Source organism: Macrotis lagotis, chromosome 1 (genome assembly GCF_037893015.1).
Source record: "Macrotis lagotis isolate mMagLag1 chromosome 1, bilby.v1.9.chrom.fasta, whole genome shotgun sequence".
Lineage (NCBI taxonomy): Eukaryota > Metazoa > Chordata > Mammalia > Peramelemorphia > Peramelidae > Macrotis > Macrotis lagotis.
Window position 1 is genome coordinate 852,831,373 of NC_133658.1, and position 72,089 is coordinate 852,903,461.

At 42.3% G+C, this 72,089-nt stretch overlaps 1 protein-coding gene across 1 annotated transcript; it reads left to right on the forward strand.

The window, feature by feature from the left end:
• Nucleotides 1-38,597: 38,597 nt before the first annotated feature.
• On the forward strand, nt 38,598-56,237 carry LOC141508749 (CYFIP-related Rac1 interactor A-like). The gene is made up of 11 exons (XM_074217624.1): nt 38,598-38,805; nt 39,280-39,360; nt 43,921-44,042; nt 44,256-44,361; nt 48,658-48,794; nt 49,747-49,824; nt 51,396-51,512; nt 52,311-52,390; nt 53,431-53,557; nt 53,777-53,847; nt 55,419-56,237. Exons 2-11 carry the CDS (start codon nt 39,291-39,293, stop codon nt 55,480-55,482), a joined length of 972 nt encoding a protein of 323 aa, XP_074073725.1. The 5' UTR covers nt 38,598-38,805; nt 39,280-39,290; the 3' UTR covers nt 55,483-56,237.
• Nucleotides 56,238-72,089: the final 15,852 nt, after the last annotated feature.

Below are 72,089 nucleotides of genomic sequence, written 5' to 3' on the forward strand. Positions count from 1 at the left end.
CTAGTACGTGATGGGAACTTTATATGTGCTATTTTTATTAAATCATTATTAATATTACTATTGTTATTGTCTCCTCCACCAGACTATGAGCCCCCTGAGGGTTGGGATTTTCTTTTACCTCTTTTTGGAACTCTGGTGCTTAGTACACTGCCTAGCATATAGTGGGTGCTTAATAAATGCTTACTGACTCATCAACATCATATCGTTTGCTCATAATGAGCTTACAGTTCCCTCAAACTCCAAGGAAAACTGCTGTCTAACCAGGCTCCCCCATCCTGGCCTTGTGAGGTTGATTTTTTTCAACCCAAGTTCAGCAGAGCAGAAGAAGGGGGAAAGGGAGTGGGGGCAGGGGCAGGATATTGGCTGCCTCTGAGGATGGAGGGACATGGATGAATTGTGAGGCTGTGGGCAGCAGAGGTCGCTGTTGTCGCACTTTGGACCAAGCTGGCAAGGAAGCAGAAGAGAGGAATGGCTTTTCCCCAAGCATCCTACCTTGGGGTGGTTGAGTGGTGGGTGATAAGGGAGAGTTTCTAGAGCATAGTGGGAAGAAACTGAGGCAGACAAGAGGAGTTCTACTTCTAAGCTCCCAAACTCTGAGAAACTGGGAGGACCTCTAAGCCAACTGCCTCATTTTATAGGTAAAGGAATGAAACCCAGGAAGGTAAAAGGACTTGCCCAAGGTCACACAACTAGGAAGTTGCAGAACCAGCTGCAGGGCTCCTCACTCCTAGGTAGAGGTCTTGCCATTGAACCCACAGACATCTAGATCAGTCCAGGATCGAGCCAGTTACCAAGGTCTCTAATGGACTCACCTTAATGCCAATAATGGTTTTGGGTTGCAATGGATCTGGGTTCCACCAGAAAAACCTTAGATCATGCCCTCTCTGTTTGCAAGAAAAAAAGAGCTCTGTTCTATTACTAACTCACTGTGGGACCTTGGACAAGTCCCTTTTCCTGTCTAGGGTCTCACTTTCCTTGTCTATGATCTCCTTCCTCTAGCACTGATATCCTGTGTTCTAAAGGTCTCCTCCCAGCTCTGACATCCTATGTTCTAAGGGCCCTCTCAGCTCTAATATTTTGTGTTCTAAGATCCCTCCCAGCTCTGACATTCGGTGTTCTAAGGGCCCTCCCAGCTCTGACATTCGGTGTTCTAAGGGCCCTCCCAGCTCTGACATTCGGTGTTCTAAGACCTCTTTCAGTTTTCACAGTCTACGTCCTTTCCATTCTGCTTCATCCCATCTGTGTCCTGTGATTTGGAGGGGATGTGACCATCCTAGGTGGAGGCACATAGACTGATGAAACCAGGAATACTTGAAGTTCAAGTGCCCCTTTTTCATTCCTAGCCTCCTCCTCCTCCTCTCCCTCCTCTTTGTATAGCTATTCCTCTTGCACTCTGCCTTCCCTCTTCCTAGCATGGCCTGTAGGTCAGAGCACTGAGATAGCTAACAAGACCATAGTAGGATGTGCTGGCGCCATATCCTTGCCCTGTGCCCCCTCCAAAGATCTCCTAGCTCCAAGGTCAGGAGTTCCTGGCTCTGCCAGACCTTCTTCTGGCTTGCTCTTATCTCAGGTTTTTCCTGAAGCCCAGCCTTGTACCCCACATCTGCTGCATTCTGACTTTCTCCTTTTTCCCCTATCTCAGCAGATATTTTCCCTGCAAGTTCAGTGCTGCTCAGCTCTCCCCCCATCCCCCATGCCATCATCCACCTCCTCTTCCAGCTTCATTCTTAGAATGTTCCCTTACAATATCTCCATTCAGGGTCTGATGACGCCATCTGCATTTTAGAAGTCACACCCAAAACCCTCCTTTCTATACTTAAAAATACTTTTATATATTGAATACAGAAAGCTCCAATCTCTCCCCATCCTGTGCTGTATCCCTCATGTTTCCCTTTGGGGAGGGAAAGTATTTTTCCATCCTCTCTTAGAGATGATTCTCTTCAGGTTGCAATGATTCTCCATCAGATTGGATGAAGCAGCCAAAAAGAGGAATACTTCCTTAATAGGTAACACAGAAAAGGTGCTGATTGGAGAGTCAAAGAATCCAGGTTCAAATGCTGCCTCAGGTACTTTTTACCTGTGTGACCTTGGGCAAGTTGTCAGGCTTACCGGAGCTTCAGTTTTCCCATCTTTAAAATAAGAGGGTTAGACAAGACAGGATTCGAGAAGCAGCTAGGAGGACTTGAGTTCAAATTAGGTGTAGACATTTACAGCTATGTGACACAGGGTAAATCAACTACCTTTATCTACCTCAGTTTCTCCAATGATAAAATGAGGGTGAAAATAGCAGCTGCGTTCTGTGAGGAGCAAAATGAGATACACAAAGTTTTGAGCATATAAATGTTATATCCCTTTCTTTGTCCCTCCCTTTTCTTCTTCCCTCTCTCCCTTCCTTTAGTCTTTTCTTCTTTCCTTCTTCCCTCCCTTTCTTCCTCCTTCTCCCTCCTTTCCTCCCTTCCTTCCTTCCTTACTTCTTTCCTCTCTCCCTTCCTTCCTCCCTCCCTCGCTTCTTCCCTCCTTCCCTTCCATCCTCCTTTCTTTCTTCCTCCTTTTTTCTTCCTCCTCCTTCTTTCCTCCCTTCCTTTCCTTTTCCATTTCTTCCCTTCCTCCCTCCCTCCCTTCCTTCCCTCCTTCCTCCCTCCTTCCCTCCCTCCCTCCCTCCCTTCCTTCCTCCCTCCCTTCCTCCCTCTCTCCCTCCTCCCTTCCTTCTTCCCTCCCTCCCTCCCTCCCTTCCTTCTCTTCTTTTCTTCCTTTCTCCCTTTCTCCCTCTTCCTTGTGACCCAGCGCTCCTTCCATTCATTAAGCCAGGCTTCATTTGCTTCCTCTTTCCGCTGGAGTCTCCCCCATCCCTATTGGCTCATAGAACCAAAGCTTAGGGCCACAGCCTGATACGGCATTCTTGCTCATCATCCCCAGAGTAACTCTCAAATAGGTTTCCCCATCTGCCACAGCAGAGGATTATAGGGCCCAGCTAAAACAAGGTTTCTGGCACTGGGACAAATTCAGTTTCAGGGTAGAATGGGAGGTCAAAGCAAGGAGAGGGAGATTGAAGGTCTAAACCATCCTGTACATGACTAAAATGAATGGAAACAGAGGTCAAAGAAGCTGAAGCAGACCAGTACTGGGATACCAGGGTGTTCTGATGTGGGTAAGGAATGGGGAGTAGAAAATAAGTATGTGGGCTAAGTTTTGAATTTATTAGAGAGAAGAGGAAATGACCTAGATGCCTATAGTAGTGATTGCAGTAAGGAGTTGGACAGGATGGCATGAACCTCCAAGGATGAGAGATAGCTGTCCAGTGATGGCTGAGTAAGGGTCTGAAAGGGGTTGAGGGAGCAAGGCCTGGGCCAACTCTTCCTCCAGCCCTGGTAGAGGGAGGGTAACAGGGGGAGGGAGAGAAGGAGCCTTTAACCTTGGGGAAAGGACTAGGAGAAGGGGTGTCAACAGGAGGAAGGCTACAGTAAACCAAAAAATGGAAGGCATTTAAAAGGGAGAGGTCTAGTGTACTGGTAAGTTTGTTAATAGAGGAGAAAGGATACCAGAGAGCATAGTAGGATTGGAAGGTGGAGAAGGATAGAGATTGGGGAGGAGGAGGGCTGAGTTTAAGTGCTGATCTCATATTTAATCCAAATGGTTTAAATTCCAGGCTAAAAAAAGAAGAAAACAAAAATTTATTAGGTGCATTGTTGGTAGAGTTGTGAACTGACCCAATTATTCTGGGAAAAACTGTGCATAGCCTTTGATCCAACAATATCATTGCTAGGTCGGTATCCCAACGAGATCATAGAAAAGAGAAAAGACCAACATATACAAAAATATTTATAGCAATTCTTTTTGTAGTGGCAAAGAATTAGGCATTGAGGGGATGCCATTGATTATGAATATGATGGACCCTAATCTTATTGTTCTGTAAGAAACCATGAGTGGGCAGAATTCAGAAAAAACCTGGGAAGATTTGCATGAACTGATGCTGAGCGAAGTGAGCAGAACCAGGAGAACATTGCATACAGTTAACATTATTGTGTGATTAACTATGATGGATTTAGCTCTTCTCAACAGTACAATGATCCAAGACAATTCCAAAAGACCTATGATGGAAAATGGCATCCACATTCAGAAAAGGAATTATGGAGTTTGAATGAGGATCAAAGTAAAACTATGTTCTCATTTTTGTTGTTTTCTTTCTTCTGTTTTTTCCCTCTTTTGTCTAATTCTTCTTTCACAGCATGACTAAAACAGAAATATGGGTAAAATGATTGTACCTGTATAATCCGTATCAGATTATTCACTGTCATGGGAAGGGAAGAAAAATGTGAAACTCAAAAGTTTGCAAAAGGATGAATGTTGCAAACTATGCTTATAATTGGAAAAAAATATTACCATATGCAAAAAATTTATTAAGTTCCTATTATGTACCAAGGATTTAACAAATATTATCTCATTGGATCCATGAGCTCTGCCATGAAGGTGCTATTTTTATTCTCATTTTATAGTTGAAGAAACAAAGACAAATGGTAGTTAAGTGACTTCTTCTGGGTCACTCAGCTAGTAAGTGTCTGAGATGAGATTTGAGTTTGGGTCCTCCTGACTTCAGGTCCAATGCTCTATATGCACTACTGGCCTGCCAGGGGCAGGGGAGGTTGTGGGGGGATGCCTTGGCCACCCCTCCTTCCCTCCTACCCTTATTCTCTGGTCCTACTCCAGGAATTAACATTCTAGGCTCAGTAAAAGGTCAGGAAGCTCCCTCAACCTAGTTTAGCCCACCTGCTAAGATAGTCTACCAGTATGTAGTTCCTGCACATACTACAGTTTACTGAAGCCACAGGTGAGAGATCGATGATAGGTGGACCCCAAAGGTAGATAAGTAACCCTGAAAAGGTCTTGGCAAGCCCTCATTCTAGAAGTGTGAATCTTATCTATCTACCTATCTTTACCAACCCACCTACATCCATCCATCCATCCATCTATCATCTATCTATCTGTCTGTTCATCCATCCATCAACCATCTATCCATCCATCAACCATCTATCCATCCATCCGTCCATCCATCCATCTATCTATCTACCTACCATAGATCTACTCATTTATCTATCTATATATATATATATGCATACAGATAGAGAATTTTGGGGAGACCAAGTCTCCCTATATGACGCAGACTGGAAATTCAGCAGTTACTCTCAGACCTGTTTCCTACTTCCACTTCACAAAGGAGCTTTGATTTGCTCTGTTTTCCTGACCTAGGTAAGTTTGTCTCTTGGTAGGCAGCCTGGTGGCCCTTTGCTCCAGGGGGTGCCAGGTTTAGTGAAAACATTGGAATGGTTTCCACCCTGGGGCAGCTCAGGATTCTTAAGCACCAGGATCCACCAGTCTCAACCTCCCCTAGTAGTATGGATTACTGACTTGAACCTTCATGCTCTTTCATAATTATTTGAATTTATGCTGGGTCCCTCTTATTAAATTGAAAACTTTTCAAATACAGGGTCTGGTTTTTGTCTCCCTAGAATCAAATACAGTGTTCTACATATAGTAAGTGATTAATAAGGATTTGTGGAATTGGAAATATAATCCAATTGAATAGTTCATTCTTTGATGTACTTTGGGCCTAACTTTGTAGAATAGTCCAAAACAAAAGACTTCCTCATCTGTATAAAATTCAAGGCAGCACAATTTTATATTCAGGAAAAGCAACCAGGCCTGATGGCCCCCACAAGGTTCACTGCTCTAGTATCTCCTCTCTTCTTCTCTTTCCTCTCTCTAACCTACTCACCTCTCTGACAGTGATAAGATGGGCTGGACACTTTAGCTTCCCAGAATCCGTTTCTTCATGAAACACTTGGAGCTTTATCTTCTCTAGGAGGGCCTAACTTAATTCTCAACTGCTAATGTCCTCCCTTTCCTAAGCACCTACTTGTAATTTGTAATTAGTATTGGTAATTAATCTTTGTTCTTATATTCTCTCTCTCATTCTCTCTCTCTCTCTCTCTCTCTCTCTCTCTCTCTCTCTCTCTCTCTCTCCCTCTCTCCCTTTTTCTCTCCCTCCCCCCCTCCATATGCCCTTCTTGTCTTCCCCCATTAGAAAATAAGCTCCCTGAGACCAGGAATTACTTCATTTTTTATAAACTCCGAATCTAGCAGTTTCTGCCTTCTTGACTGACTCCCGTTTTATGCTGCTAGAGTATTAGGGTTAGAGACAAGACGGGACTCTAGTCTTAAGAGAAAACAGAAGATCTGCCCCTGCTGCTGGTGTGGAAGGGGATGGGTGTGTATCCGTGTGTATGCTAAAGCAGAGACCAGTATGTTAGAATCGAACAAGACACTGGCTTGGTCACAGGGAATAGGTGAACTGCCAAATGAGCAGAATTAGGCTACAACTGCCAAGGCTGCCAACTTACTGGCCAGGCATCCGTAAATGTCCTCTTCCTAGTTAAGGGCAGAAGGGTCCCCAGACAATTCACCATTCTAGATAGGGATAAAAACCACCTATCTATCTATCTATCATCTATCTATCTATCTATCATCTATCTAATAAGTATGCAATCGTCAGTCAACCTATAAGCATTTATAAGCTCCTACTGTCTGCAAGGAAAGTCAAAAGCTCTCAATCTGATGGGGGAGCTTTGTACAAACAAGCTGTATATAGATTAGACAGGGAAACAGCCAACAGAGAGAGATTGAGAGAGGCTTCCTGGTAAAAGTGGGATTTTCATTAGGACTGGAAAGAAACCAGAGAATCCAGTAGCCAGACATGAGGAAGAAGATCATTACAGGCACAGGGGACAGTCAGAGGAAATGTCTACAACTTCAAGATAGAGGGTCTTGTTGAAGGAACAGTCAGAAGGCCAGTGTCACAGGATCATAGATTACACAAAAGGAGAAGGTATAAGAAGACTGAAAAGGTGGGGGCAGGAAGACAATGGCCCAGGTTATAAAGGGTTTTGAATGCTAAATAAATCCTTGTTCTGAATTTATAAAATCATAGAATCATAGACTCCTGGAGTTAGAAGGGATTTCAGAGAGAACCTATTCTATGAGCTCCCTATAGAGTAGGAATGGGGAACTTTTTTCCTGTCAAGGGTCATTTGAATATTTATAACACCATTCAAGGGCTACATTTGGTCAAACATTTAATTCATTCACCTCTAAAAAAGCACCTAGATTTGTTGAATTTTTCAGTCCCACCAGTGGTTGCCTTGGCAATGCCAGACCAGTAAGGTCACCGGGCAGAGTTCCCAACACCTACCACAGAAGAATCCCCCTCTCTATCATCCCTGATGAGTGACCAAATAACTTCCTTCCCCACAAATGGGACCATCTCATTCCTATTGCCTATCACTCTAGCTAGGACATCCTCTATCATCCACCCTTATGTTCTTGGGTTCTGAGCTTTCACCTTGATTCAGCCCACCTTTTCTAGACCACTTCTATTTGGTGATGAAGTGGAAGGTATGTTGTACCTGAAATCAGGAAGATCTGAGTTCAAATTTAGCTCCAGATCCTTACTATTGATGTGATTCAGAAAATCACTTACTCTCTCTCTCCTTTAAGTTTCCTCAGCTGTAAAAATGGAGATAATTATAGTACCTACCTCACAGGATTTTTGTGAGGATCAAATGAGATAATATATGTAAAGAGCTATATAAATGCTAGCTATTATTGCTAGCTATTATGCCACCCTAGTTGTGCCCTCCTACTTCTTCCTCCCCCTAGCTCTCTAACTCTAGCTCTGAAAACAGCAATCATACCAACACTATCATTCCTGGAAAGAACCAGGCAGTGCTTCATCTTGTCTGTCCCAAATGTCCCTTCCTGGCTGATCATGAGGCCCTGAAAGTTCATTCTTTTCTGGGCTGGGGATCCTCATGAGGAACCACATCTAGATTTCATCCATTTCTGGGCATCACATTTTGGGAAAGACACAGCTCAGCGAGGGGCATGATTGGGGCAACCAGGCTCATAGGGAAACCAGAGAAACAAGTCTGACAAATGTCAGTTGAAGTCACCAGGGTGACTTGGGGGATACGTGATAGTTATCATCATTTTGTGAAAGGCTGTTTTGAGGAAAAATAATCTGTTCAGCTTGGTCCCAGAGGGTAGACTTATTAAGCAAATTGGTGGTACCATACAGAACAAGTCCTGGGTCAGGAAGACCTGAATTCAAATCCCATCTCTAATTCTAACTAACTTAGGCAAGTCATTTCACCATTGTCTATCTCAGTTTCCTCATTAATAAAATGGGTACCATGATAGCACCTACCTCCCAGGATTGTTAAGAGGATAAAATGCAAGCCACTTTACAAACTTTAAAGTTATATATAAACATTAGCTGTCATCATTATTGTTTTTCATTGTTAAAAATTTCCTAAAAATCAAAAGTAGAATAAGAAGCAAAGGTTCCCTCAGTTGTAGGTTTTCAAGTAAAGACTGGATGACCATATTGTGGAACGGGGATTCTTAACCTGGGGTCTATGAATTGCTTTTTTAAAAAACCATATTTTGATAACTGATTTTAAAACTATGACTCTGGGAAGGGATCTCTAGTCTTCCCTAGACTGGCCAAGGGGCCCATGACACACCAAAGGCGCAGAATCGGATGGAGGAAGACTTATTGGTCAGATATGGGCTGGCCTTATTGCTCTCAAATGTCCTTTCTAGTTTTTCAGACTCTGATTCCATGAGTCCAGGCTCTAATTCTTCCTCACTGGATAATTTTGGGCAAATCACTTGTCCTCTCTGTAAAATGAGGGCTTTGGAGGAGATGCTCTGTAAACCCCTTTTCCACCCCTGGTTTGTTATCTTCTAAAATCTCTTCCCAGCTCTGGTATTCTGTGATTCTGGCAGGGAAAAACTAAAGTCCTGCCAGCATCTGACCTGGTTTTCCTAGAGTTTCCTGATAGGCCTGGGCAAGCTCTGTCCTTCCCCTCTGCTGTCCTGTGCCCCCACCATACAAGGCCTTGGAGTCAAAAGGAGCTGGCTGGAAGAGTTCCTGAGGACATCTCCTGCCGGTGGACACAGCTTCCCAGCTCCCACTCTCCATTTTCATCTCTAGCCCAGGGGCTCTCTCTGGCCTGCTAGCAGCCTCTCTTCCCTAATATCCTCCCCCTTTCCTGGCATTCTTTCCTTGGACATGGAAGAAGGGGAAGAAAAGGAGGGAGAGAATTACAGGTAAATATTGTTTCCAGAAACTATTCCCCTCATGCCTCCTTCCTGAGGAAAGTCTGGGTAGGACTGAGGTGTGAGTGGATGACGCAAGTACCCTGACAATGGGCTCCCAGATCAGGGATCCAGAGCCCAACCTCTTCTCTTTACAGATGAGGAAATCGAAGCCCAGGAAAGTGATATGATCTGCTCAAGGTCACCCAAGGAAATAAGTAGTAGGATTTGAACCCCAAAATCCACTGCTCTTCTTATAGTCACTGGACCATGATCTCCCCGAGGGTAGGGGATATCTTTCATCTTTTTTTTTTTGTATTCCCAGTGCTTATCATGATGGTGATGATGATGATGATGGCACATAGTAGATACTTAATAATTGACTAATTCCCTAATACTGTCTTCAAAGATCATAGGAGCATACATTTAGAACTGAAAGGGATCTAACTTTTCATTTTATTATTATTTACAATAATATTTATTATCCCTTTTGCAGAGAAGCAGCATGGTATATGAGACTAGTAACTAGAAAGCCAATCTTAGACCTAGGAAGACCTAGGTTCAAATCTGGCTTCTAATATATATTAGTTGTATAACCCTGGACCAATCATTTTACTTCTTGACATTTTGGACAATTCTCTAAATATAAGTTTTGGAGAACGTAACAACCTGCATTGTCAGAGTTTCTTGGCAGCTAGGTGGAGTAGTGGATAAAGCACTGGCCTTGGAGTCAGGAGTACCTGGGTTCAAATCCGGTCTCAGACACTTAATAATCACCTAGCTGTGTGGCCTTGGGCAAGCCACTTAACCCCACTTGCCTTGCAAAAACCTAAAAAAAAAAAATGATTACAGAGAGAGTTTCTTCATCCAGGAAACTACCAATCTGATTACGGGTCCAGGATTTTAAGAGCTTTTAAAGTACTTTGAATATTGTGGAGGAAATTAGGTAGTTTAGTGAATAGAATGTGGGTTCTGGAGTCAGGAAGACCTGATTTCAAATTGAGCCTCAGATACGTATTAGCTATGCAACTTTGAGCTTGCCATTTAACCTCTGTTTGTCTCCATTTCTTCATTTGTAAAATGGACATAATAGTAATATTTACCTTACAAAGTTGTGAAAATCTGTAAAACGTACTTTACACAGAGTAGGCACTTCATAAATATTTCTTCCCTGACTTTACTCCTATAATATCTCCTTATATTCTCACAACAACCTTGTGAGGTAAGTGCTGTTATTATTCCCATTTTACCAGTGTGGAAGTTGAGGCTGAGCCATTGTGATTTGCCCCACATCTAGTCACACATCTACTATATGATACTTGTGTAACATCCAGTAAGTAAGTAGTAGACTGGATTTGAACCCATTTCTTCCTGACTCCAAGTTCATCCATCTGTTCATTAAACCACATGGCCACCAATACTGATAATCAGTGATAGTTATTATAACAGGTTCTTATAGCAAATGAAGGTTCTCAAAATGTTTTTCCTTTGAGATATGAACATTACTATTCCAATTAACAGAGGAGGAAGCTAAGGCTCAAAAAGGAAAATATTTTACCCATGGTCCCATAACTAGTAAGAATCAGAACTAATATATGAACTTTAACTCCATGATGTCAAGCTTATTTGTGATAACTCACTATCTATCCTTGTGATATCTCACTCATTCATCCCCTCCTCTTCTCAATCTCACCATTCTAATACAGTCCTCAAATTAATTGCCTGTCTGAATGATCATAATAATTTCCTAAATGGTCTCCAACCTCCTCTTTTCTCTAGAGAGAGAAATGATTATTAATAACTAATGTCTTGGGGAACATCAGAGTTCTTTCTTCTTTCAAAGTCTCTGGAAGGACATTATTGATAATGAGGCTGAATTAACTCTACATAATTTGGTCAGACTCCAACCTTGAGAATTTAATCTAAGGAATTCATTGTGTTCTATTCAGACTTGGGTGAAGACAGATCCTTTTGTCTAGATAGTCCAAGTGATCTGGGAGTGACCTGGTATAGATAGTTCCTCTGTTCAAGGATGACTCATCATGTCACAGTCTTTCATTTTAATATAGCTTACCTTCCATCATATTGTCAATTTTAGAGTCAATTTTAGACCTTCATTGAATACCTATTCTTCCAAGGTTATATAAACTGTAAATCTGCTCTCCATGATTGTCTTTGGCCTAAGAGAGATGGTCAAATGTCCATCCTTTTATTAATAACATGTTGGCCTTATTAATAAAATGATTTAATTTCCCAGAAACTTTGTCTCTCAAACCTTTTTAATCATCACATTTAAGTTTTCATGACAACCTTTATCCTGGTTCTTCTGCTTATCTCTCCATCTTCCTTGCAGGATCTTTTTCCAGGTCATGACTGCCCATGGTGGATGTGTCACTGGCCTCTGCCCTAGGACCTTCTCTCTACATATACTATTTTGCCTGATGATTTCATGATTTCATCATCTTTAATTCTCATATCTATTCATTCAGAACCTCTTTTCTGACCTCCAGTTTCTAATTTCCAGTTTCCTACTGGCATCTCAATCTTAAACTGAACATGCCCAAAACTAAATTCATTATCTTTCTCCCTCAAAGACTTCTCCTGTTCCAAAGGCACCATCATCCTCTCAGATACAAAACCTTCATTTTATCCTCAACTCATCAGTATCCTCTCTCTCTCTCTCTCTTTCTCTCTCTTCCCTTCTTGTTTCTCCCCTTCCTCTTCCTTCTTTCTCCTCCTTCTCCTTTCTTCTTCTCCTTCTTCATCTTATTATTATTATTTTTATTTCTTCTTCTCTTCTCTGTCTCTATCTCTAACTCTGTCTCTGTCACATTGACTCCCCCCACCACCCCACCCCATCCAATCTTTTTGCCTTATTACTCATATACATCCCCTTCTCACTTGTGACCTGAGACAGCCCTGGTGCAACCCTTCATCTTCTCAATGGACTATTGAAATAATTGCTGGTTGGTCTTCCTGCCTCAAGTCTCTTTCCACTTCAGTCCATCTTTTTCTCAGTCATCAAATTAATCTTTCTAAAGCATCATAAACCTTCCATAAAGCTGACACCCTTCTCCATTGTTCAAACACCTCACTTATACCAAACACATACACACACACACACGCATGAATGCACACATTCTTCTATCCAGGGACACTAGCTTCTAACAAATCCCCATAGGAAAATGAAGAAAAGTCAGTGGAATGGAGGGTCTATCAAAAGCTACCTTAAAAACAAAGATCCTAACTCAGAGCTAGAACTTCTAAGGAGAATATGAATTGGTCTCCAGCCCAGAAAGACTTCTTAGAAGAGCTCAGAAAGGAGTTTAAAAATCAATTAGAGGGGCAGCTAGGTGGTGCAGTGGATAAAGCACTGGCCCTGGAGTCAGGAGTACCTGAGTTCAAATCCAACTTCAGACACTTAATAATTACCTAGCTGTGTGGCCTTGGGCAAGCCACTTAACCCCATTTGCCTTGCAAAAAAAAAACCTAAAAAAAATAGAACTGACCAATTGGAAAAAGAGTTGAAAAAGTTAAATAAAGAAAATTCTTCTCTAAAAAAAAAGATTGGAATCTGTGGACACTAATGACTTCATAAGACAACAAGAATCAGTTAAACAAAACCAAAAAATCAAAAAAAATAGAAGAAAACATAAAATATCTCATTGGCAAAATGACAGACCTAGAGAATAGATTCAGGAGAGACAATTTAAGAATGACTGAAAACATTGAGGATTAAAAAAAAGCCTGTACTGATATTTCAGGATTTAGTGATGGGAAATTGCCCTCTTATCATGGAACCAGAGGGCAAAATAATTATTGAAAGAATATATTGATCCCCTCCTGAAAGGGATCCCAAAATGAAAACACCAAAGAATATTGTGGCCAAATTCCAGAACTATCAGATGAAAGAGAAAATACTGCAAGCTGCCAGAAAGAAACAATTTAGACACCAAGGAGCCACAGTAAGGATTACACAGTACTTGGCTGCGTCAACATTAAGGGATTGAAGAGCCTGGAATACAATATTCTGAAGAGCAAGGGAGCTTGGAATGCAGTCAAAAATTCACTATCCAGCAAAACTGAGCCTTCTCTTCCAGGGGAAAAGATGGACATTTAATGAAATTTTTCCTGATGAAAAGACCGGAGCTAAATAGAAAATCTGAACTTCAAACAGTAGACTCAAGAGATACATGAAAAAGCAAAAAAAGGAAACAAAAAAACTGCTATCCAATGAAATGAAACTGACTATATTCCCACCTGGGAGAAAGATTTTCATAATAGATTCTCATAATTCTTGAGAATTTTAACTCTATTAGAGAGAATATACTTAGCTAGAAGTAATGGACACTCATAACCTGTCTGTGATTCTGATAAAATGATTTAAAAATAATATCTCCTTAAAACAGGGTGACAGTAAAGAATTGAGAGGATGGAAGAGATTGAATGGGGTAAATCACATTACATGAAGAGGTACAAAGGACCTATTGCAATATAGGGGAAGAAGGGGGGAGGTGAGAACCACCTGAATCTTACTCTCATCTGATTTGGCTCAAAGAAGGATTAACATACACACACTCAGTTAAGAAACTTATCTTATCTCTCAAGTATTAAAAGGGGAAAGGGGAAGGGGGGGAGGATAAAAGGAACTAAGAGAAGGAAGGGAAGGAAGAAGGGGCAAAGGGAAAGGGGAAAGAAAGGGGAGGGGGAGTGGATATAAGGGGGTAAACACACTGAAGGAGGTGAGATTCAGAAGGAAAATATTGGGGAATATGGATAAGGTTAAAAAAAGGGGGGAAATACAAGCAGAGGGAAGATAGCATGGAGGGCAATAAAGAGTTAGTAATTATAACTTTGAATATGAATGGGATAAACTCTCCCATAAAACGTAAGCAAATAGCAGAGTGGATTAAAAACCAGAATACTACATTGTTGGTGAAGCTATGAACTCATCCAGTCTTTCTGGAGAGCAATTTGGAATTATGACCAAAGGGTAACAAAAATGTGCATACCCTTTGATTCAGCAATACCACTACTGGGTCTATACCCTGAATAGAATATGAAAAAGGACAAAAACAACACACTTGTACAAAAATCTTCATAGCAGCCCTGTTTGTGGTGGCAAAGAATTGGAAATTAAGTGAATGTCCATCAATTGGGAATGGCTTAACAAACTGTGGTATATGTATGCTATGGAACACTATTGTTCTATTAGAAACCAGAAGGGATGGGAATTCAGGGAAGCCTGGAAGGATTTGCATGAACTGATGCTGAGCGAGATGAGCAGAACCAGAAGAGCATTGTACACCCTAACAGCAACATGGGGGTGATCCATTCATCCATCCATCTATCACTTAAATCACCTCATTGCCCCCAATAAGAAATAACTACTACTGCTGCTCCTCCCATTTTGGAAACCTGTCTGCCAAAGTACAGACGTCAAAGAAAACCCCCAGCAAAGTATTCGACTTGTCTTACCCCTAGAATGTCTTCATCTCTTGCATCCATTCATTTGGTAAACTGTTTATTGTGATATAGTTTAAATTACTGTTCTCTCCATCTCTGTGTGGCATTTGTCTGTTTGAGGTTATGCTTAAGAGGCAGAGATCATCCCGCAACAAGTTATTCCTGTCAAGAACCAAGCTCAAGCCCTGCCTCAAACAAGCCTTCACAATAACCTATCTATGTTTTGTTTTGTGTTCTAAGGAGTTAGAAGAGAGCACCTACCTCACAGGGTTGTTGTGGGGATCTAAGATTTGCAAGCCTTCAGCGGAAGCTTCCAGTGCTGATAATCCGGAGCTGTCTCAGCCAGATTACGCGCAGCTGACTGTGTTCATTTCTCTAACTCACAGTCAGAGAAGTAGCCTGTTTGACCACCTGCTTATTTCACACAATAAGCCGTCTCCGTTCCTTGTTGGGAAGTGGTAAATTAAGTGTTGGCAACTTTCTTAAAAGCTGTCAGTTATTTGTGTGTATGGGAAAGCCCAACCTTTTTGTTAGGAACTAGACCTGGTCCAGGTGAATGGCTTCATAATTTTCTGAAGATGCAATGCTGCTAATAAAGGGCTTCTACAAAAAAAATAATAAAATAAAATAAAATAAAAAAGCATAAAAACTTTTGAACTAATAAAACCAAGAGTTAGTTTTATGAAAAAAACAATAAAATTGATAATTTGTATAATTTGATTAAAAAAGAAAGAAGAAAACCAAATTACTAGTATCATAAATGAAAAAGGTGAACTCACCACAAATGAGAAGAAAATTAAAGTAATAACTCAGAATTATTTTGTCCAACTGTATGCCAATAAATTTGATAATTTAAGTGAAATGGATGAATATTTATAAAAATATTTATAAAAAATATTTATAAAAATAAATGAAGAGGAAATTAAATACCTAAATAACCATATCTCAGAAAAAGAAACTCAACAAGCCATCATTGAACTCCCTAAGAAAAAATCTCCAGGGCCAAATAGATTAATAAATGAATTTTATCAAATATTTAAGTAACAATTGGTTCCATTTCTATATAAAGTCTTTTGGAAAAATAGGTGAAGAAGGAACTCTGCCTAACTCCTTCTATGACACCAATATGGTGCTGATACCTAAACCAGGAAGAGTCAAAACAGAGAAAGAAAATTGTAGACCAATTTCCCTAGTGAATATGAATGCAACAATCTTAAATAAAATCTTAGCAAAGCAATTACAGCAAGTTATCACTAAGATAATACACTATGACCAAGTAGGATTTATCCCAGGAATGCAGTTGAATATTAGGTTCGATATTAGGAAAACTGTTAGTATAATTGACTATATCAATAACAAACCTAACAAATCATATGAGTATCTCAATAGATACTGAAAAAGTCTTTGACAAAATACAGCACCCATTCCTACTAAAAACACTAGAGAGGTAGGAATAAATGGATTGTTCCTTAGAATGATAAGCAGTATCTATCCGAAACCATCAACAAGCATTATATGCAAAGGAGATAAACTAGAGATATTCCCAATAAAATCGGGGTGAAACAAGGATGCCCATTATCACCACTACTATTCAATATTATATTATAAATGCTAGTTTCGGCAATAAGAGATGAAAAAGAAATTGAAGGAATTAGAATTGGGAAAGAAGAGACAAAACTTTCACTCTTTACAGATGACATGATGGTATACCTAGAGAATCCCAAAAAAATCATCTAAAAAACTACTGGAAACAATTAGCAAGTTTAGCAAAGTCACAGGATATAAAATAAACCCATATAAATCCTCAGCATTTCTATATATCACTAGCAAGATACAGCAGCAAGAGCTAGAAAGAGAATTTAAAGTAACTTCAGGCAATATAAAATATTTGGGAGTCTACCTGCCATGCAGATTCAGAAACTCTATGAAAACAATTATAAAATACTTTTCACACAAATAAAATCAGATTTAAATAACTGGGCAAATATCAACTGCTCATGGATAGGTTGAGCTATATAATAAAAATGACAATTCTACCTAAATTAAAGTATTTATTTAGTACCTTACCACTCAAACTTCTATAAAATTACTTTAATGAGCTAGAAAAAAATTGTAACTAAATTCATATGGAGAAACAAAAAGTCAAGAATATCAAGGGATTTAGTGAAAAAAAAATGCAAAAGAAGCTTGCTTAACCTAATCAGATCTAAAATTATATTATAAAGAATCAATCATCAAAACTGTCTGGTACTGGCTAAGAAATAGAGTGGTAGATCAGTGGAATAGATTAGGTGCAAAAGAGACAGCAGGAAATGATTATAGTAACCTGCTGTTTGATAAACCCAAAGAGTTCAGCTGCTGGGATAAGAACTCTCTCTTCAGCAAAATAACTACTGAGAGAATTGGAAGTTAATGTGGTAGGAAACTTGGATTAGACTAAAATCTCCTACCAAGATATGATCAAAATGGGTGCAAGATTTAGACATAAAAGACAATAAGATAAGCAAACTAGGAAATCAAGGAATGATTTACCTGTCAAATCTATGGAAAGGAAAGAAGTTTATGAACAAAGAAGAGATAGAGAACATCATTAAAAACAAATGATATGGGCAGAGACAAGATGGAAACAAGAGCGGATAGTGTCTTAGGCTCTGTCATAAGTCTTTGAAACTAAGGACTTTAACTAAATTTTCAAAAGACAGACCCACAGAGGGACCCAGTGAGGCAGTTCTCCTAATCAAGGCAATCTGGAAAAGAGCAGAAAAGCTCTGCTCCCTGGGGTTGGAGGTGCGGCCCGCCAGAGCAAAAGAACTTCAAGCCTCCCGGAGGCAGCCCTAGGGCACTGGGAGCCACAACTCACAGCAGCTGGGTAGTTTCCTGATCACCGGGCACAAATTGAGGGAACAGCGGGGGACCTCTGCCAGAGCGAGCACATGAAGTCCAGCCCTCGGGGCACACAAGGAGCCACATGACCACTGCATTCCAGATCCAGGAAACATAAGCAGGGGGAGCTGGTAAGCAGGAGCCCCCAGGACATGAGCCCATTGAGCTGAGGGAGGGGAGTGAAGAGAGACTGCCAAGCTCTGCCCCTAGAACAGGACTCTGGGGCTCTGAACACATTCAGATCCTGATTGCAGTCTAGGCCCCCCCATAGAACAGCAGGGGCCTCCTCCACCTCAGCCCCGTAGCAGAGGGGTCAGCATACGGTCATTCACAGACCAAGAGGGAGGACAGAGCCTCACACACTGAGACCCTTTTGGGAGAGTCCCAATAACTCAGGAAGCGCCCCCCCAAAACAGGCTTAGGCTAGGAAAATGAACAAACAAACAAGAGGAAGACCATTGAGAAATATTTTGCAAATGAGCCCAAGAAGGATCAAAATACTCAGTCTGAAGATGAGGAAGCACAAGCTCCTGCATCTAAAGACTCCAAGAAAAACAGAAATTGGGCTCAGGCTATGATAGAGCTCAAAAAAGACTTTGAAAATCAAATGAAGGAGTTGGAAGAAAAACTGGGAAAAGAAAGGAGAGAGATGCAGGAAAAACATGAAAATGAAGTCAGCAACCTAGTCAAGAAAATCCAAAAAAATGCTGAAGAAAATAGCATGCTAAAAACCAGCTTAGGTCAAATGGATAAAACAGTTCAAAAACTTATTGAGGAGAAGAATGCTTTAAAAAGCAAAATTGGCCAGATAGAAAAAGAGATAAGAAAACTCTCAGAGGAAAACAAATCCTTCAGACAAAGAATAGAACTCAGGGAGAGTGATGAATTTACGAGAAATCAGGACTCATTACTTCAAAACCAAAAAAATGAAAAATTAGAAGAAAAAGTGAAACATCTCATTGAAAAAACAACTGATATGGAAAACAGATTTAGGAAAGATAATTTAAAAATGATTGGAATACCTGAAAGTCATGATCAGGAAAAGAGCCTTGACATCATTTTCAAAGAATTACTACAGGAAAATTGCCCTGATATCCAAGTAGCAGAAGGCAAAATAGAAATGGAGAGAATCCACCGATTCCCCCCGCCCCGAGAAAGAGAGTCCCAAAAAACCATCCTCTAGGAATATTGTAGCTAAGTCCCAAAACTCCCAAGTCAAAGAGAAAATATTACAAGCAGCCAGAAGGACACAATTCAAATATCGTGGAGCTGCAGTCAGGATCACACAGGACTTAGCAGCAACTACATTAAAAGCTCATAGGGCTTGGAATATAATATACCAGGAGGCAAAAGAGCTTGGAATGCAACCAAGAATCAACTACCCAGCAAAACTGAAGTCTTCTTCCAGGGAAAAAGATGGACTTTCAATGAACCAGGGGAATTTCAAATGTTCCTGTTGGAATGGCCAGAGCTGAACAGAAGGTTTGATCTTCAAATACAGGACTCAGGTGAAGCATAGAGATTGGAGGAGAAGGGGAAAATATGAGGGACTTAATGAGGATGAACTGCATGTATTCCTGCATAGAAGAAATGACACTGATAATACTCATATGAACCTTCTCAGTTAACAGAGCAGATAGAAGGAGCTTTTATAGTTGAAGCACAGGAGAAAGCTGAATTTGAAGATAAAATATGGTGTAAAAATGGAGTCAATAGAAAAAAGGGAAATGTAATGGGAGAAAGAAAAAGGAGAGGGGGGAATAGGCCAAGATATTTCATATAATAAGATTTTTCTTTATTACAATGAGCTATTGCAATGATGTGGAAGGGGGGAAGACAAAGGGGAATGAGGGAATCTTTGCTTTCATCTGAGGTGGCTAGGGAGAGGAAACAGCATATATACTCAATGGGGTATAGGCATCTGGAGTAAGAAGGAGGGGGGGGGACAGGAGGAAGTGAGGAATGTGAGTGATGGAGGAGAGGATGGATCATGGGGGGAGAGTGGTCAAATATAACACATTTTCTTTTTTACTTCTTGCAAGGGGCTGGGATTGGATGGCTTGTCCGGGACCATAGGGCCAGGTAGATGCTGGACCTAAGGGGTGGTATGGGGGCTGGGGGCCTCTTGGCCCCAGGGCCAAGGATCTGCCTGCTTCACTACTCAGCTACCCTACAGCAGAGTCAGAGTGAAAGGAGAGAGAAAATATAGCACATGGTAGTGGAGGAATACGAAAGGAGGGAGTTGAAATCAGCAATGGCAACAGTGGAAAAATATGGAAGTAACTTTTGTGATGGACTTATCATAAAGAATGTGATCCACCCATGACAGAGTTGTTGGTGTTGGAACAAAGACTGAAGCACATTTATTATTATTATTATTTGGGGCAGGGCAGGGCAAATGGGGTTGGGTGGCCTGCCTGGAGCCGCATAGCAGGGTGATCATTGCGTGTCAGAGGCCGGATTCTGACCCGGGTGCTCCTGGCTCAAGGGCCAATGTTCTGTCCCCCACACAGCTGCCCCTACTATTATTACTATTTTATTTCATTTTGGGTCTTTTTTCTTTTTTTTTTGGTATTTGCAGGGCAGTGGGGTTGGGGTAGCTTGCAATGTCACACAGCTGGGTGATTGTTGAGTGTATGGAGCCGGATATGGGCTCAGGTGCTACTGGCTCCATGGCTGGTGCTCCGTCCATTGCGCCACCTGGCCATACCTACAATTATTACTATTATTTTTTAATTTTAATTTTTTTCTCTCCCCTTTACTTTATTGCTCAAGTGAGTCTATATTTTTTTAGGGGAGGGGGTATTTTATTTACTCTTAAACAAGAATATTTTGTTAATGTATAAAAAAACATTATTTGTGCAAAATGAGAATAAATAAATATTAAAAAACCCAAATGATAATTTTGATTACATTAACTTAAAAAGCTTTTACACAAACAAAACCACTGCAACCAAGATCAAAAGAAATGTAGTAAATTGGGAAAAAATTTTTATAAGTAGTATTTCCGACAAAGGACTTGTTTCTAAAATATGCAGAGAGCTGAGTCAAATTTATTAAAAAAAAACAAACAAACCATTCCCCAGTTGACAAATGTCAAAGGATATGCAAAGGCAATTTACAGATGATGAAATCAAAGCTATTTATAGTTATATGAAAAATTGCTCTAATTATTTCTTATTACTTATTAAAGAAATGCAAATTAAAGGATCTCTGAGGTACCACCATACCTCTCAGAGTGGCCAATATGACCAGAAAGGACAAAGGGATATGGGACATTAATACATTGTTGGTGGAGTTGTGAACTGATCCAACCTTTCTGGAGAGCAATTTGGAATTATGCCCAAAGAGCAATAAAAATGTGCATACCCTCCTTTGATCCAGCAATACCTCTACTGGGTCTATACCCTGAAAAAATTGTAAAAAAGGGTAAAAACATCACTTGTACAAAAATATTCACAGCGGCTCTGTTTGTGGTAGCAAAGAATTGGAAATAGAGTGAATGTCCATCAATTGGGGAATGGCTGCACAAACTGTGGTATATGTATGTCATGAAACACTATTTTTCTGTTAGAAACCAAAAGGGATAGGATCTCAAAGAAGCCTGGAAGAATTTGCATGAACTGATGCTGAGCAAGATGAGCAGAACCAGAGGAACACTGTACACCCTAATAACACGGGGGGTGGTGATCAACCTTAATGGACTTGCTCATTCCATCAGTGCAACAATCAGAGACAATTTTAGGGAATCTGTGTTGGAGACTACCATCTGTATCCAAAGAAAGAATTGTGGAGTTTAAACAAAGATCAAAGACTATTACCTTCAATTTTTTTTAAAAAAAGTTATCTTATGTACTACATAATTTTGCTATCTCTAATATTTCATTTTTTCCTCAAGTATATGATTTTCTCTCATCACATTCAATTTTGATCAATGTATATCATGGAAACAATGTAAAGATTATCAGACTGCCTTCTGTTGGGGGGAGGGAAGGGAAGATGGGGGAAAAATTGTAAAATTCAAAACCTTACAAAAATGATAGGTAGAAACTACTACTGTATATAATGGAAAAACAAATAAAATATTTATTAAAAAGAAAAAAATAAAAGTCTGTGGACCAGGAAATATGCTAAACCTTGGGGATACAAAACCAAAAATAGCCTCTGCCCTCAAGGGGTTTGTTTTCTACTGGAGGGAAGCCACTCATGTATGCATATATGAAAAAGTAATAGAGAAATATGTTTGAGATTAGAAGAGAGGACTCCACCAATGAGGAGATCAGGTAAGATCATCATAGGAAATATACTTGAGCTGAGCTTTCAAGGAAACTAATTACTATAATAACAGTTATTATATAATGACTTAAGTTTTATTTTAAAAAAACATTCATGAATCATCTCCATGCTCATGTCTACCCTTAGAGATTATTTTCCTCACTTTCCAGAAGAAAAAATGAGACTGGGAGAAGTTAAGTGACTTACCCAGGATCACATAGTGTGTCTGAGGTGAGAGGCACAAGTAAAGGAGGGAGTGCATTTCAGGTACAAGAGCACTAGCCATGCAAAGATATGATTATGGGAGATATGATATTAAGCACTGGAAAAGAAAGTAGACCAGTTTGATTGGCATAAGAGTGTGTGAGGGGAAATGATGTGCATAGTGGACATAGTAGACTATTCAGTGTCCTGAATAAAACAAGTGTTTGTTGGATTAAATAAGATTGTGGAAGGGATTTAGGGGGAAGGGGGATGATCTTCAGGGAAGGATACACTCAATTTAGCAAATATATTTAAAACATTAATATTGTGCTTCATAGACAGAGGGGACTGGACTAGGTAAGAGCTAGCATTTCTGTCTCCCTTAATACTGGGGGTCATGCTCAGGCAGATGTCATTTTAGTTAGGAAGAAAAGACCAAGGCACAAAGACCAGAATTACAGTTCTAGACCAAGGAATTTGGGGTTTTAATTGCTGTGGATTTTCTTTCCCACAATGCTGTGTAACCCTTCTCTTTGGGAGGCATGGTAGTATAATTGAAATAGTGGAAAAGAATGCTCAGTCACTAAAGAACGACTAAACAAGTCATGGCAAAAAAATGGGATGGGATATTATTGTGTCATGAGAAACAATGAATGCGATGGTTTCAAAGCTTGGGAAGACTTCTGTGAACTGATGAACTGTGGAGTAAGTAGAATGAGGAGTATAATTCATACAAAGACAATACTTTATAACAAACAACTTTGAAAAATTTAGGAACTCTGATTATCACAATGACCAATCACACTTCCTTAGGACTCATGAAGAATTAGGTTACTCCCTCCAAACAAAAAGCTGATGAATGTGGAATGCCAACTGAGACATATATTTTCTCAGATGTAAACAATGTGGGAATCTATTTTGCTTGACTATGCATATTTGTTAGAAGGTTTTGTTTTTCATTTTTCCCCAGTTGAACTGGAAAAAGTGAAAAGGAGAGAAAGTAGTAATTTTTAAATTAAAATTAGATTTAAAAAAAAAAAGAACCCTGGCTCTAGAGTCAGAGGATCTGAGTTCAAATGATGCCTTCAGTACTTGGTATTTGTGTGATCTTGGTCAAGATTGTTCTTCTATGCCTCAGGTTCCCCATTTTTACAACAAAGAGGTTGAACTAGATACTTCTGAGTTCCCTTCCAGATCTAGAACAGGAATCTATCCAAATGTGTGACACTTGTTAATGTTCTCAGAGTCATAACTAGGGCAGAACATCTTGTTCTTTGCCAAAGGGGCTGAATTTCGAGAGTCTTAAGATTACTTGCAATCATTCAAGGGCATCAAAACAGAAGAGCTCCAGTAGAAGCTATAAGGCAAAAAGTTGTTTTTAGTCTGAATTTATGATTTCATCAAAGCAGAGAACTCACCAGGAGGAAACTGTCTCTACCAAAGCAGACTGACAGGTCTCCTGTGCTTGAGATACTAAGAAGTGAAGATGCTCACTCAGGGTCACAGTGAAGATGTGTCAAAGTCAGGACTTGAACTTGGGGCTTTCCATCTATTAGGTTGATTCTGCCCTCATACTCTCTCTTTTTTTGTTTTTTGTTTTTGCAAGGCAAATGGGGTTAAGTGGCTTGCCCTAGGCCACACAGCTAGGTATTTATTAAGTATCTGAGACCAGATTTGAACCCAGGTACTCCTGACTTCAGGGCCGGTGCTTTATCCACTACGCCACCTAGCCACCCCTAGCCCTCATACTCTCTTGATAAGTTTCTTTCAGCTTCATGGTTCAGTAGATACAGCAGCAGCCATGGAATCAGGAGAATCTGAGTTCTAATCTGACCTCAGACATGTATTAGCTGTGTGACCTTGGGCAAGTCACTTGACCTTTCCTTGCCTCAGATTCCTCTATAACATGGAATACTGATAGTACTTACCTCCCAGAGGTGTGAGAATCCAATAAATTAAATTGTGCAAAGTGTTTGGTAAAACTTAAAGGGAGATAGAAATGCTAGCTCTTAGCTAGTCCAATGCCCTGTGTATCTATCCAGTGCATCAGAACAATTCTGTGTCCTACCCGAACTAGATTAAAATGCAATTGGGAAAGCTCTCTGGGCTCAGTTACTCATCGTAATGGGAGGTCAAGCAAGACTGTCTCGGGGATCCTTTCCAGCTCTCTGATCCGCTGATCCCAGGACGTGGATAATAAATTGGAGAAAGGAGTAGTAGAAGGAGCTCTGAACTTGGAACCAGATGGTGTAGGATCACATCTAGACTCTCTCCCATATGACCCTGGCTGGTCTCTTCTTCTGAACTCAGTTTCCTTCTCTGCTAAATAAGGGAATTGAAGGGAACCCTTTCTGAAGTTCTTTACTTTTAAGGTAGGAAGCCCCAGAACTTAGTGTTAAAGAAAGGAAAAGCTAGCAGTAGGCATAGACCCTGAAGAAAGAAGCCTTGGTTAGTGGGCTCCCCCACCCAAGTGCTTGTAGTGGCCTGGCAGTGGGATGATGGGTCCCCAAAAGGAAAGATGGGGTGAGGGAGGGGGCAGACTTTAGCTGTATCCCCAAAAGAAGCTCGCTCTTCATGGGAGTGCAGCGATCTGGGAAGCTGCGACCCATAGGACCCGTTCTCTCAGACCCTACCTCTGTCCATCTGAACATCTGATGCTTAGCCCAACTTCATGTACCTGGTTCCCCTCCACCACCCGCCCATGCCATGACTCCCCCACCCCTTTCCCAGGGATGGGAGGTGAGGGATGAGCAATGATTGGTCTCAGCATTGATGTAGATGGGGGAAAAAACCTCTCTGAAGTCCCCTTCTGATTGGATATCTCCAAGGAAACAAAACTAGTCTGGCTATGATTGGCAAAAGGGCTGACCAATGGCAACTTCCCTCAGGCCTCTTGGCCAATCACCGGGAAGGGGCTGAGAGATTCCTTAGCCAGTCCAATACTTTAGATAGTGATACAGGGGCAAAGATTGAGGGCTTCACTTGTTCCCACCTAGAATCCTAGATTTAGAGGCAGAGGAAAGAAAGGGAGACCCAGGACATCCACCCAACCCAGTCCCCCAGAAGGACCACATCCGTTGACCCACTCTTTACCTTAACTGGTGCTGACTTTACAAAGCCCCAAACCCTGGGCCAAGTCTACACACCAGGAGTTGGTAATTCTTAATGATACCCCATCCAGGCTCTGAAAAACTGACAACCCTAGCAAACCAGAAGCATCTGATTCCAAAAGACTTCCAGAGAATTAGTTCCAGGACAAAGGATGTCCTGGGTCCTGGAATCAGGAAGACCTGCGTCAGATGCTCTGAGCAAGTAATTTAACTTCAGCCTCAGTTTCCTCTTTTGTAAAAATGGGGTTAATAATAGCACCTTAAGTTCTTAGAGTTGTGTGGATTAAATGAGATCATTTTTACAAGAAAAGCACTATAAAATGCACCTTAGCTTCCCAGAGTTGTTGTGTGGATGAAATGAGACCATTTTTTTGTAAAGAAAAACACTATATTGGCTATTATTAATATTATTGTTGGTTATTTATATAATATAAATATATTTATGTTCTATATAATAGAAACATGTTTCTATTATATAATTACTTATTGTATAATAATCAAATTTTTAATAATTATTATTATTATTTAAGCATCTAATTCCACTCCCAATGCAAAGATTTTTTCTAGTCTGACCAAGAGTAATCCTTATCCCCCTCTACTTGTGAAGTAGGTGGTACAAATCTTTTCATTTTACAGTTGGGGAAATTGAGGCTCAGAGAAGGTCAAGTTCACAAATTACACCCCATTCATGGCCTTAGTTGTAAAAAAGTGGCAAGTGGGCAGGCGCTCCCCAGTCTGGCCGGTGGTCCCAAGCCCTAGGCCCTCTCGGCACAGCAAGAGTTAAGCAGCCAGCGTCGCGGCTGGTTGTTTTGGGGAGTGGGGGGTGGGGAGCTGTGGTCTATGGGGGGCTTTGTGAGGCGTCTTCCAGGGAAGGCAGCAGCTGCTCGCAGAGCTGACTCTAGTAGGGAGAGAGAGAGAGAGAGAGAGAGAGAGAGAGAGAGAGAGAGAGGGAGCGTCAGAGGGAGAAAAGGAGGAGGGAGTCCTCGCCTTGTGTGCGGTGGGTGCTGGGTGCGGGTGCGGGTTCGGGTGCGGGTGCAGGTGCGGGGCGGGTGCTTGCTTAGCCCTCTCTCTCTCTCTCTCTCTCTCTCTCTCTCTCTCTCTCTCACTCACACACTCACACAGAGGCGAGCTCAGCAGCGCTGCCATTCCCAGACACTCCTCGCAGGATCTGCAGAGGGGCAGGAGGAGGAGAGCGGGTGGAAGCCTCTGTCTTCCCCGCCCGGGTCCTGGAGGCTGCCCACCCCCCCACACCCTGGCACAACGCGGTGAGGAGCTCACCTTTCGCTGGGGACGTGGGTATGGAAGCAGGGCAGGGGCTTTTAGGGGAGAGGGTCCCAGGCGCCAGTGGCTCTGGCGATGCCCAGTGCTTGGGGCTTGGGGAGAAATGGGGCCGGTGGGAGCTTGGAGCTGCGGGGAATTGCTTCTCTGATCTGGAAAAAGAAACATGCTGCTGCATCTCTGGGACTGTCACATCCGAGTTTCTCCATTCATGAGCTATAGCAGTCTGCCTCTTCATCTAGCCATCCTCCCATCGATCTGGCTCTCCAGCCATGCACCCATCTCTCCATCCATCCTTCCATCTCTCCAATCATCCATCCACCCATCCATCTCTCCATCCCTTCATCCGTGCGTGCATTCATCTATCCACCCACCCATCCACCTATCCACCCACCCACTGGTCCCTCTGCTATATTTAGCTTCCTGAGCCAACTCTTACCACTTACTTGGAAGGGCTTGGCTCAGATTCACTGGGAACAGTAACAGCCATGCTTTCTGCCCCAAGCCAAAAGAAGCTTGGATCTACCGCAGGTCCTGAAGGTGACTGAAGGTGTATGAAGAGCTACTGAGTGGCCAAAAAGTGGAAAGATGGGACATGGAAGGGTGGAGGGATGAAGGATGGAAGAATGCTTAAAAGGCAGAGGGATGAGGGTGGAGGAGAGAGGGCTAAAGGAATGGAGGAATGAGGGACAGAGAGATGAAAGAGAGAAGGGTGGAGGGATGGAGGAGTGAAGATATAGAGGGCTGAAAGCTAGACAAAATGAGGATGAATGAATGAAAGAATAAGGAATAGAGGGATGGAGGGTTAAGGGGTTGAAGGAGGAATGAAAGGAGGAGGAATAGAGAGTAGAGGGATGATGGACGGAGGGTGGAGGGATAAGACATGAGGGATGCAGTGATGGAGGGATAAGGATTGGAGGGTGCAATGTGAAGGGATAAAAGGTGGTTAGAGATTGGGTCCTGCTCCAGAAGAACAAAGAGGGGGTTCTCAATCTTGTCCTCCAAAAGCAGTCATTCCCAGGGGTCCTTGGGTCATTATCTCCAGGAGTGGTGGCAGTTTTTCTTTTTCTTTGCCATCTAGGGCTGTGTCCTCATCCCACTACCTACTCTGAGCTGACATCTCCAGCTCCAGGTTCCTTGGTTTAGAAGTCATCTGCCTATTTCCCTACTAACTAGCTGTCTGTGGACAAGGCAAGGTCTTTCCTGGGAGGAGAGGGTCAGAGCTGGGTCAAGTGACCCAGGCAGGGGTGAGATGCCCAATTTAATGAGAGCCACCCTGTCCCCACCCCCACCAACACTGCCAGATAGAGTCAACTGTCATTCATTCCTGGCTTTGAAGATTGTCTTTGCAGGTTCCTATGGTGTGGTGCCTAATCCTTTACCCCCAGGTGTTGCTCAGGAAAAAATGATGAATTTCTTTTTCACTTTTAGATTTACTAAGTACCTTTTCCCCATAACAGTTCCAAAGGAGGATGGGGTGGAATAGCATAAGATAGTATTATCCCATTTTACAGATAAGAAAATTGAGGCCTAGGAAAGTTCAAGGCCTGAAGCAAGTTTACTCAGCTTGGAAGGACAGCTACAAAAATCCCTTTCTCCTGAAAGCAACAAGATGTGCTAGATAGAAGGAAATGATTAAACTTTTCTGGGATATGTCTCAATTCTACTACTTATTGCCTGTATGACCTTGAGCAAATCATTTAACCTTTTAGGGTCTCATTTTACTCAAATGAAAAATGCAGAAGGGGAACTAAGGACCCTCCCAGTTCTAAATTCTATGATCCTAAGATCTGGATTTCAATCTTGGCTGTGCTCTCTGTGACCTTGAGCAAATCCTATGACCTCTCTGGGTCTCAGTTTTCTCCTCTGTAAAATGGGGTCAGATGGACTAGATGATGTCCATGATCTTTTACCATTCTAAGTCTTATGAATCCATAAATGTGGCCACTACATGCTGTCTGACTGGAAGAGTCTTGTTAAACCTTCAAGCACTTTAGAAAGGAGTGAATTCTTATTAGATGGCTGAGGGAGGAGCTGTCTTTTAGCTAGCCTCTTCCTCAGGGGTGCCTGCCTATCAGGAGGGGGTGGGTCTTGGTCTCCACAGATGACAGGGAGGAATCAGAGACCATTACTGCTGCCTTCTTCCCACAGGCCAGTGATACAGGCAGAGTCCCAGGATGGGGCTGAGGCTGGAAAGATGAGGGATTGACAGGACATCCACCCAGCCTGGGTTTATTTCTTCTTGATGCCAAATGCTTCTTGGGGAATCTGGGTTGCTTCTGGGATTGTTTTACCTGTAACAACTTTCCTTTGTACCCCGAAACAGTAGACTCAGTCTATCTCAAATACCAGGGTCTTCTTCCTTCAGTCACCCTATCTTCAAAGAACCCCTCTTCCACTGAACGGACCCAAGGGCAACTCATATTCTCATGTCTCCTTCCTTAATGGATCTCTTCTGCAAACTGACAACTTCTCTCTATAACAGTCAAATGTCTCTAACCTCACACTCTTCCTAGCTGTATAACCTTGTGCAAGTCATTTAACTTTAGTGTTCTCAACTATAAAATGGTGATAATATGAGCATCTACCTCAAATGGTTGTTTTAGAAATCAAATAAGCTAATATTTGTAAAGCACTTAACACAGAAGGAGCTTAATAAATGCTTATTCCCTTCCCCTCCTTCCTTTCCTTTCTCAAGCTGACTGTTGACAAATGAATGAATGGATGGATGGATGAACAAATGAATGAATGAATGAATGAATGAAATGGGGGTGAGATGGGTGTTGCAGGATGGCAGCCACACAGATAAGTATGATAGGAGGTAGAATGTGATAGTGCCTAAGAAGAGGTCCAAGAACTGCTCTAAGCAAATTTGAGAAAGATTGCAATAGACTTCTAGGATATAATATTAGAAGGATTGTTTGTGAGTATGTGGAAAGGGAGGCAGTGATCACTAAACATCTTCATCAAGAAAAGGTTATCCCGGAGTAACCGTACCTCCTTTTTTACAGGATTTAGTAGATTGACTGATGAGGAATTACCTTAGGTAGAGTCTATGTGGATTTGAATGTCATTTTGACATTGATAATACTTTTGTGGAAATATGGAGCAGATGGAAAACAGATGATGGTCCAATTAGATGAATTGAAAGCTGAGTGAATAACTAGACCCCCAAAATTAGTAGTTCATATCATGTATTAAGGTTTATAAAGTCCTATCATAAGCCAGAGTGATGTTTCTAAGGCCCCAGTAATGTGTCCTCTGCCCTGTGTTAATCAACATATTTGTTATAGAGGGAAATTTGGGGATTCATTAAATAAGGATATATATATATATATATATATATATATAATATATATATATATATATATATATATAAAATGGGGACAGGATTTCATCAGTGACTTGGATAAAGTATAAATGACATTCTTATCAAATTTTTTAGAGAACACTAAGCTAGAAAAGATAGTTATCTCACTGGATGATATCAGTCAGATTCAGAAACGTTCAATAGGCAAGACCAGTGAACCAAATCTGAGAGGAAATATAGTAGTGACAAATGTAAAGTCCTACATCATCTGCCAAAGTACAAGCTGAAAGAGATGTGGCTAGACAATTCTTTAGAGAAAGATCTGGGGGTGGCTAGGTGGTGCAGTGGATAAAGCACCAGCCCTGGAGTCAGGAGTACCTGGGTTCAAATCTGGTCTCAGACACTTAATAATTGCCTAGCTGTGTGGCCTTGGGCAAGCCACTTAACCTCATTGCCTTGCAAAAAAAAAAAAAAAAGAAGAAGAGGGTTGTGGGAGGAGAAAGATCTGGGAGTCCTAGTGTCCTCTATAGTCACCCATCAAAGTACAAGCTGAGAGAAATATAGCTAGACAGCAATTCCTGAGTGAAAGATCTGAGGGTCCTACTGTCTTGTGTAGTCAACAGTAGGTAATATTAGTAACTAGAAATACATTAAGTAAAATTAGTAATTAAATGCAATGAGTTATTTTAATAGAGACATGGTATCCCAGATGAGGGAAATGACAAACCCCTTACCCTCTGCCCTAGTCAGACTCCATATGGAACATTTATTGTTTTCTCATTCTTTACCTTTAATATGGAAATAATTAAACACATTATCACCTGCAAGGTTGCTGTGGGAAAAGTGCTTTGCAAATCTCAATGCACTAAGGAATTATTTCATTGTTATTAGAATAATAACAATTTCTTTCTGAAAAACAGAGAATCTGGTTTAAAATCTCAGGTCTTTCCATAACAGAAGCCAACATAAGGTTTTGCATGCAATAGGGAATCAATAAATGTTTGTTGTATGAATATACAATCATACAGAAAAGATATGCTGATGGTTAATTGGAGAGAATCCATGGAGAAAAGGCATTAACATTAAGGGAGATCAGAAAGATGTCTTGTAGAAGGTGGGATTCTTATCTGGATCTTTAAGGAACCAGAAGAAAGGTGAGGGAGCAGGGGGTAAGGAAGCCAAGGAAGGCAGGGGATGGGAGAAAGGTAGGGTTCCCTCACTCCAGTAAAGTACCTCCAATTCCTCATAATCAGATCCATCACATGGTCTCCTCCCTCCCCTTCACCATCACAATAAACTTTTGTAGCTTCTTAGAGCATCGCTGATTCCTTCAACTGATTCACCTCTGACTTCTTTTCCAGTCCCTGCATCAATGTGCTTGACATCCAAGGTCCTGGGATTGAATTCTGACTCTTCTTAATAGCTATGTGATTTACTCTAGATCCTTAAAATGTCTTCTAATTCTAAGTATCATCTAAGTATGATCCATCCTGGTTACCTTTCTCAGAACATGTGACAGTTGATCGCTACCCCTTAAAAGGAAGGCATCTACATCAAGGTGCAAGGCTATATGTTCTTGCAATATGGTGCTGGCCACAGGAACAACCTCGGGGGGGGGGGGTTGGAATCAAATGTAGAGTAGGGATGTTTAAGCATTTGGGGATCCTGGACCCCTTGGACAGTCTGATGAAACCTATGGGTCCTTTCTCAGAATCACAATTTTAAATCATTGAAGGAAATGCTAAATTTTAGTTAGAGGTTTGGATCTCATCTGGAAATCTATCCATGAACTGTCTTGGGTATCTGTGGACCCCAAATTACAAACCCATTATATAGAGGCTACTTGGATGGTAGGAGGGGAGTTACAAAGTTGAAAAAAAAAAAGGATTGGGAATTTGCCTATGAAACCTTAGCCCCATTCCCCACATCCCTCTCTTTCAACTCTCCAGCCTTAATGGAGGCTGGCCAGCTCCAACCTGAGTCTGGGATGAAAGATGGAGAGTTGGGAAAGCTTGACTGAGGGGACAGTTGAGGGAGGTAGTAAAAATCTTTGTTTTTCAAGGATCATCTTTCCCTTTTTCTGTGAACATTTTCCTGATTCTACACCCCTAAGCTGCAATCTCCCATAGCAAAGGGTATCTTTCCAAATCCCTCAGCACACATCAAAAAGGGGTAGTTTTGGAAGAGGAAAGGTCTGCAGGGGAAGGTAAGTGGAAGATGAAAAGGAGGCCAATTTCATTGGCCCAGGAGTTTCCTCTGCCTCTATTTGGAGATGGAGAAAGAATTATTCATTAGATCCATTTTATATTGGAGGAAAACTGAGGCTCTCCCTGGCTCAAACTTTTTCTAGCATTTAAAAAATTTTCCTCTGATGGCTCATTATTGTGTGCAAGTGATCCTGGGTTCTCTGGTTCTGCCAGGGGAACCCATGTCTTGCCAGGTTCTACCATGCTAGAAAGACTTTTAGACCTTAGGACTATCTAACCACCACCCCCCCCAGTAGCAGTCTGACCAATTTCTGAGAAGTCCAATAGACCAAAGGCTGTTTGCTGAAGAATTTAGGCAACTAGATGATTCAGTGAATAAAGAACTGGACCTTGAATCAGGAAGACCTGAGTCCAAATCCAGCCTCAGACACTAGCTGTGTGACCTTGAGCAAGTCACTTAATTTCTATCTGTCTCATAAAATGGGAAACAACTACTGCTCAAGGAATTATATAAGAATCAACTGAGATAACATTTAATAAGGTGCAAGCCTTAAATCAAAATATGATGATGATGGTGATGATATTTTGTCCTTTATTCTTTTTTTTTTAGTTCTTTTTTTGCAAGGCAATTGGTTTAAGTGGCTTGCCCAAGGCCACACAGCTAGGTAATTATTAAGTGTCTGAGACCAGATTTGAACCCAGGTACTCCTGACTCCAAGGCCGGTGCTCTATCCACTGCACCACCTAGCCACCCCGTCCTTTATTCTTGAAGAAGACTTTGACATTGGAGAAGTGAATTGGATTTGAATGAGGGGGTGCTATGGTATCCCAGACCATTTTCTCTTCCAAAGCCATCTGGATCCAGTGGGCCAGATATGGATCAGGACGACTAGAGATGACCTTGGACGCAAGGCAATCAGAGTTATGTAATTTGCCCGACATCACACAGACAGCTAGGAAGGGCCAAGTGTCTGAGTTTGAATTTGAACTCAGGTCCTCCTGACTTCAGGGCCAGTGTCTATCCATTGTGCCACCTAGCTGCCCTGTTCTTATTAATTTTTGATTCTTCCTTCTGCTGTTACTCATGAAGCCCATCTACCAAGGTCTGAGTCTGATGCAGGTAGAGAATACACATACCATTAAGATCCTCGATCTCTGGAAGCAGACTCATGGGGAAACTGGTCAGAAAAGGGGAGAATGAAATCAATATAGAGAATCCCAGAAATTCAACACTGGAAAGAGTCCTTAGGAATCATTTTACTCTCCACCGTCTTTTTTAAATTTTATTGATTTTTTAAAAATCTATTTATTGATTTTTAAAATTTTATATCAATTGTGTCTTCTAAGTTATATTCATCTTCTTTTCCAAAAAAAATTTTTAAGGTTAAATAAAAGCAACAAATCTGGCACTGTGTGTGACATGCCATACCCATAGATCCCCACCTCTTCTTTAAAAAATTAGATGAGGAAATTGAATTCCAGAGAGAAGGAAGTGACTTGGCCAAGGTCTCAGAGTGACTCAATCGTTGAATTGGCACTTGAATCAGAATCTCAGAGTTAGAAGGGATTTCAGAGGGTATCTGGACCAGCCCATGCCTGAGCAAGGATCCCCTCTCCAACATCCCTGACGAGTCACCCAGTATTTGTTATTTGATCTATTCAGAAGAACTGATCTTTGCCTGCCAGAGCCAATTTAACTGACCCTGGGGGTTGGATGAGGGATACCTTGGGTCTCCCCAGAATGGGTCCACTGATTGATTAGTGGGCTTTTGACTCCCATGGAGTTTAGTGGAGCTAGGGATCAGATACCCTGGATCTCAGTCTTGGCTCTCTTACTTCCTAGCTGTACATCCCTGGAAGCGAGTATTTGGTAAAAATCATATGTACACATGTATACATGTAGAAATAGATATATTTATAGATATATATGTATATTTGATACATATATGCATATGGATATATATAACTGCAGGGTAGGTAAAGTTTTAGGTTTTAAGAGCTTGAACTAATAACTTTTAAACTATTAGACTTTTGGATCATACTGTGTATACATAAATATAAGCATGTAATTCTAAATGTTTAAATAGGAGATAAGTGTGCTTGCATGTGTGTGTCCATATGGTGATAGTGTGTCTGTGTATAAACATGCATATATGTAAAAGATGGCCTGTAGTGATGTTCTGCCCCTCTACTCTTTCCCCAGCCCCCTGCCTACAGAGGAAGTGGTGGATGCTGGGGATACAGCTGGGCTACCAGTCACTGTTGTCTCTGAGTGGTGTCTTCCCTGAGGTAAGGCTTGGATGAGGAACAGGCAACAGGGACAGAGGGGGCCAATGGAGAAAGGAGAGGCCAAGCAGGCTATGCCTCTCCATGGAAGGAAATAGGAATAAGGATACAAGAAAACAGCAAATCATTTTATGTCTTAATTCAGTTTAACAAACACTGGGAGTCTGATGTACCAGGAAGAAGTAACTAAGTCAGAGGAATGGCCTAAAGGGTGATTGACCAAGAAAGGCAGAGACTATCCAGGAGCAGAGACTGGCCAGGGAGAGGGATAGAACAAGAGGACAGTCAAGAAAAATAGAGATTAGTCAGGGGAAGGGATAGGCAGGAGGGGAGGAACTGGCCAGGAAGAGGAAGAGTCAGGAGAGATATAAGACAGAACTGGCCAAGATGAGAGACAAAGACCAGTCAGGAGAAGAAGAGGGACTGACCAGGAGGGATAGAGGTTAACCTGGAGGGAGGACCATCTTGAAGAAGGTCAGCCAGGAGGGACAGAGAGACAAGCCAGGAGAGACCAGCTAGGAGGGGGGATTGCCTGAGAGAAGAGACTAGCCAGGAAAAGAAATACAGATGTACTAGAAGGAGACACAAGACAGGAGGAATGGGTCAGAAGAGAAGAATGGTCAGAAGGAAGTAGGAATAGGAAGGAATATTGAGCCTAGAACTGAGATTGGGTAGGAAGGACAGAGAACAGCCAGGTAGGGGAACCAGCCAGAAAGGGTGGAACAAGGAGAGAACAGTGATTAGGAATGACCAGCTAGGAAGCATTATTAGGGGCAGCTAAGTGATGCAGTGAATAGAACATCGCTCCTAGAGTCAAGAGGACCTGAATTCAAATCCAACTTCAGTCATTTTCTAGCAATGTGACCTCAGGGAAGTCACTTAAGCCTGAAGATCAAAATAATAATAATAATAATAATTGCTTAGGAGGTACACGACATAAGAAGGTACTGACTAAGATAAGGGATGAATGAAGATCTATATATTTCCCTGCTCTCAGCAGTAGAGATGAAGAAAGGGACAGAATTAGTCTCCTCCAAAATGGCCATACTGAGAGCTCACATTTATAAGAAGTAGTGGGATGCTTTGGAAAGAACCCTGGATTAGGAGTAAGATCTGATTTTGAATCCTTTCTTTGCCACTTCTTAGCTAATGTATCATTAGCAAGTCACTTCCCCTCCTTAGTCTTCACTGTCTTCCTCTTTAAGATGAGGAGTGAGGGGCTTCTAGACGGTGCAGTGGATAAAGCACTGGCCCTGGAGTCAGGAGTACCTGGGTTCAAATCTGGTCTCAGGCACTTAATAATTACCTACCTTACCTTGGGCAAGCCACTTAACCCTATTTGCCTTGCAAAAAAACCCTAAAAATAAAATAAAGTAAAATGAGGAGTGAGTGACATCTAAGCCTCTCATTCTAATTCAGGGGATCCCCTATCTTTTTTTTGTGTCATGATCCCCTTTGGTCTGGTAAAGCCTATGAATCCCTTCACAGCATACTGTTTTTAAATGTACAAAATAAAATAAAAAGCACTACAAAAGAAACTAAATCTATAAAAATACAGTGATCCAAAGACTTTTTTTAGTTTTAGTTTTTGCAAGGCAATGGGGTTAAGTGGCTGGCCCAAGGCCACACCGCTAGGTCATTATTAAGTGTTTGAGACTGGATTTGAACCCAGGTACTCCTGACTCCAAGGCCAGTGCTTTATCTACTGCGCCACCTAGCCACCCCAAAGATTTTTTTTAAATTCCCAAACCCTAGGTGAAAGACCCCTTGTTCTTTATCCATTCACTAGTTTAGGTTTCCCAACAGCACTGTGAGGGAGACCAGGAAGGAATTGTTCTCTTCTCCATTTTATAGCTGAAGAGATTGAGTCCCAATGAGAAGATGTGATTTGCCAAAGGGCACACAAACAGTGAGTATCAGAGCTGGTTCTCCTACTGTCTCCAGACTCTGAGAGAGGAAAATTAAGATTTGGAATCAGTATCACCTAATATCAGAGCAGGAAGGAGCCCAAATTTTTTAATTTTTGAAGCCCAAAGGAGAAGGTTCTGGTCCATAATCACACAGTGAGAGAATGGCAAGTCATTCCAAAGTTTAAACAAAAATTTAAATTAGGGCAGAGAACCAAACCTCTATCTGGATGTTAGGAATTTTCCTAACTGGAGCTAAGAGTTATTGTGATTGTTTCAGTAACTTTTGGTCTGATAGAAACTTCATAGACTAGAGAAATGGACCATGGTGTACCTGAGGGTCATTATGTTGACCCTAGGGTAAAAAGTAAGTTAGTTGGCATAATCAGGTCTGGCTGGCTAAATCTCTAGGGAGAGCAAGGAAAGAAAGGGTAGTCCCAGGAGAAAAGAATCTGAATTAAAATCTGAGCTCAGAAATTTACTGTCATTAACCTCTGCTTGCCTCAGTTTCCTCAACTGTAAAAAAGCACCTATCTCCCAGAATTATTGTGAGGATTAAATGAGATAATAATTGTACAGCCCTTACCATTGTACCTGGCAAATGGTAGTTGCCTAATGAATACTTTTTTGTTTTGTAAATCATACCTTAAACCACCCTACAGGTAGGGGATAGGAAAGGTCTGCTTGCCCCCAATTCCACAAGATACAGTGACCCAGTGATCCAGGAATCTATTGCTTTTTGGATAGGTAACCCACCAGCATGCATGGAGACAAAAAGTAGTCAGGTCAGGAGACAAAATATTTCACCTGTTTTAGCTAAATGGGTTCGTGAAGATATGATCAATTAAGAGATGGACATTTCTGTTCCCAGGACCCCCAAGTCATTTTATATTGCCACTAAATCATGATGATAGCATGAGCAGGCTTGTACAGAGATTCTCTCTCTCTCTCTCTCTCTCTCTCTCTCTCACACACACACACACACACAGCACCTTACAACTTCTCTATCCATTGTCTCACACCTGAGAAGAAGGCATAGTAACCTAGATGTCATTATGAGAAGTAGTGATCATCATGAATACTAATCAGCTCTCATTTGTTGTGATTCAGCAATTTCTAATGGCAATGATTTACCATTGACAAAACTCTTCTTCCCACAACAACCTCACAAGACAGAGAGTGTGAAGATCATTATTATCCCCCCTTGACACATGATGAAACTAAGGAGCAGAACTGGGACTGCTATCCAAGTCTCCAAGACTCCTACCATTAAGCTGTGCTATCTCTGGGGTATTTAGGAAAATCAAGAAAAAGGTAGAGGCAAAGTTTCTTGAGGGCAGGATGAGTTCTTTTTAAAAAATGTTTCAGTTCAATTCCAACCAGCATTTATTGTTGTTGTCATTGTTATTCAGTCATCTCTGACTCTTGATGAACTCATTTGGAATTTTCTTGGCAAGAATATTGGAGTGATTTGCCATTTTCTTCTCTAGCTTATTTTTTCAGTTAAGGAAACTAAGGCAAACAGGATTAAGTGATTTCCCCCAAATACATGCAAAGAACCTATAAAGAAATTTGGGGCAAGGGTAGAGGTAGATTAGGATTAAGAAAACACCTGGTGGCCTAAAATGAGGCTGGGTTCCAAGAAATGAAAGTGTGAAGTCAGAGCACTTAAGAATGGGAGTCGGCCTATACAAAGGCTTGAAAAATGGAATGTTCTAGATTGTAGGTTGGGTTGACTATGCTGATGGAGAGTGAGTGAGGAGGAGTAAAGGAAAATAAGTCTAGAAAGAGGGTTGGAGCCAGATTGTAAATGATTTTAACCACCAAACTGAGGCACTTGTATTCTCTCCTAGAAGAAATAGGGAGCTACTAGTTGCTTTGATCAGGGGAATGACACAGCCAGGAATTTGTCTCTATGTCTTTCATTTCTAAAATGGTACCTAAACATAGCGGATGTTTAATAAATGTAGAATTGAATTGAATTGAAGGTACACCCTAAGATTAGGAACACAGTGTCAGAGGGGAAAGGGAATTCAGCGGCCAGCAAATTGAATTCCGCTTTACAGATGAGAAGAGACTTGATTGAGGTCCATGGTAAATGCAGCCATGGCAAAATTGACCCTAAAACTTGGGTCTCCTGGAAAGGAAAAGAGCCTTGAACCCCCAGATCATGAAAATGCAAAAACTGGTTTCCTAGCAATTCTGTACCTCAGGAGACTCTTGGGGTAAGGGCAGAGAGAGCAAAGGCCACCTTTTTCAGCACCCTTTCCCTGACTCTTCCAGGGCTAGGCTTTGTGACTGCAAGTACACTGGGGAGTGGGGAGACTCTCTCCCAAGAATCTCCTTGGTGTCTGAGAGTTAGCAGAAGCTAGAACAGCCCAGAGGGTCCAAGAGAGAAGGTTCTAGTCAAAAGGCTTCAGACAGAGTCAGAGGCACCATCTCAATTCAGCCAGGAGGAAGTGGGGAGGGAGGTACCAGGAGCTGGGGGGTGTGTGTGTGTGTGTGTGAAGAAGGAGAGACAGCCACACAGGAAATGCCCAGTGACTCTCCGGGGCTCTCAGCTTCCCTTCTAAGCTGAGCTTGACCATTGGGGCAGACACCAGTGTTGGCAGGAGCCCACCCTCCTCGCCCCAGCACAGCCTCCAGCCCAAGTCAGGGCAGGTTGGTTTCTGGGGGACACAGAAGAAGCCCTGGCCTGGCCAGGAGAGTACAGGAGGCCACGACACGTAAGTCAGAGACTTATAGGATTTATCAGTGGAAAGGATTTTTATGGGTGTGCTGCTCCAACCCTCCCATTTTTATAATGGGAAAACTGAGGACCAAGGAGATTAAAGGGACTTGCCTCAAGTCATCAATTCTAATTTGTAACAAAGCAGAGATTTGGATCAGAGTTGGACGGACCTTAGAGATGACCCTATACAACTCTCCTCATTTTACACAGGAGGATATTGAGTCTAAGAGTTAAGTAATTTCCCAAGTTAGTGACTGCACTAGTACTTAATTAAAACTCATCTCCTTTCCAGGGCTCTGTCCATCTTCCCCCTCAGAATTGTAGACTTGGTCCCACTATGATAGAGAGAGTGTGCCTGGGCCCTGGGGAACATGAGTGGGGAGTTACTGGGTCGAGGGAGCCAAGGGAGGAGGAATGTGGTGGCATTTCCTCTGCCAGCTGTCCCACTCTGTTCTGTTTTATCCCTCAGGTGTGCAGGCCATGGGCAATCTCATAAAGGTATTGGGCAAAGATTTCGAAAACTGTCCCCATTTTTTCCTGGATTTTGAAAGTAAGTGCAAGAGGTCCTCGGTGGCAGGAGGGAGGAGGAATTCCAGCTGCATGGCAGGGCCTGAAGCCCTGGTGGGTTGCCTTCCTTGACTAGGATCAGCTTGGACTGATATTTTTGGGAACTACACAGGATTGTTGGGAGGCTTAAACAAGATCTCATATGGAAGGCAGTCTACCACTTTCAAAGAACTGTCAACTATAATTATTAACTCATTACCTCCCGAGGAAGTCATTTCAGTCAGCTCTGACAGGTCCTTGGATCCTCCAGCTGGAGCTGAGGTCATCTAATCTCAACCCCATCCCTTGCCCAGGATTCTTTAAGTAGTAAGTAGTGAGGCTAGGATTCAAACTCAGATCCTTTTGGCTTCAAATGCAGGGACCATTTCACTACCATTCTGCCCTGATAATTGAGAAGTTTGTCCTAATATCTTAGGTTAGTTTCTTTTTTACCTGTTTTTATTCAGTTGCCTCTTGATTTCATGACCCCTTGGACTCTACCATCCAGGGGCTTTCTTGGCAAAGTTTTTTGCCATTTTCTTCTCCAGTGGGTTAAGGCAAACAGAAGTTAAGTGATTTGCCCAGGCTCACACAGCTAGTAATTGTCTGCAGCCGGATTTGAACTCAGGCCATCCTGATTCCAGGCTTAATGCTCTGTCCACTGAGCCATATAGCTGCCCCCTATCCATTTTCTATATTGCAGGTAATATGCTACCTATATTATTTTGAACAAAGGAAGAGAAGGGGCTTGGACCCCAACACCTTGAATCCTCAACCCATCAGATTCTTTATAATATTGGATGGGTAAGAGATGGAGGTCTCTGAATGTTTGCTGATGAAAGAGCCCAGGAACACAGTGCATACTCACCCCATGTCCATCACCCATCCCAGGATAATAAGGCATAAATGTCATAGCTTCTTTCTCTCTCTCTCTGATTGTCTCTCCTTCTCAAACCAGAGGCTAGACAGAGCCCCGAGATCCAGAGTCTTGAATGGGGGAGGAGGAGGGAATCAGGAAGGGGCCTAAAGTGGGCGGAAGAGAAAGAGAGGAAGCAAAGGGGAAGGAGAAGAAGAAAGAGGGAACTGGGAACAAAGAAAGCAGCTGACATCATCACTGAGTCCTGCCTCACAGAGGTTCCTGATACTCTGTTAACTGGTTCCATCTTTCCCTCTTGGAAGATTTTGAATGTTAGACTTGGTAGTTCATAGCATCATAGATTTAGAGATTAAAAGGGACTTGAGGCATCTCTTAGACCAAGAGAGGAAGCTGAAGCCCAGGGAGGGGAAGGGACTTACCCAAGGTCATATGGCCAGAGGAAGTCTCAGAGGGAGGACTAGACCCTGAATCTTTGCCCAAGACTCTCCCCATGACCTCCTTTGAAAGGCATAATCTTGGTGGCAGCGAATCTTCATCCTTGAAGGATGGATCTAATATTTGGAAAGATTCCAAAGTCATCCTAAGCATTTTTTAATACATTTTTTAAAAATTATTCTGAGAAGAGGACCACCAAACACACACAAAATAAGAATTCCTACTCTAATTCAACCTTCTCAAGAAGTCTCAGGGTTAAATGTCCGTCCAGACAAATCAAGGCCATGCTTTTCTACCAACCTTAGCTCAGGTTTTGCTGAATAAAGACAAAGCTTTGGAAATTTTCTGGTTCTGATAGAGCCCTGGGGCTGAAAAAGGCCATTAAGAATGACCCCAGGGGCATCTAGGTGGTGCAGTGGAAAGAGCACCCACCTTGAAGTCAGAAGGACCTGGGTTCAAATCCAACCTCAGACATTTAATAATCATCTAGCTGTGCAATCTTGGGCAAGTCACCACTCCATTGCCTTGCAAAAACAAACAAAAAAAATGACCCCAGCCTTGATCAAAGCTACAAAGAAGACAAGGAATTTACCTGAGATGCCACAGTAATGCCAAGTCTTCCCAGAATCACAGACACAGAAGGCACCTTAACCAAGGACCTAGTAATCCTGACCCCTCATTTTTTGGAGCAGACTGAAAACCAGAGAAAGTCAGGCATCTACCAGCTCAGGAACCATGCTCTTTCCCTTCCTCCCCCAAATGTCTCCCTTGCACAACTCCCCCCCCCCATTAGCTTCACCCATTCTCTGGGAATAGGTCAGAGCATCATAGCCAGGCTTTTAGGTCTAGCCCTCCTAAGGCCACCACTCAGACATCACCCTAGGTCCCAAAGGAAGGGAGACGCAGGTAAATGGGGTGATGGTGTAGAGCCATAGAGGAGGAATGGCTTTTGCTCCCACTAAGGCAACAAGGCTATCAGTCAACTCAGACACATTACTGTCTAGAGTGACACTTGTCCCCCAGCCTCTGAATAAAAATAAATAATCCCAGCACAAATTTCTATGACACTTTTAAGATTTACAAAACTCCTTTCCCCTTAATAACACCATCAGGCAAGGAAGACAAGTGTTACTAGCCCCATTTTACAGATCAGAAAATGAAGACACAGAAGGAGAATAACTTCCTTAAATTCACACAGATTTCTTTCTAAAGAGCCACAAAAGTAGGTCATTAACAACAATAACAAGCTCCATTTCTTTTAGCCCTTTTAAGATTTACAAAAGCATTTTCTTCCCCAAAACTCCAAGAGGTAGAAAACACAATTTGATTCCCCCCCCCATTTTATAGGGTCAGAAACTGAGGTCCAGTAAAGGGAAGCATCTTGCCAAGGTTGAGGATCAGGGCCTCCCTCTAGCTTCTATACCAAGGCTTCAGATCAGAGCCATTCCAATTCTACTCATCTTGGTAGGTTTGGACTGGAGATCCATGGGGGAGGCTGCTAGAGAGCCACAGGAAGGAGGACTGCCCACTTTGGAAAAGAGTGGCTCTCTCCCTTTCTTTGCCACTTCTCCTTTTTCATTGCTCCCATCTGCCATCCAGGGAACAGAAAGAGACCACAGCTCATCAGCCTCCAGACAAACAGATGGATAGACTTGACCACCTCAGGCCTCCTGAGTGTCAGCAATGCCCCAGAACTACCCTATTCAAATGTCACTTAACCAGTGGACTCCTCAGGGTTACAAGACTGTGATATTAGTTGGCTATTTAGGATGGTTATCCTTCCTTACCATCTACAAATTTCAAATTGCATTTCATGGTAATGATTTTAAGAATCTCCCAACAATTTTGAGGGGGCAGGGACTATTATATCATTTTACAGATGAAGAAAATGAGGTCCGGAAAGAGAAAGTGACTAGATCAATGTAGTCCTATGACATGTGGCGAGAATACCCCAATTCCCAGGCAAAGGCTCTTTCTAGCCAAGGTTAGAGTCCAATAGGACTGCCAATAGGAAATCAAACTCCTAGAACATAGAATGTAAGAGTTTGGAGGTTGTATATAAAATGTCAGAGCTGAGAGAGCCTTTAGAAGACAGTGTCAGAGTTAGAAGGACTCTTAGAACACAGAATGTCAGAATTGGGAGGGGTCTTAGAACACAGAATGTCAGAACTGGGAGGGGTCTTAGAACACAGAATGTCAGCTGGGAAGGACCTTAGAACATGGTGTGTCAGAGCTAGGAGCGGTCTTAGGCCACAGAATGTCAGAGCTGGGAGGGTCTTAGAACATAGAATGTCAGAGCTGGGAGGGTCTTAGAAGCCAGGATGTCAGAATTGGGAGAGAGCTTAGAATATAGAAAGGTAGACCTGGGAAGGACCTTAGAGATTATCTAGTCCAAGAGCCTTCTTTTTTTAGATAAGGAAATTAAGATCAGTTGGGGAAAAAATTTGCCCAAGGTCAAAAAGCTTATCAAAACCAGAACTAGAATCCAGACCTCTCGACCTCCAGAGCAGCATGCTTTCTGTTGCTGGCATTACCCCTGAGGAAAATTAGCCAAGGAAGTTGCTTTACTTCAGGAAGGTACATTGAGGTCTAAATCCCTTAATTCTTCACTTCTTTACTTAATTTTCCATGGAGGAGCCTCAGACAGCAAGGCACATCTCATTTCCTCATGTCTAGGGTCCTATTCCCAAGAAGCAGAGCCAGAATTGGGCAAGAAGTGACGTCTAGGGGCAATTCAGGAAGGGAGGGTGAAGGGGGTTGAAAGAAAGGGGTTGGTAGTGATTCGGAAGGAGACAGGGTTCAGGTTCCCCCCAGAAGAGGAAGGTAGGGTTCATGTCCTCAATCACTTGTTGCTTCCCCATGAATTTATTTGATTCCCTTTATTTTTCCAGGCTTCTTTTCCCATATTCAGACCACACGTTATGGAGATGCTTTGAACAATAAGGAAGGAAGGAAGGGATGGCCAAAGGAGGGAACCTTGTAGAGATAGCTCCCTCACCTTCAGGCAAGAAGCCTAGGGGAAGGCACTGCCCAAATTCTCAGAGGAACAAGAGTGGGTTCAGCTCTAGGCAGGGTGTGAGACACAAAGTTACCATAATGACTTCCCAATCATGGGAAACATCTAACTAGACTTGGAGGATAAGAGAGAAAAGGGCTTCCTGCTGTCCATCACTAACTCCTGAAAAAACTAACATTGATGACTGACCAGTCTGGTCTCTTGGTCCCCCGGTTCTTTCTGGGTGATCCTCACAGATGCACAGCCCACAGAAGCGGAGACAGCTGTGTGGAACCAAGTCAGTGCCGTCCTGGAGGAGGCCCAGGGCATCTTGGCAGAACTGCAGTCCTACACTGGAGCTGGCCAGGAGATTCGGGAGGTATGGATTTTAGGGCTCCTTCCAGCCTGATGTCTGCATAGGCTGCAGGCAAAATCTAGTAGAGGAATGACTTTACCTTTCAGGATGTCCTTGGGGGTGGATGGAAAGGTACATCAGCATCCTTGCAGAGGGGAAGGTGACTGGGGAGGCGATATCTTGGATTTGGGTGAGTCTGGTTCATGCTACCCCAAGCTCCTCTCTTTCTATCCACAGGCCATCCAAAACCCAACTGACCTCCCTCTCCAGGAGAAGGCATGGAATGCAGTGTGTCCACTTGTTGTCAAGCTCAAACGCTTCTATGAATTCTCACTTCGACTGGGTAAGAATCCAAGCAGCCCAGGAGGCTGTCCCTGTCCTGTTCTGTCTTCTGGGCCCTGCCAAACTCATCAAACTCATTTTCATCCTCACACATAGCAACAGATAAGATGAATAACATATAACACCTGTTTGGTGAGCTCCTACTGAATACAGACAGCACTGTGAGATGGGGAGGAGGTAGGGAACAAGGCCACTAGGAGCCTGAATGTGATCAAGACCATGAAAGAGAGGACTGTGTTTTGGGTGGTCAGAGGGAGGAAGCATCATGATTCAGTAGCAAGAGTCTGGGGTCCAAGATCATGGGACAACAAGCTCCTTACTTTCTATCCGAGACCAGAGGCTCATTCTCATCCTTCACTTTCTATCTATGTGACCTTGGGCATGGGATTACCTTACTCCTCTCCAAGTCTTCTTTTCCTCATTTGTAAGATGAAGGGATTGCTCCCAAGGTCCTTTATAACTTCTAAAGCTATGATTCTATGGGCCTCAGGTTCCTGCAGAAAGTGATATTTAATATGGGCATCGGTGAATGAAGAGAATTTCTATCATCATAAATGGGGTGTAGGGAAAGATCATTCCTGATTTAATAATAGCTAGTATATATGCAGTACTTTAAGGTTTGCAAAGTGCTTTAGAAATTGGATTCTATTTGATTCTCACAAAACCCATAGAAGATAGATGTTATTGTTCCCCATTATACAGTTGAAGAAATTGAGGCAAAGTGATTAACTGACTTGACAGAATTGCAAAGCTAGTGAGTGTCTGAAGTAGGATTTGAACTCAGGTCTTCCTAACCCCAGATTCAACACTCTACTCACTCTACCATCTATTTACCTCTGTTTGAAGAGCAGAATGGGAGGTCTATGGGCTGAAAAGCCTGTGTTTTAGGAACTGATGTGTTGTTCAGACTGGCTTTCCTTTGACAGAAACCTGTTTTTTTCCCCCCTCTAAGGCTATGACATTATAAAAGATCACTCTTCCTAACAAACTCACCTCTCCCTCCACCACTCAAATCAGGTGGAGAGGTCTAGATACATTTCTTGCTCCCTATGGCCAAATGGACAGGCCGTTTATCAACTTCTAACCCTCCTTGAAATTTTCCTCACTTCAAAGCCCATATTGAAATGTTCCAGCACTTATTCTGGCTGCTATTTACCAATCTTCATGTCAACTTTCTCAATGACTCTCTGGCCTCTCCCCTGCCATCATACTTGGGAATTCAAGATTTGTTTAGACAACCTCCTGAACAACCTGAAATTTAATTCCCCAACTTTTTTATCCTCTTTCTATGCTCCAAATGAGTTATGTTTTCTCAACATGTCTATCAGCTATCAGAATTGGAATGCTTCCAAGACAAAGCACTTGAAGACTCCACTCTGACCACAGCCTCCTTTTCTTCTACCTCTTTCATTCCCCGTCTTACTGATTGCCCTTACCCACCTTACTTTGAATAGTCCCTTGTGCTTCCATGCCTGTCTGAGTTCCATCAGTTTCCATACCTACCTCAACTCCTCTGACCTCACGTCCTCATCTTTTCTTCAGGATCAAGAAGTCTTTTTCTGTTTCCTCCTTTGGTAATAATATAGACTCTTCAATCTCACCAATACGTCATTTGTACTTATCACATTTTTTTCCTTTTCTTTTCAAAAAAATATTTTTCACATTCTTTTCTTTTAAAATTTTAAGTACTGGGCAGCTAGGTGGCATAGTGGATAAAGCACCGGCCCTGGAGTCAGGAGTACCTGGGTTCAAATCCGGCCTCAGACACTTAATAATGACCTAGCTGTGTGGCCTTGGGCAAGCCACTTAACCCCATTTGCCTTGCAAAAAAGAAAACCTAAAAAAAATTTTAAGTACCAAATTCTCTCCCTCTCTCACACCCCCATATGATAACAATTATATGAAATCCTGCATATGTCCTTATTATCCAAATGTCCCAAAAAAGTAATAAAAATAAAGTGAGAAAGTTATACTTCAATTTGTATTCAGTGTTCCTCAGTTCTTTCATTTTTCATCTTGAATCTTTTGGAATTGTCTCAGATCATTGTATTGATCAGAGTAATCAATTGCTCATCCTTACAACATTATTGTTACCATGTACAATGTTCTCCTGGTTCTTCTCACTTCTCTTTGTATCAGTTCATATACTTTTTGTCATGCTTTTATGATACCATCCTGCTTGTCATTTCTGATAGCACAATTGGGGGTGGCTAGGTGGTGCAGTGGATAGAGCACAGGCCCTGGGGTCAGGAGGACCTGAATTCAAATCTGGCCTCAGACACTTAATAATTACCTAGTTTTGTGGCCTTGGGCAAGCCACTTAACCCCATTGCCTTGCAAAAAAAAAAAAAACAACTAATAGCACAATAGTTTTCTGTTGTAATCATATACCCCAACTTGTTCAATCATTCCCCAATTGATAGGCATCTCTTCCATTTCCAAGTCTTTGACATTACAAAAAGAGCTACTAGAAATAATTTTGTTCATATAGGTCTTTTTATTTCGATCTCTTTGGGATATGACTATAGTGGTAGTCTTGCAGATTGAAAGGGTATGAACAGATTTATAGTCTTTTGGCCATAGTACCAAATTGCTCTCCAGAGTGGTTGGGGCAAGTCACAGCTCCACCATCAGTGCTTTAGTGTACCTATTTTCCCTTACCCCCTCCAGTATTTGTCACTTCTGATTGGTCTGAGGTGAATTTGTCTTTCTATATTCATTAGTACTTTAGAGTATTTTTTCATATTTTTCATATTTTTTCTTCTTCTGAAAACTGCCTATTCATAGCCTTTAATCAATTATCAATTAGGGCATGGCTCTTGTTTTTATAAATTTGACTCAATTCTATATACTCAGTATATATTTGAAAAATGAGATCTTTTTCAGAGAAATTTGCTGTAAATTTTTTTATATCACTTATCTATGGTATCTTTTGGCAAAATATGATTTCTCTGATTATCCTTTCTAATAAAGCCTATTTTTGCTTTTGCTTTGTCTGAGATCATGATCACTATCCCTGTCTGTTGGGTTTTTTTAGTTCACATAATGTTGCATTTTTTCTTTATATGTGTTAAGGATAGCTAGGTGACTCAGTAGATGGGTCACCAGGCCTGGAGTCTTGAATTTGAATTTGAATCAATCCTGGGCAAGTCACCTCACTCTGTTTGCCTCAGTTTCTTTATTGGTAAAATGAGCTGGAGAAGTAAATGGCAAATTACTTCAGTATTTTTGCCAAGAAAACTCCAAATGGGGTCATGAAGACATGTTTCAAATGAATAACAATGACATGTAAGTGTCATAGTCCTTCTGCCAGGTTCTGAAATCTTGGTCTTGCTCAGTTCATTTGCCATTTCCTTCTCCAGTTCATTTTACAGCTTTTAATTTTTATTATAATTTATGTAACTATATATAATATATGACATAATAAAATATATAATTTAATAATTAATAAGTTTAAAATTAGCTATTATTAGCCCCATTTTCCAGATGATGAAACTGAGGCAAACAGGGTGAGGTGATTTCCCCAGGGTCATACAGCTAAGAAGGTCAGAGTTGAACTCAGGTTTCTGTGACTCCAGGCCTGGTACTCTGTCCACTGTACCACCTACCCTTTGAATGCTTACCCAAACTATGTATTTCTTCCTGCCTCCCATTGAGCTTTACAAAGTGATGTGCTAACAGAGTAAGAGTGGACAATACAACACAAGGAGTACAGGATATGCAGGTGAGAGGTTAAGATTAGTAAAGATGAATGAATTGATGGTTCCATCTGAGACTGATTCCTTGGGACTAATAATAGCTAGTGTTTATAGAATATGCAAAGTGATGACTTGGAATCAGAAAGATCTGAGTTCAAATCCTGCCTCAGACACTTGCTAGCTGGGTGACTCTAAGAGCCATTTTATCTCTTTCAGCCTCAGTTTCATCATCTGGAAAATGGGGTTAATAATAGCTAATAATATGTTCCAGAGTTGTTGTGAGGATCCAAAGAGATAATGCATGCAAGTAAAACATAATAAAATTGCTAGCTATTTTATTTAAAAGGAATCATAGTCCCCAAGTGAAAGCCCATCATCTTAGACCCAGGGTTCTGCCCATCCCAGTTAAGGTGGATGCATCCAATGGATTCCTGTTCAGAGCAGGTTCTAGACTCAGGACCTCTAGGAACCCTCCCAGGTTGAGGATTCCACAGTGTTGGGGACATTGGGAAGGAGGGAGGGAGAAAAGAGGCCCTGGGGTTATTATTAGGGTCTGACCTGGGCATGCTCTCCTTTTTCTCTGTGCCCCTCACCCCCAGAGAATGCCCTGAGGAGCCTCCTCGAAGCCCTAACCAGCCCCCCTTACGCCCCAACACAGCATCTAGAGAGAGAACAAGCCCTTGCCAAGCAATTTGCTGAAATTCTACACTTCACGCTCAGTTTTGATGAGCTCAAGGTAATCTCTGGGACCCTAGGTGTGTGTGGGGGGAAATAAAGAGAGAAAAGGGCAAAGTTTTTAAACAGAATGTTTGACCCCCACCTTGAAATAACTCATTCCTCAACCCACTTGTTCAGCCCTTGATGGGGCTACCAAGTCCTTGGAAAACTCATCAGAGGGATTAAAATAAAAGATTAGTAGCATGATGGTAGGAGATCCGGCCTTAGAGCCAAAATACCTGACCTTCTGGCCCAGCCTCCCCTAGTTATTGGGTGTGTGCCTCTTGGCCTCAACTGTAAAAAGAAGAGGTTGAATTAGAATTGTTAGTTGATCTCAAAGCACTCTCCCATCCTTAACTTTCTATATTCTAATTTCCGATCTTAGGTCTTCTCTAGCTCTGGTGTTTGGTGACCTAAGGTCCTCCTAGTGCTTACATTCTGTGTTCTAAGCCCCCTTCCATCCCTGATAGTATGTGTTCTATGATCCCTCCCATTTCTGTCATTCCCTGTTCTTAGGGCTCTCCCAGTTCTGTCATTCCCTTTTCTTAGGGCCCTCCCAGTTCTGTCATTCCCTGTTCTTAGGGCTCTCCCAGTTCTGTCATTCCCTGTTCTTAGGGCCCTCCCATTTGTGATATTCCCTGTTCTAAGATCCTTTCACCTTGTTTGAACAATCACCTATGTTTGAAACTCTCTCCTACCTCAGATGTTAAGTGTGACCCTCTAATACAGCCTTGGGGATCAACAAGGCAAGCCTTCTGGCCCTGCCCAACCACCTGCTAGACACACACAGTATCTTTGCTTATTTTTCACCATGAAAAATGGGCCCCAACATTCAGACCCTATGCATGTGTTTCACTGCCTCTCTCCACTCTGGTCCCAAAACTGCTGGGGATTTCATCCGATCCAAGTGGTATTTTAGGGAAAATAAGATCAGGGCTCTAGTAGCCATTAAGGTTTTCTTTTTCTCACAGATGACAAACCCTGCCATTCAGAATGACTTCAGTTATTATAGAAGAACCATCAGCCGAAATCGAATTAATAACTTACAGGTGAGACAGTGGGTGAGATTGGGAGAGAGAAGTATGGTGAATCATCTGGGGAAGACAGTCATAGGAGTAATCTTTGGAGAATTATTGAGCTGGTAGGAAACAGAGAAGGACCATGACAGTTCTACTCTTAGCTTGGTCAATGTGCTTTGGTAACTTTGGAAAAGTCACTTTCTCTCCCTAGGTCTGGTTTTCTCGATGATAAAATGAGGGAATTGGACTAGATAATCTCTAAGGTCTATTACAGCACTGGCATTCCATGTTCCAAGGGCCCTTCCATCTAGAAAATTCTGTGTTCTAAGGCTTCTTCCTTAATTGACACTATATGTTCTAACATCCTATGTTCTAACAGGCCTTCCAGTTTTGACATTCTATTTTGTAAGATCCCGAAGTCACCCAGTTAACAAATGTCTGAGACTAGATTTGAACTCAGGTCTTCCAGACTTCAGGGCTAGTCCACTACACCATCTAGATTACTATCTGTGTGACCTTGGACAAATCACTTAACCCTGACTGCCTCGCATCCAGATCCATCTCCAGTTGTCCTGATTCATATCTGGCCACTAGACTCAAATGGCTCTAGAGGAGAAAATGAGGCTGGTGATTTAGCCAGCATCCCCCTCACTCAAATCCGATTCACATGCATGTCATGACATCACCTCCCTAATGTCATAGTTTTCTTCAAGAACGAAAGACAAGCTCCTTTCCACCAACTCCGCCATATTCCAGTGAGTAGCCAAAATGATGAACACAAAAGGAAAAAAGGAGAAGGACTATATACATGTTTTCTAGGCCCTTTCAGAAATGTGGCACATATACAAGAAAGGTGATGTTGTAGATATCAAGGGTATGGGCATAGTTCAGCAAGGAATGCCCCACAAATTCACCATGGCAAGACTAGATGGGTCTATAATGTTACACAGCATGCTATAGGCGTTGTTGTAAATGAACAGGTTAAGGGCAAGATTCTAGCCAAGAGAATTAATGTGCATATTGAGCATATTAAGCATTCTAAGAGCAGAGATAGCTTCCCAAAGCAGGTAAAGGAAAATGATCAGAAGAAGAAAGAAGCCAAAGAAAAAGGCACTTGGGCTCATCTAAGATGTCAACCTGCTCCACCCAGAGAAGCACACTTTGTGAGCACCAATGGCAAGGAACCTGAGCTGTTGGAACCAATCCCCTATGAATTCATGGCATAAATGACTTTAAAAATACAAATAAAAGATCTCTTGAATTTTGAAAAAAAAAATGAAGGACAAGCATCATCATCATCATTTGAGATCTCTCCAGCTCTGACATTCTTTGTTCTAAGGTCTCTCAGCTCTGATGTTTTGTGGTTCTAAGTCACAAAAACGGATTCCACACTAAGACAAATTTATTATGTCAGTTTATACTTTGGATGCTTTTTCAACTAAGGTTGGGATCAGCTTGATTCTTTGCCTTGAGTACAGAGCACTCTGAGTCACTGTGGAGAATGGGGGAATGGAAGTGGTAGATCTGGGTGGTCTGTCATCCCCAGACCAGTTTCATGGTGTGACCTGCACATAGTACCATTCCCCTTTTGGGTCTTGCAGCTGGATGCTGAGAGTGAAGTCAACAATGAAATGGCCAACCGAATGTCCCTCTTCTATGCAGAAGCCACCCCCATGCTCAAAACCCTAAGCAATGCAACCACCAAGTTTGTATCTGAGGTAAGAACTACACTGGGTCAGGTGGGGGGAAAAGTCTGAAATCTTTGACCAGGAATTAAGTTTTTAGAGCTGGGGAGTCATGGTGGGTGTCATCATCCTGTATGACCACGTGCACCCTGTGGGGGCCTTTGCCAAGACATCCAAAATTGATGTGAGCTCCCTTCTGGCCCAGGATTCCAAGATGGTGGGCAGCAGGGCTGGGATAGGAGCCAAAGGGGCTGAGGCTAGTGGGAGGGACACCTAGGGAGAGGTGCTACCTGGCCTCTAGATTTGTCTGAGGCTTGAGACTACAGGTCCCAGGGCAGGCATGGTGGTATCTTGGGGAGGAGGGACAAGGGATCTTTTCCTAATTGTCCCATTTTGAATAATGTTTACATACCCTCATACACATCCTCTCATCATGTTTTAACCCCTTCCAATGAGACTTCAATAGCCACATCCTCTCAGGGAGGAGTGAACAGTCAGACTGTTCAGGAGGCATGAGGAGCCAGATGTGTATAAAGGTAGAGGAACAAGATGGTGGAGTTAACAAGTTGGAAACTGTTGGAAGTGGTAAGAAAGCTGTTGACTCTATATCAAACACTGTACTAACCACTGGGGATACAAAGAAAGGCAAAAATAGTCCTGTCCTCAGAGTGCTCCCAATCTAATGGACTAATTCCACTAAGCAGAGAGCTTACGTTTTGGGTTGGTCCAGTCTAGTCAGAATATGGAGTCTGAAAGTGGACAATTAATTGTTGGGGAATAGGAGAAGGGTACAGGTCAGAAAAGTGGTTGGGTCCTGTTCTCTCCCTCCAGAACAAGACACTTCCCATTGAGGACACTACAGATTGTCTGAGCACTATGGCCTGTGTCTGCCGGGTGATGTTGGAGACACCGTGAGTAGAGCCAGCAGCCAATCTCCCTCACCCCAACACTCTGCCCTCTCCCACCCCAGACATCATGGTCAGGCAACAGAGGGCTATGCAGCTGGCAGAAGCCCAGAAGCAGGAGGTCCACACCTGCACATCCAACTCCTGAGCATCACTGAATTTCCGACATCAGAGCTAGATGGAACCTTGGAATCTAAAACATACAAGCTAAAAAAGACTTAAGAATGTAGAATGTCAGAACTGGCAATGGGACAGCTAGGTGGCGCAGGCCCTGGAGTCAGGAGTACCTGGGTTCAAATCCGGCCTCAGACACTTAATAATGACCTAGCTGTGTGGCCTTGGGCAAGCCGCTTAACCCCATTTGCCTTGCAAAAAAAACTGGCAGAAACCTTTAGAGTTCTAAATATTAGTTTATAAGAAACCCTAGAACCTAGACCAGGAAGTACAATAAATAGTAAGTTGGATCTGGAGTCAGCAAGATACGAAGTGAAAATCTTGCCTTGAATATTTGCTAGCTGGGTGATGCTAGGAGCATCATTCTCAGCTTCCTCTTCTATAAAATGAATATAATAATAACCTACCTTATGCAGCTATTGCGATAGCCCAACCAGATAATTCAGTTAAGTGTTTGGAAACCTGAAAGCAAAATGTAAAAATTATTGTTATTATTATCATTATTACACATAATTACATTAATTTGTTATAGATCATATATATGACATAAAGTATAATAATATATTGTAATATATCATATATACTATTACTATAGCACTTAAACTGTTAAGACAGAGAGCCTTAGACTAGAATATTTTAGAATATGAAATCATTGGGACACAACATAGAATGTTAGAGGCAACAAGAATATAAGAACTTATATAATATGATAACTTAAAAATCACCAACCCTCTCATTGTATAGATGGTAACACTGAGGCCAAAAGAGAGGAAAATTGTGGAAGGCCATAGCAAGAGTTAGTGTGAGGCCAACATTAGGACTTGGGTTTCCTGCCTTCCGAGTCCCATATTCTCATCTCTCCTCCGAGACAGGGAGTATAGAAGCCGGTTCACCAACACGGAGACTCTGCTGTTCTGTATGCGCGTCATGGTGGGTGTCATCATCCTGTACGACCACGTGCACCCTGTGGGGGCCTTTGCCAAGACATCCAAAATTGATGTGAGCTCCCTTCTGGCCCAGGATTCCAAGATGGTGGGCAGCAGGGCTGGGATAGGAGCCAAAGGGGCTGAGGCTAGTGGGAGGGACTCTTAGGAAGAGGTGCTACCTGGCCTCTAGATTTGTCTGAGGCTTGAGAATTGGAGAGGAGCGGATGTGGCCTTAACTGAGCATCTCCCCGCCTCCACCATGGCCTGACTATGTCACCGCTTGCCTCCTCAGATGAAGGGCTGTATTAAAGTTCTAAAGGATCAACCTTCCAATAGCACCGAGGGGCTTCTGAATGCTCTTAGGTAAGTTGTGACCAGGTAAGCAGATCCTCCAACTCCTGATGGGAATTGGGAAATGAAATTCCCACTGAGCTCCCCCAAAATGATGACACTTAAGGCACCTCCCCCCCTTGCATGTGAAATGCCCCAGAATAGTGATTCCTGGTTTAACGTTCTCTATGAGTCCACATGCACTCATTGTAGCTGATGAGCCCCCATCGGTGAGTTTATTTTTTGCCTAATCAACTTGTTCAAAGCAAATGCATTTAATGAAATAATAAAAATGGTTTCCAATAAAGCAGTCCACCCTCTCCCCCATGCCATCACCCCACTCAAGGGAGGGAACAGAGGTCTGCTAAATGGGGGGAAGGACTATCCGGAGAGGTAGTAGGAGACATTAGAAGGATATCCTGGTTCTGGACAACAGAGTTTGGTCCTGGCTCTGCCACTATGTGACCATAGGCAAGCCCTCTCACTCTCTGGAGCTAAATTTCCTTCATCTGTAAAAAAATGAGATAATCAGACTAAAATACTTCCCTGCTTTAAGACTCTTCAGTCTTCATGACCCTTTGAGGTCATCAGGCGAGACTTCTTCCCACCCAGCAAAGAAGGAAACTAAAGTTGATAGAAAAGTGTTTTGTGGGCGGCCAGGTGGCACAGTGGATAAAGCACTGGCCCTGGAGTCAGGAGTACCTGGGTTCAAATCTGACCTCAGACACTTAATAATTACCTAGCCGTGTGGCCTTGGGCAAGCCACTTAACCCCATTTGCCTTGCAAAAACCTAAAAAAAAAAAAAAAAAAAAAGGTGTTTTGCTCAAGAGATGAAAACTTCATTTTCTCTCTCCAGAACATATTGCCTACTAGATTTTTGGAGAAGCTCTAGAGAATGATCATGATGGGGGCAGCTAGTCAACACAATAGATAGAGCATTGACCCTGGAGTCAGGAGGACCTGAGTTCAAATTCAGCCTCAGACATTTGGGCAAGTTATTTAATCCCATTGCCTTGCAAAATTAAAAACTAAAGAGAGAAAGTGACAGAGAGAGAGAGAGAGAGAGAGAGAGAGAGAGAGAGATCATGATGGAGAGGAGGAAGGTAGCCCATGTTCTCAAGCATAACTCCCTCCAGGCTTTGGAGTCAAGTGGAAAAAGTGGGAGGGAGGAAATAGATCTTCTGTTATGTTGAAAGCACTATGCTAAGCACTTTACAACTGCTATCTCATTTGTTCCTCACAGCAACTCTGTGGGGTAGGTGATATTATTGTCCTCATTCTACATTTGAAGAAATCGAGGCAAACAGAAGTGAAGTGACTTGCCCATGATCACATAACTAAGAAGTGCCTGAGGTTGAACTTGAACTCAGATCTTCCTGATTCCCAAGGCTTTCTATCCACTTAGCTGCCAAGAACTGATATTAAAGTCTGGGAATTGATGATAAAACATGAGTTCAAATTACAGGCCTGGTGCTTGCTACTCCCACTGTCTTGGGCATATCCCTTCATCTTTGTGGACCTCAGTTTCCCCATATGACTGGACTCGATGGAGTCTCACATCCCTTCTGGTTCTAAATCCTACGATTCTACAATCTTCCCTCAGGTACACCACCAGGCATCTGAATGATGACACCACCTCCAAACAGGTCCGAGCCTTGCTGCAGTAAGATGCTCATCGGGAATAGGGTCCTGACTCCAAAGTCCCAGGCTCAACCTTGAACTTCAACTGAGTTTTAATGTTGCCATAATGTGAATATAAAAACCCATGACCATATTTCTCATTTTATAAAGAAAGGGAAAAGTTTTAAAAAGCAAACACAAAAACAATTCCCCCCCACTGCCACCTCCAGCTTCTCTTGACCACCTCCCCTCCTGCCTGTCTCCCCCAGTCCTGATTCCACTGAACTTCAGGGGTGGACAGCTGGCTCCCACCCCTCTTTCCCAAGAAGATGATATGACTAGTTTATGCCTGCCTTTCCAGGAAAGTGAGATAAGGTTGTCTTCCAACCTCCACTTGGCCTTTCCCAGTTCCTCCTGGATCCATGATGGTGATTCCTATGTTATAGAAAGCCTGGGTATTTTCTCAAATGTGGACTAGTACTGGCTGGGCCCTGGGCAGTGGACCTAGCAGGACTCTGGCCTTGAGGCTTTGGGACTGTGGTCGGGCTTGAGTTGAAATGTTGGTGGGAGGGAAAAAAGCCTTCCTTCATAAGACCATGTGATGTTCATGTAAATAAGGTAAGGGAGTCCTTGAAGAGGGTCAACCTAAAGATGATAAACAATCTTGTCTTTAAAAAAAAAAACCCCACCTGGACTCCAGGGAAATGGTTCAGCTACATCTTTTAGATTTGTAATATAAACTATTAAAATCACTCACCTGTTGTTTTGTACATTTTTGTGTGAAATAAAATGACATTTAATCTGTTCGTAGTGGAATGAGGGTAGCCTTTTCAAGCACATTTTCCATTAGATATGACATATAGAGGGACCATCCTATGGGTTGGCTAAGTGGGAAATGGTCCCTGAGGGAGTAGGGGGTTGTTCCCAAAGAGTGATGTGGATTGGTCTTTTGTATTCTAGGTGATTCATTAAGGGTTGGAGTTGCAAGTCTAGATCCTGGTTATTTCCTCTACAATATTTATTCATACATTCCTTTCAACATTCAGAAAATATTCATTGTGCTTTACCTTTAAACGGCTGTGATCAGGTAGCCTCATGGCAGGGGTGATGTCTTTTGATTTATGCACAAATTGAATTTAAGTGAGGCAGAGTTGCATGAAGTCATTGGCCTCACTCTCCCTTCCAAAATCATTGACGTCAGGTGGCAAGACAGAGTCAAGACAACTGGTGATGGCTTGAGATGCAGTGGGTGACTTTGGTGTCTTCCATGTCTGACCAAACTCTCAGCATTCTACAGTTGACTTCATGGTCATTGGAATGAATTATTCTCATCCATCTATTATACCAAGGAAAATCTTCACATGCCTTGGGTAGACCCTCCTAACTCACTGGCAGGTTTGAGACCCCTAATTACCCTCACTCTGGGTTTAGCCCATCTGCCTAAATAGTTTACCAGGATATGACCACTGTGTATGCTACAGCTTCTTAGAGCTATAAGTGAGGATCAAGTAGACATCAAAGGTAGAAGCATTCCTGAAAAGGACTCAGCAGCTCTCATACCAGATGTATGTTCCCTGAATATACCCTACACCCCAACAGTCCTCATAGTAATGTTTCTCAAGGTAGCACTTGAAGGAAATGATCCACTTGCCTTTTTCTTTTCAGGGGAAAAACCCACCATGATTTCTTAATTAAAATAATAGCATGCCTTGATAAATAGCTAAATATTACTTATAGACATTGTCCTTCTAACCCAAGTTAAAACAAGATAAAAAAGAAATATAAAAACTTGGGTACAGATTGATGTTGATGTAGAAAATAAATTGATCAGTAGCCATTATTTTGATTTTATTTTCCTCTGTGAGTAAAATCTTTACTTTTTTCCTCCCCTCCAGTGCTATCCCAGGGGCAATTCATAGTTTCTAGCCACATATTTGACTGCTCATCAGTATAAAGATTGTTAATTGCCCTCATTTTAACTGTGAGAGCTTCCTGTCCTATTTATAGTCTTTAATGCTTTCTAGAAACGTTAAGGAAAAAAGACAACCCTGAACACTATGCAGTTATTTCCTCCCTCTGATCGCTTTCTTCTTCACCCCTACTCCCCAATCAGAAATAGTTACAAAGCACCTCAGTTTAGAGACAATGAAATGAATAAAATGATTCTATTTTTCCTTCTAGAAGCAATGCTTTCATGGACTCAGTTTACCCCTTCCTCATGTCTCCTTGCAACGGGAAGGACAGGATAGACATTAATCCTATTTCACAGATGAGTATATTAAGGCTTAGAAAGAAATCCATTCTTTACTTGACTTGAACTTCACCACCCTTCCCCCCAAACAAAAATCTAGGAAAAAAATCTAGAATCCTCATGTGATGTAGTAGAAAGCATGCCACATGGGAAGTCAAAGACTGAGAGTTCAAATCTTGACTCTGCCATTAGGTTGCAAGGCTTTGCTTAGACAAATAAGTCACTTCTGTCCTGGCTTCAGTTTCTTTATCTATAAACTATGCATTCAAGTAAAGTTCAATTGCATTCAACGCATTTATTAAGGGACTTCTAAATCAGTCAGCTATCTAAAAAACGCTGTACTAAGCCATGGGGTTCATGCTCCCAACTCCATTGGGTCCTGGAGGTTCCAGTTCCTATAGGGTAGCTTTGACATTTTCCCCCTCAAAATTCAGGTAGATGCTTAGCAACTAGGGAAATGTCTTTATAATGCTATTATAGCTCATAAGCCCCGACAGGTGCCCTTCCTTTTCCCATATCCATGATATTAATTAGGCAGCTAGACCTAATTCACTTTGAGAAAGCTATATTTACTAAGATGATATCATAAGCAATTGGTACAAAACTTCCTCCCAAGAGACTGTGACACACTCTTCCACAAGGTTAAAGAGTACCTGGGGCTGAAATTCCTTTTCTCCATTTTGAAGAATAATCAAGAAAGGTCTCCTTAGACACTGTCTAGGTTGCTTTTTTTAAAAAAGCCCATCTGCTTTCCAGTTTTCCCAGAAGTTGTTTCTTTAAAAAAAAAATTTTTTTAGCATGAAATTTCTTTTTCTCCCCTTGTCTCCCTCATTGAGAAAAAAAAAAATTTAAAGAGAAAGTAAGAAAAAAAAACTTGTGACAAAGACATATAAAGTCAAACAAATTCACACAATAGTCATGTCCAAAAAAAAAAAGATGCCTCAGTTTGCACTATGAATCCATCAGCTCTCTTTACAGAGGTGGGAGATATGATATGTTTCATTTCAAGTCCTCTAGAATTGTGGTTGCTCACTGTGTTGATCAGAATTCCCAAGTGTTTCAAAGTTGTTCTCCTTTACAATATTGTTATTGTATAAATTGTTTGTCTGGTTCTGCTCAGTTCATTTTGTATCATTCATACAAGTTTTCCCAGGTTTTTCCTGAAACCATCCCCTTTATCATTTCTTAGCAACACAATAGTATTCCATCATATTCATATACTATAACTTGTTCAATTGTTCAGGAATCTTGACCATCACAAAAAATGTTACAAATATTTTTGTACATATAGATCTCCTTTTCCTTTGCTCTTTTTGAGATATAGTAGTATACCTAATAGCAGTATCAGTAAGGAAAAGGGTAGGATTAGTTTAATAGCTTTGGGGACATAGCTTCAAATGACTGGATCAATTCACAGCTCACCAATAGGGTCTTAGTAAACTTGTTCTCCTACATTCCTGCAATGTTTGTCAACTTTTCAGACTGAATGAGTATGAGATGGTTCCTTCTAGCGTCACTGAAGTTGCTTTTTCTTATTGTAGCTATATTTTCCTAGACTCCCAAAGTACATACAATAGTCAACTGTTCCAGGGATGTTGCTAGGAAGTCCAAAATCTTCTGACTCTTTGAAGTTTACAGTCATCCTCTGGTGGAGGAAGAGGGGGAGTAGAGGTTCCTTCCCTCCTTTCCACCCCCAAGTCATTCCCCATTGGACACTTGACTGGACTTGTTTTCTGTTGCCTTGCCACTGGAATCTCCTAGGTTCAGAACTGACCTACTAACTTGCTCTCCCTCTTTCCCTCTCCATCTCCCAAAGACAGCTCCCACCCCCAACCCATTGAAAAAGAAAAGCAACACTCCTATAACAAATATATATCATCAAACAAAAAAAAAATTTCCACATTTGATCATGTTAAAAAAAAGTTTCATACTTTACTTTGAATCCAAGAGGTGGGTAGTATGAAATCTTTAATTTCATTTATGTTAATCCTCTGGAATCATGGTTTGTCATTATGATGATGCTAAGTGTTTCAAAGTTGTTTATTTTCACAATATTGTTGTCATTATATAAACAGTCCCCTCCTGATCTTACTCATTTCATTTAGTATCAGTTCATGCAAGTTTTCTCTGAAATCTTCACCATTTATTATAGTACAATAGCATTGCATCACATTTATATACAATAACTTGTTCAGCCACTCTCCATTTTATGGGTACCCCTTGATTTCTAATTCTTTACCAGGACAAAAAGATTTGTAAATATTTTTATAAATCCTTAGAGTTTGTTTAGGACTAATCCTTTCTTTAATCTTTTCCCTCTCCTTTCCCTCTTATTTCTCTACTGAATGAAATATATTTCTGTACCAGCTATGTCTAGGTATGTGCATATTCTTCCTTCTTATGAACAATTCAGATGAGAAAGAGGTTCAAGTGTCGGGCCTCCCCCCAGTCCTTCCTCCTTTTTTGTACAGAATCCTATCTTCCCACTCTAATTGTGTGAGATAATTTTCCCTAATTTTCCTCTTCCTTTCCCCACCCTCTAGTATATTTTTCTTTTCCTCTCTTTCCTTTCTTAGGATCATAAAAACATACAGACCCCCTCTCAGATCATCTGTCTAATTAGACTCCCATTATAAACCCTGATGATAGTAAGGTTCAGAGATAATACAGGTATCTTCCTCCATATGAGAATGTAAGAAGTTTATCGTTGTTTAGCCCCTTATGATTTTCATTTTTACCTTTTTTGTTTCCTCTTGATTCCTGTGCTCACACTTTAAAAAATTCCATGCAGTTCTGGTCTTTTAAATTTTTTATTTCATTAAAGGTTTATTTTTCTTCCTCTAGGATTATATTCAGTTTTTCTGGATAAGAAGTTATTCTTGATAACTTTTACCTTTTGAAATATTGTATTCCAAGCTCTCTCTCTCTTTCTCTCTCTTTTTTTTAAATAGTGATAGTTACTAAATTATGTATGATCCTGACTGTGGCTCCTCAGTACTTGAATTCTTTCTTTCTAGCTGCTTGGAGTATGTTTACTTTGATCTGGAAGCTCTGGATATTAGCTATGATGTTCCTGGGAGTTTTCATTTTGAGTTTCAGGAGATAACCAGTGAGTTCTTCCTATTTTCAACTTGCCCTTGAATTCTAAGAGATCTAGTTAATTTTTTCTAAATACTTATTGAAATACAATTCTAGGATTTTTTTTCCCAGTCATGACTTTCAAGGATCCTTAAATATTTTCTCCTTGAACTACTTTTCTGATCAATATTTTTCTATTAGATAACTTAAATTTTTTTTCTCTTGATTTGTTAACTTTTAACAATATTTCTTCTTGTCTCATTGAGAAATCATTGACTTTTCTTTGTTCCATTCTAATTTTTCAAGGGGGTTTATTACTTGACAAAATTGTATACATCTTATGCCAAGCTGTGAGTTCCTCTTCCAATTCTTTATTCCACAGCTCTCATTTTTTTCTATTTTTTCTTCAAGCATTCTCATTTCATTTATTTAAAAAAAAACTTTAATTTTCACTTCATTACATCTAGAAATTCTAGTTGAATTTGTGACTAGGTTGTGTTTTTGTTTGAAGCTTTGCCTGTAGTTATTTTGGAGTAATTTTCTTCTTTTTTTTTTCTGAATATCTCTGTCACCCAATAATTTTTTATGGTAGAATTACTTTTTATTTGTTCATTCTTCCTGCCTTCTTCCTGACTTCAGGCTGTATGTTAGAACCAGGCTCTGTGGCATTTCTGGAGGGAAGGTTTGAACTGGTCTTGTTGTTTCTTTCTTCAAGTACTGTGTGTTGTGTTATTCCAAGCTCTTGGAAGACCCAGGTTGACAACCTGTAAGTGTTTAGTGCTTTCAAAGTGATCTTATCCAGGGCGAAGTCTGATCACTGTCCCCCTGATTGTGAGCATTGCAAGGTTTTGATTTTGGCTATGATGTTCTCCCCTGGGCTTGGATCTTAGCAGTAGACCTATGGGTTTGCCTCATTTCAAATTCTAGTAGACTATTACTGGTCTCAGCCACTATCAACCAATTCAATTCAATAAACATGCTTAAAATGCCAACTATGAGCCAGATACATTAAGAACTGGCTAAGCAGGGGTGGCTAGGTGGTACAGTGGATAAAGCACCGGCCCTGGAGTCAGGAGTACCTGGGTTCAAATGCGGTCTCAGACATTTAATAATTACCTAGCTGTGTGGCCTTGGGCAAGCCACTTAACCCCGTTTGCCTTGCAAAAAAACCTAAAAAAAAAAACTGGCTAAGCAGCCAGCCAGGAAACTCTATTGGTTCACAGTGATAGAACAATAGATTTTCCATTAGTTTGAAATTTCTGCCCTGGTTATAGCTTGTAAACTTCAGACTGGGCCAGAAGCTGGAACTGAGATTCTTGACCCAACAGCTGTTTGCTTGTGAATCTTTTCTTTACTAAGTAAAGGGTCCAATTCTGTACCCCACCACTCCTCACCCTGCCACCCCTGGTAAAGTCTCTTCACCTCTGCTTCTCAGGTTCCTCATTGTAAAATGGCAATAACCTTCCTCCCAGGGATGTTGTGAGGATCAATGAGATATTCATAAAGAGCTTTAACACTGTGGAGGTGGCTTAATAAATGACTATTTCCTGCCTTCCTGCTGGTTTCCTCTAAGTACTAACACTTTTCTCATTTAGCTATGGTCTGGATGGCAGGTTTCTCTAATTCAGATTCAATTAGTTTCTAAGGGCCATCCAGCTCTGACATCCCATGTTCTAAGGCCCCCCCCCCCAGCTCTGCCATCCCATGTTCTAAGGGCCCCCCAGCTCTGACATCCCATGTTCTAAGGCCCCCCCAGCTCTGCCATCCCATGTTCTAAGGCCCCCCCAGCTCTGACATCCCATGTTCTAAGGGCCCCCCAGCACTGACATCCCATGTTCTAAGCCCCCCAGCTCTGACATCCCATGTTCTAAGGGCCCCCCAGCTCTGACATCCCATGTTCTAAGGGCCCCCCAGCTCTGACATCCCATGTTCTAAGCGCCCCCCAGCTCTGACATCCCATGTTCTAAGCGCCCCCCAGCTCTGACATCCCATGTTCTAAGCCCCCCCAGCTCTGACATCCCATGTTCTAAGGGCCCCCCCAGCTCTGACATCCCATGTTCTAAGGGCCCCCTAGCGCTGACATCCCATGTTCTAAGGGCCCCCCCAGCTCTGACATCCCATGTTCTAAGGGCCCCCCCCCAGCTCTGACATCCCATGTTCTAAGGTCCTCTTGGCTCTTTCATCCTAACTCTTTGATGCCATCTCTGGGTTACATGAAGCGGCTTCTTCCTCCCCTGCAGGGGTGGGCTGGGGCCGACTGTGGGAAAGGTCCTCAGGGCAGCTCAGTCCTGTGGCTTATAGAGGTGAGACTTCATCCGAGGCTGCGAGTCTATCTGCAGGGGCAGTGTTGGCCCACTAGAGGGCAGAGGGAACCTGTGGGACCCAGAGCACCTCCAGTGTCCCCAACTCCGTTCCCAGGGTAAAACCTCCCTCGGGGAGCTCCATCCAGCAGCTGCGCTGCTGACCCCTCCGGCCCCACGAGCCACTGAGGGCTGAGCTGGACGGCTCTGGGCCGGGGGGAGCCCAGTGCAAATGCCTCATAGGACAGATGGAGACACAGGGGGGGTGAGAGCAGGGAAAGAAGAGCACCTAGGGAGTCAGAGAAGATCCGGGCTCTAGGACTGCTTCTTGTCACTCACAAGACCCTTAAGGGAGAAAATGCAGCGAGACCCTTCCCTTCTCCCATCCTCAAAGGGAATTTCGAGGTCATCTAGTCTAACATCATTTTAAAGATGAACATACTGAGGCTCAGAGAGGGCAAGTGGCCTGCCCAGGGTCACACTGCAGGTGACCACACAGCTATAATTTGTAGGGTCAGTGATCCAGGGCAGCAAAAATAGTGCATTGGATAGGGACCTCATCTTCTGGAGTTCAAACCTGACCTCAGATGACTCCTAGCTGGTGACCCTGGGCAAGTCACTTAGACCTGTTTGCCTCAGTTTCCTCATCTGTAAAATGAGGTGGAAATAGGAAATAGCAAAACATTCCGGTATCTTTGCTAAAAAATCCCTAAACGGGGTCATGAAGAGTTGGACAAGACTGAAAAACAACAACTCCATTTCATGAATGGAGAAACTGAGGACCAGAGACTGGAGTGGTTTGCCCAAGTGACTCCAGAAAGGGAAAAAACATGAAGACAGAGTATATCTGTACGATGTTGCTCAATTATGTCTGACTCTTTGTGACCCCACTAGAGTTTTCTTGGCAAAGGTACTACCATGATTTTCCATTTCTTTCTGCAGTTCATTTTACAGATAAGGAAACAGAGGCAAACAGGGTTATATGACTTGCCCAGGGTCACACTGCTAGGTCAGTGTCTGAGGCTGAATTTGAACCCAGGTCTTTCCTGACTCTAGGCCCGGCATGCTATCCTTTGGTGCCCTATCCATGCGGTACTTTAAAGATTTCTCTCACTTCCTTTGGGAGGGGCAAGGACTGGGAATCTTATAGATCAGTTTTACAGATTAGAAAACTGAGGCCCAGGCAAGAATTTTACCCAAGGCAGCAGGCCTTATATAAAACTGAGATCATATCACCCAGGCCTGCAGCTCACTCCCCAGCCTCACAAAAGATAACTCACTGGGGTAGGGAGCACCACCTCTTTGCCTGGGGGCTGGGAATGAGTCCAGAGCTCCCTCAGTCCCATCCCCAAATGGAAGAGCCCCACTCCCTTCCTCCTTCCTGCTGAGCGCCCCTTCACTCAAATCCAATTCATGCCCTTGTCATAGCATGGCTTCTTTGACGTCATGATCTTCTAGAAGAAAAAACAACAGCAACACTGCCTAGTCACTAAGCAACCCCAGCATGGCCATAGAGAGCCCCCCTACACACACACACACACACACACACACACACACACACACACACACACACACACACACACACACTTGGATCCAGAGATTTCTTCTGTGTATTTTGTATACATTTGTGTATTTAAGAAGATGAAGACCCTAGGCTTGGGGCCCTGGATGGCACAGGTCCTGGAATCAGAAGGACCTGAGTTCAAATTTGGCCTCAGATACTAGTTATGTGACCCTGGAAAAGTCACTTAACCCCAATGGCCTCCAAAGGCCATGGGCTTCACCAGTGGGGTCCAAGACTCACAAAAAGATAAGAAGAATGGCCCGGGGCCTCTACAGCATCTCCTTATCTCCAGTCCTCTCCTGAGTCAAAACCCACTGTCTCTTCACCTTCCCTTCCCCAAATCAGAGCTGGCAGCCCCAAAGGCCAGCAGGAAGAACCCTCACATTGGAGTCACTTCCCACCACCATCCAGTTCCCTCATCTCTCTGGGCCTGTTTCTCCAGCTGTAAAATGTGCTACTTGTACTACTGCTTCAAAGGGCAGTGGTGAGAAATAATCTTATAAACCATAAAGAGCCATTAAACTTGGAACAATTCTGCATCCACCTACATATGTATTTAAATAGAGAAATGCAAAATTTGACCTCACTTGTTCTCTCATTCTGGAGCCTGATTTTCTGTTCCAAAGGAAACTTAGAGACCATCATCTCTCCCTTGGGGATCTGAGAACCTCCCTCTCACACTGGGTGGGGCAGGGCTGAGTATTTGGGCATTTTTGCTGGTTGAATCCCAAAGTTGGAATGCTCTCCTGTATCTGCCTCTTGGCTTCCTGCAAGTCCCAGCTAAAATCCCACCTTCTACACAACCCTTTCCCAGTCCCTCAATGCCAGTGCCTTCCCTTTGTTCAATATTTCCAATTTAGTTAAGATATACTAGTTTATTGGTATATGCTTGCTTGGAAGTAGTTTGCTTTCTTAAATTGTGAGCAGAGCTTAATGTCAGTCTTAGCACAAGCTAACTGGACATGACTAACTGAATTATGGTCTAGGGGTCACCCTGGTGGAACCCACATAAGCCAGTCCTGACTTGCCTCTAGCAGAGACTAGAGACAGCCATGTCAAGGCCAATAAGAGGGAACTGGCCTGTGAGAAGCCGGCTGACCTCAGAGGTGTGTGCAAGGATTGGTCAGCAACCCTCAGATCCCCAGGGAGAGGAGTAGCCCAAGGACGGTTGGGGTAAGTGAAACTCCTGGAGAGGCATGAGAAATTTCCCAAGTCTTATACCTAAAAACTGGGGATTCCATATCAAACCAAAGTGCCTTTTGTCTGAGGACCTTTGGTCCCCATTCCTAGCCTCCAGACTCAGTTTTCCCAAAGGAAAGTTTGGGGGTGGGGGTAGGAGGGGTGTTACACGAGATGGAAGGTTTACAGGAGTCCTTACTTAATGTAAAGGAAATAATGCAAGCAGCATTAGCCCCATTTTACAGATGAAGGACTAGAGAGGTCTGACTTGACCAAGATCACACACAAGTCTGACCCATCTCCAAGACCACAGCACAGTTTAAAAGGCGCTTTTCTTCTAACAACTCTGCAAAGGAAGATGGGATAGGTACCGCTATTCTCATTTTACAGATGGGGAAACTGAGTCTGAATGGTCATACCCTGGACCAATAAGAGGAAGACCTAGGTCTCAGACCCAGGTTTTCTGAATCCACTATTTGTCTATATACAGTGCATACAGAGAAGCCACACCCAATGAGTACCTTCCTGGATTAGGAGCTGCCTAAAGGAGACTTTCTCCATTTAGATAAAAAGCAGCTGTTGGGGTTAGCCTTTGGGTAATTCAAGTCTCTTCTTGTTTTCATTTTTAAGGCCTTGCTTCCTAATAGTTGCCCAATCAGAAGTTACCTCTTAAGATAATGAGCTCCCCATGACTAAAAGTGTTCAAGCCGAGAAAGGAAAGCAATTTATCCCATAAATGGCCTAAAAAGGAGGTTTTTTTTTAAGGTTTTTTTGCAAGGCAATAGGGTTAAATGGCTTGCCCAAGGCCATACAGCTAGGTAATTATTAAGTGTCTGAGGCCACATTTGAACCCAGGTACTCCTGACTCCAGGGCCGGTGCTCTATCCACTGCAGCACCTAGATGCCCCCTAAAAAGGAGTTCTTAACCTTTTTTATATCATGAAGCCCTGAATTTTCTGGTGAAACCTATGGATATCCTTCTCAGAATCATACATAAAAATTAACTATATAAAATACATAGGATTACAAAAGAAACCAATTATGTAGAAATTTGAAAAAAAAATTTTGAAAAAAAATTTTTCTTAGACTCCACTAGAACACCCCACACAACAACAGTGACATTATGGGATGATCGACTACGTTAGACTTAGCTCTTCTCAACACTATATCATCTAAGGCAATTCCAAAAGACTGATGATGGAAAATGCCATCCACATCCAGAGAAAGTCTGAATGCAGATCAGAAGCACACTATTTTTTGTGTGTTTTCTTTCTCCTGGCTTTTCCCTTTTGTTCTGATTCTTCTTTCACAACATGACTAATATGGAAATGTTTAACATGATTGGACATGTATCATCTATAGTTGAATGTCTTGGGGAGAGGTTAGAGGAGGAAGGGAGGAAGAAAAAAAATGGGGAATTCAAAATCTTACAAAAGTGACTGCTGAAAATTATCTTTGCATGTAATTGGAAAAAATAAAATACCATTACATGGGGTGGGGGGGGAGAAAGAATCCCTATTAGAGGTGTGGTTTCTGTGGTTCCTTCCAAAGGAAGGAGGCTATCAGTCCATCAATAAACATAGGGTTTTCTATTTGATCCTGGAGATTATAGGGGAGCTACAGGAGTTTATTGAGAAGGGTCAAACCAGCACTTGAAAATCACTAAAATGGTGATTGGACTGGAGTAGGGAAAGACTTATGACAGGCAGGAGGCAATTGTAATGATCCAGTCAGGGTGGCAAAGCTGCACCAGGTTGATGGTCATGCCAAGGAGAAGGGGGTACATACAGGGGTGTTAGGAAGGTAAAATTGAAAGACCTTGGTTAAAAAAATGGATATGGGGGTGGGAAGATGTAGTGAGATTTAGTTGAGAGGATACCTAGGCAAGTAGAAGAGAAGTTGTGAAGAGAGGAGGGTTTGGGGAGAAAGATGAGTTCTGTGTTAAATAAGTTAAGTTTAATCTATCCATTGATACACCCAGTTTGAGATATCCAATAGGTGGTTGGAGATGTAAAACTGGAGGTGAGCAAAGGACTGGGTAAGTAGATCTCAGCACAGGGATAACCATTGATTGAATCCATGGGAATTGATATTATCAAGTGAAATAGTATAAAGGGAGGAGAGAAGACAGCCATCTAGCATGACCTGGCTGAAGTTCCAATAGGAGACATGTGCCCATTAGAAACACTCAGTCAGATAGTTGGGAGGAGAACCAGGAGAGAAGGTGTCCTGAAAATCTAGAGAGGAGAGTCTCAAAGATGAGAGGGTGGTCCACAAGGTCAAGAGCTATGGAGAGGTCAGAGAATGAGATTTGAGAGAAGGACCTTCCATGAGGCAATTAGGAGATCGGTTGAATGATGAGGTTGGGAGCCGGATGATTTTCTAACCAATGGTCTGAAAGGTACCAAAAAGAGAACCACCCACTTTTGACAACATTTTAAAGTTTACAAAGTGCTTTCCTCACAACTCTGTGACAAAGATAGTTAGAATATCCTTCTGTTATAGGTGAGAATACAGGCCAATGATTTCCACAAAGTCACACACATATCCAACTCTTTGTATGACATCAAGCCAGCCCTGGGGAGGGTATAATCCCCAGAAAAGTTCTTGGCCAAGGGCCCTTTTCCTCATTCAAATTTAGATAGCCTTGAGCTAGGTTATAATCACTGATAGGAAAAAAAATAGAGACATAGTAACCTGGAAAGAACTTGACTTAGTCCAAAATTCAGATCTGGGTGTTCTTTCTATCCACAACCTCAGTGGAGCTCTCATTTGCAAAAACAAGAGATTTTGATTAGATGACCTCTGAGGTTCAGTGGGATTGGACTAGAAGACCTGTGAAGTCCCTTCAGAAGTCCTAAAACCCATGATGATGTGATGCTCTGAAATCCCAGGCTGATAAGCTGTGCCATGCTGGGCAGGTCACTTTATAGCTGCACCTGTCTCTTCATCTGCAAAGTGGGCATCCTCCCACCCCCTTCCTCTCGGGGCTGCTGCCAGCTAAGTGCTTCGTGAGCCATGAAATGCTATAGAAATGTGGTTTGCTATTCTCCCCACCTCTCCCTGCCCGCCCTGCAAGTTTTGCCCCATCCTTGGCAGCTCCAGGGAAGCAGGAGAGAGAAGGAGGGAGTGAGGGAGAGAAGCCAGGGAGGCCAAGGAGTTCTTTTGTTACGGTGGGTCGGGCCTCAAGCCAGGCACCCGCCAGGGAGTGGCTAACCTCGAACTGTACAGAGCAAGCCCCTGAATGTGAGGCTCTCGGTTTGCCGCCAAGCCCTCTGACCCGGCGCCCTGGCCAGGACCAGTTCCCGCGCTTCCTCCTCTGAGCCCGCCAGGAATCAGAGGCTGCCAGGGGGCTCCAGGGAACTCCCCCCGGACTCTCCGGAGGCCAGCTAGAGTTCAGCCCAACGTCACACTCCATTCTGAAGCCAGTCTGGCAGGGCTGATCCAGAATCACAAGGGTGTGCAGAGACCACTAGACTTAAAACCAGTCCCTGGCACAGCCCTGTACTAACTATGCAAACCTGGGCGAGTCCATTCTGAACCTGTTTCCCTATCTGCAAAATCAGGGGTTGGGTTAGTTGAATTCTCAGGCCCCTTACAGTTCTAATATTCTGGGAATATGTGGGGGCTCTTCTCCATTGTCTTGGACTCCAACTCTGGTGGTGACAGCCATGGGGGCTTCACGGGATAATAAATAAGCCCCTCCTGGATGGAAGAATAGGGCTGGGAGCTAAGGAGCTCCGGGCCTTCCCAAACCCACTCCTCTAGGGTAGGGCATTTGCTCCTTTTGGGGTCTCAGTTCCTCTGTCAAATAAATACACAACAGCCACTGCCCTCACAAGGCTGTTGAGTTGATCACAAAATAAAGTGCTTGCAAACCAGAAATACCACCTCCACTAGGAAGCCTTCCTAGATCCTCTGGCTTCCTCTCTGATTATCAGTCATTCCAATCTGAGCTCAAATGCCCTGTTATTACAGAGTCATTGCTTTAGATCTGATCTCAGAGGTCATCTGCTCATTTTGCAAGGAGGAAACTGAGGTCCAAGTAGGTTGAGTCATTTTTCTGAGGTCATTCAGATACTTCAGAGTGAGCTGGGACCAGAAGCCAGGTTCCCTAACCTCAAATCCAGTCACTTTCCATGGTTCTTATCTTTTCTAGGAGTTGCAAAAATGCTCTGTTCACTCCTAACACAGCTGAACTAAATCGTGAGACTTCCATAAAGACAAAGATTACTGTTAGTCACAATCTTCACATGGATAGGAGAGAAGGCAAGGGTTCCTTAGGTGGAAGGAGTCAGATGAACATGCTGTTACCCCAGGAATTTGTAAGAAAAAAACCAAACAAATCACAAAACCTTGGATTCAGAATATAAGGGCTAAGTTTGAATTTCAATTGTCATTTACTAGCTATATGACCTTGGGTCTCTACTCTCACCTGTTTTGCCTTCTCTGAGGGGAAAATGGCACTTGACTAAATCATTCTTAAGGTTCTAACTTAAATTTCAAGTTCCTATGATTATCAGATCTGTTGGGACAAGGAAACTAGAAAAGGAAGCTCCACTTGTTTCCAAAAATCTGGTCTGCCATCCAAAGGCCTCTGATTCTGAAGCCATATGGATATCTGAGTTCATCCCTTATAATGGGTGTGGGGTTGGGAATGCTCTAGGCCAATGTGTACCACACCATGTTTACCCTGGTGGGGCTGGCAAACAGCACCCAGGAGCGCCCTTCTCAGGAGGCCCTATCATGCAAAGACACTACTCCCAAAAGGAAGTCATAGACTGGGTTGGAAAATGAAATTTGCCTGTTTACCAGCACCTACAGATTCAGCTTCCTCCTACTGGCTAAGCCCCACCAGCAGGGCAAGTCTGAGCAGAGAGAAATGGGGCTGGGTCCTGTACCTGGAAATGTCTCAGAAAACCCCTCCCAACAGCTGGACCAGATCCTCACCTGCTCCATTTTTTGGCCCTGTCCCCACTGGCTGCTCAGTCCTTTCTCAGAGGCCTTATCTCTACCTTCTCCTTCTCCTCAACCCCCAACATCATATTATTAAAAGAAACAAGGAAAATGGGGGAATCCCTTTCTTTGCTGCTTCCTACTTTTTGGCCACTTTGAATCACTTCTGAAAAAACGTGAGGGCATTATTTTTGCAGTTAGATGAAATTTAGGCAAGTCTCTTCAACTCTCTGGGTATAGTTTCCTCCTGTGTAGAAGGTCATTTGAACCTCCAGGAATGACCTCCCAAGGAAGCCCTTTCTGCTCTTGGAAAGCTGATTATTAGGAAATTCTTTGACATCTAGCCAAAAATCTGCCTTTTGGCAACTTAGGACCATAGAATTTAGAGGAAATAGCAAGTTCATATGATGAAACTTATTCAGTTTATAGTACCTCATAGCAGATTTTAGCTGACTCCAAAAACCAGTGTTCCTCCAACTACACCAATCAAGTCCTGTCATACTTCCCGAGGCTAAACAGGACAAGCCTATGCTTACAGTCACAAGATAGTACTTGATATTTTTGAAGACAGTGAGTGATCATTCCCTACTCCCCCAAAGACTTATTATGCTTTGATACTTGTGATTTTATTCATGTGGGTGTAGTGCCTTTTCATCCCCTGTGACGACTCCTATGTTTGTCCTCCCATAAATAGTCCACAGAATTTATCCTCTCCATGTGGGGGACACCACCTCCTTCGCTCTCCTGATGTTGCCTATGGGTTGACCATTCATTTAGCTCTTGACCAGTCCCACCTCTTTTTCTGATGATATCCTTTATACAAACTTTCTTACGTGATTCTCCATTACTAATAATATGCAGCTCACTCAGACCCATCATGTGCCTCTCCATCATTGCTTTTTGGACAACCACAACTTCAGTTCTTCAAACACTCCAGCATTCCGTGGCTTGTAACCATATTTCAGCAATAGAAGAATACTGATCTTAGGAAGATGGAACTTTATTTCAGGGGAAAGTTTGAGGTCATTAAAAGTACTACATTACTTTTTTTTTTAATGTTTTTGCAAGGCAAATGGGGTTAAGTGGCTTGCCCAAGGCCACACAGCTAGGTAATTATTAAGTGTCTGAGACCATATTTGAACCCAGGTACTCCTGACTCCAGGGCCGGTGCTCTATCCACTATGCCACCTAGCCGCCCCACTACATGACTTTTCAAAGGCGAATTTGGGGAAATTTCTTTTTCAGCCTGTTCACCTTGTTCTCCTCAATTCTGGGTTCAGATTGTCATCCATCCATAGTGACTGGACAAGATTGTGTATACTATTG

What these genes read in the sequence shown, in the direction of transcription:
- LOC141508749 (XM_074217624.1), top strand. Translation starts at nt 39,291, where the DNA reads ATGGGCAATCTCATAAAGGTATTGGGCAAAGATTTCGAAAACTGTCCC. An exon ending in CTGGCCAGGAGATTCGGGAG is followed by an intron (nt 44,043 to 44,255) that starts GTATGGATTTTA and finishes TTCTATCCACAG; the next exon opens with GCCATCCAAAACCCAACTGA. An exon ending in CCAAGACATCCAAAATTGAT is followed by an intron (nt 53,558 to 53,776) that starts GTGAGCTCCCTT and finishes TTGCCTCCTCAG; the next exon opens with ATGAAGGGCTGTATTAAAGT.